General features: G+C 43.2%; 1 protein-coding gene across 1 annotated transcript; it reads right to left on the bottom strand.

Moving 5' to 3' along the window:
- Positions 1–17,521: 17,521 nt before the first annotated feature.
- Positions 17,522–48,053, bottom strand: LOC147028462 (ATP-dependent DNA helicase PIF1-like). Its single transcript, XM_085876553.1, has 3 exons — positions 47,111–48,053; positions 46,762–46,883; positions 17,522–17,647 (listed from the first exon to the last, which is right to left on the bottom strand). The coding sequence occupies exons 1-3, from the start codon at positions 48,051–48,053 to the stop codon at positions 17,522–17,524; spliced, it is 1,191 nt and encodes a 396-aa protein (XP_085732679.1).
- Positions 48,054–72,089: the final 24,036 nt, after the last annotated feature.

Here is a 72,089-nt window from a genome sequence, read left to right as displayed (position 1 = left end):
TCACGGCACGTGACGAAATATCGGAAGTTGTTGTTGTTGTTGTTTTTTTTTTGTTTTTTTTTTAGTCGACAAAACCTTTAGGACGCTGCTCTTGGACACATTTGTCCTCGTTTCAATTGTGCTACTACAACATTGCCCTTACTAAAGGAACCTTTACTGATTGCCTCATGCTTAAAGAGGGGGTAACTTTCCTCTCAAAGCATTCCTTTTTAATGATACAAACTGAAGAGACCTTTCTAAAATTGTTGATTGCAAATTGGAACCATGATAAATACTGCTGCCCTTTCTATATGGAAATATTAAATTAAATTATTGTTTTTGAGTACACATACAACTGAGATTTCTTTCGATTTTAGCATGTCATTTAGCTGTGAAAAATGGAAAGGAATGGGTAAAATTTGATATAACATGTAATGTATGTTAGATGCTTAGCCTTGATTTTGTTTGTTTCGGAGTGTTGAGAGCAGTTGAACTATGCAGTATACGATTTAGTCTAATGAAGCTTTGGAAGAACTTCCACCGAAAGATTGGATGATGGAGAGAATCCAGATTTGGGTGATTGGGCATTCAACACGTGATCATGACACTACCCCCTTCCTGAGGAGATAAGATGAGCATGTTAAACTCACTCATTAACCTGGCTGGGACACTATTGAAAAGGCCGTCGTCCAGCATTCTTCTCCTATGAGCGCTCGCTGCCATTCTTAATTGAACTTGTGTATGGGATATCTTTTCTCCTCTAGGAACGGGGTATGGTGATCATGTGTAACATGATTATTCAAATTTTTCCTGATCGGAAATATGGGGGGGGGGGATGTGGAAGAAAAATAATTATATTCATGTATTCTCAATTATAATTGTTTCTGGGACTTTATAAATTTAATTTTTGGACTGCAGTTGAATTGGCTGTCAATAATGTTTCCCTTTTCCCGAAAGAATTTTTACCTTCATATCGATAAAAAGAATATCTTACTATGAAAAAAGGTCTTGCTGGCTGCAGAGAAACAGGGTGACCTGGTTGATAACACCACAACTTTTGCCATGATTATGTCATTCTCTGCCTCCCACCCAAAGTGGACACGTATTGCAGTTTTGAGTTATTTTGCCTTGTGGTTATCAGCTCATCCCCTAGTTGAATTGCCAAATGTCTTCACCCTCCCATTGGAATGTCAAATTGTGTATAATAGGGATTACTTCAGGCTTCTGTTTCCGTGAAGTCCATTCGAATATTTCAGTGAATCATTGAGTGTTCTTCATTCATTGAGTGAAGTCCATTATGTAGGAAATTAAAGATTCTCCGTTTGTATGCTGATCCAATGTGGAAATTGAGTTCTTTTCCACCACACAGTGAATGGCGTGATGGTGGTGTCAAGTTGTAAAATTCCTTTCACTTTTCTGGGTTCTCTATGAGTTGTGTTTGCATAGTGGTCTTTGAGGATGTGAGCTTGTTGTTTCTCTTATGGTATGTTGTCTGTGCTAGTTATGGCTGAATATGAGGGTGTTATACCACCGGTGGAGTTAGTGATTCTGTTTATGGTTTTGTACAAGTGTTTGGTATTGGTTAAGTGGTCTAGTGTGCGTAAAAAGGAGTCCGAGTTTTGTATTGTTTCACTATTATTTTGTTGTTGATTTCTGTGTTTAGTGTTTGAATCCTTTGTTGGGCAGTCGCTAGATTACCGTTATTCTCAGGTTTTCCGTCTGTCTGTATGTATGTAATGGACAGCTCTGGAGGCCAGAGGATTGCACCGATTTTGATGAAACTTGACTGGTAGGTTCATACCAGGATCTAGTTGTATGCTTTTGAGCACCGTTGCTATGGATGCCACCGTTGCCTAGCAACGGAACTTTGAAATTTTAGAAAAAATCCAAAAAATATTTATATATATTTTTTTTTCGAAAATCAAAAATCGGCTTCCGCCACTCTGGAATATTGCGCACTATAATCAACCCTTTGTCAAAAAATTTCAGCCCGATCCGTCCAAAACTGTATGACGAGTATGCAATTATATAGCGACCACCCTTGTCGCTTACCGGCTTGTACTATGTCTGTCTGGTGCTTTGGGTGTTTGTGTTGTGTTTTAACTTGTCTCATTGTTTGATGAGGTGTGCGATTTATGTCGAGTAGTTGGGGTTATATTTCTTGATATTGCCCTTTGGAATGTATTTAGTAGCTGCGGTTGTGAAAATCATGTTGAACTATTTTATGTTGATGTCAGTGTTGGTGATCTTGTTATTGTTGAGTTGTTGGAATTCTTGTTCAGTGTCATGCACAAAGTTATCCCATATCACTTTTTTGTAATTGGTGAATATTTTGTTTTTGTTTACGTTGAGGTCTATAGCTGTGTTTATGGTCATGATGACAGGTAGGTGATCTGTTCTCCACGTGGTTGTGGTGCAAAGTAATGGTAAACAGAATGTTACGTCTGGTGATGAGTTATTGTAACCAGCTTGGTGTGTGTGTGTGTGTGTGTGTGTGTGTGTGTGTGTGTGTGTGTGTGTGTGTTTGCCAAGATAATTCAATATAAATAACGAACTTAGTTGTGTGGCAATGGTTTGGCCTTGGGTGTTTGGTTGGTGATGAGTGTACCAGGCCGTGTCTGTGGCATTGAAGTCCTCTCCGATGATGGTGTTTGGGAGGGAGCAAAGGTTCTGTAGTTATGGTGAGTATATGGTTGGTACAGTGGGGCATGTGTCCTCTGGTATGTAAATGTTTATGATGATTGTGTGTGCTTTGTTCCGAGTTTTAATTTTGATGGCTTGAATTTCAAGTGTGTTGTTTGGTGGTAGAAGTGATTTTGCTTCTTGTGTAATATCTGAGTATTGAATTGAATTGTGAATGTATGTGATGAGGCCTTCACCTCTGGCATTTGGTCTGCATGAGTGTATTGGTGCATAATTGGGGTGGCTGGTGTTTTGTTTTTCTCGTGTAATTTGGTTTCTTGTTGGATGACTACATGAACGTTGTTTGTGAGAATGAAGTGTTTAAGTTGCATGGCCTTGCTGACGAAGTCATCTGTGTTGTATTGGAGGATATTAAGGTTATGTGTGCATTTCTAGGGTTGAGGTGGTCAGGGCCCCAGGTTGGTTTCTATGTCCCTGGCTAGAATGAGGAGAAAGGGGGAGGACTGCTGGAGGGAGATCACTCCCCAAAGAAAAAAAAAGAAAAGAAAAACGTTTGTTGTGGATATGTGATGCATGTGGGGGTATGATGTGTGGTGTTTGAGTGTTTGTGGGTAAGATGCTAGTGTGGAAGATGAGAGGAGTCCACGGGGACAAATCGGTGCTCTGACTGACTGTGCTGCTCCGCCGAATCTGGGCAGCAGAGAACAGTTGAAAAGATTTACCCCCCTCCTCCCCCCAACTTGTGTTGGGAGTGGAGGGGGCGGGAGTGCAACCACCACGAAGAGGCATCCCCAATAGTTGCACAGTGTTGGTTGTGCTGGGTGGTGTTGGTTGTGCTGCACAGGGTTGGTTGTGCTGGGGGGTGCTGGGCAGTGTTAGTTGTGCTGGGCAGAGTTGATTGTGCTGGGCGGTGTTAGTTGTGCTGCGCAGGGTAGGTTGTGCTGCACAGTCTTGGTTGTGCGGAGCAGGGTACTGGTTGTGCAGAGCAGGGTACTGGTTGTGCAGAGCGGGGTCCTGGTTGTGCGGAGCAGGGTAGGTTGTGCTGCATGGGGTTGCTTGTGCTGCACAGTGTTGGTTGTGCTGAGCAGGGTACTGGTTGTGCAGAGCAGGGTCCTGGTTGTGTTGCATGGGGTTGGTTGTTTTGGGCGGGGTTGGTTGTGCAGCTCGGGGTACTTGTTGTGCTGCGTGGGATTGGTTGTGCTGGGCGGGGTTGGTTATGTGCGTTTGCCCCCTCTCTTTGGACTGTTCCATTTGTTCTGTTGCATCCTGATCTGTCATGTTGCAGCCCTTCCATGAGCCTTGACTTTGAATATAAAAAAGACGCATGGCAGTTATTTCAGTTTTTCACCTTCAAATATTTTACAACCAATGCAAAACATATGGAGGTCACTGTGAACCCTTCAATGCATCTGCAGAAATTAAAAGGATCGATGTCTCCAAGGGTTAAAGGTGAAGGATTGCTGAAACGAAGGATGTTGGAACCACAACCCAAAAAAAGCTTTGACAAAGGTAGAAACAAGAACGGCCACTCGGTAGAGTGTATACCTCCACCAGGCCAAAGAGTTCACATCTTGTCTCCCACTGATTAGCCGGATCTGGATTGGGAACTGAACTAAAATTTAATCATCTTGTTATTGTCACCTAACCAACTCATCCACCAGGTTTTGGTCCGAATCCGTCCATAACTTTTTGAGATATCGTGCTATATATCAGTTTAGCCCAATCACTCAATAGTGAAGAATCACTTTAAAAATTCCGGATTCGGATCTTCACCAAAATCAAATTAGTTCTTTCTTGTCACACACCCAACCTGTCCACCAAGTTTCGTCCGAATCCGTCCACAACTTTTTGAAATATCCTGTTCACAAACAAACAAACAGACAAACAGGGGTGAAAACAACCCCCATCCCCCTTCGGTGGCAGAGATAATAACAGTAGAACTATCAAGAGGGAGTTAGGAAACAGGGAAGACAGAATAAAAATAAAAGGAACAGAATCGACACATTTTGTTCACAGCCTCTGCATATTTCTGCTTGTTGTTGTTTCGTTTGCAGCCTGTGCCTACTGGTTGCATCATTTTCTGGAAGTGCAGCTGTGCCCCTCTAACCAGTAAGTTAGTCAACCAAGCTGGTGTTATTTCATCAGCATGACAGAGGCTTGGACTCAAGACCTTAAGATCTCAAAGCAGTCACCTTAACAGTTAACCCACCACCAGGCTTCATATTACTGCTATTATAATGAGTGGAATAGAAGATGACCCACTCATGAGTACAGGCCTACAGTCAACAGAGGATGTCCGCAAGACAGCACTGATTGACTGTGAGCTACATACACTGAACATCAACACTGCTGTCCTACAATAAGTAGACAAGACTGGCTGACACTGGCTCTGTACGTGAAGTCAACTTCACATTCTACTGGCCTGTCAAGAGTGCTGGAGCCCACCATGAGCATGACATCGACTTTGCAGTCAGGCACAGACTGACACAGACAATTAGAGACACCTATGGAAATATCTGATTGCATTTCACTCTGTAGGAGGTTTTTGTCACCATCATCAGTGCCTATGCACCAACTTTATATGCTATTACAGAAGCTACATGCTACTACAGAAGCCAAAGACCGTTTCTACAACTTTTCGCAGGATTTTCTTGAGAACATGCCACACTGTGAGAAGTTGTTTGTTCCTGGTGACTTTAATGTATGTGTTGGATCAGACTAGGATTCATGGCTGACATGCCTCAGTTACCACAGTGTTGGCAAGATCAATGAGAATGGGCACCAGCTACTTGAACTCTGTGCTCAGAGAGACTTGATTTTTATATATTTTATGATAAAGCAGTAAAAAATTAAAACAGTGGGGAAAGACACACAATATACATATTCAAATTAGAAGTTACATATTTACAAAGTAATAAATCTGTGGTTAAACAACAATTTAGAACAATGTCAAGTTTGTTATTTAACACCTATATTTATATATATATATATATATATATATATATATATATATATATATATATATATATATATTTATTTATTTTTTTTAATCTGTGTTTTATTCATAGATGTTTGTATTCATAAAAACAAAATTCCATTTTAACATACGGCAAATACAAGTCTTTTAAATCAAGGCTGGAGGATTTTCTGCATATCTCAAAGGATTTGAAGTTTCACTTTCCTTGAGCGATATATAAACTTCTTTGCTACAACCATGAGATAGTTGCCTAAAAATACTTCTTTTGGGTGTGTATTGAAGACAAAACCCACCAAAAAAACTTTGAAAGTGAATTTTAGAGAACGCTTAGTGCACATTTTGTGAAGCAAACTAAATGAAGGAATCGAGCGTGTCCATTCAGCATAAGCATGTGACAAGGTCTCGAAGGCTCCGTCAAAACGACATTGTTCAGATATTGTGGATGAAAACCATGTTAAAGCTCATTTGTGGGTAATACCCAATGTGTTAATCTCCAAAAAAGGTTGGCAGTTTTCTTAGGAATAAGCACATGATAATAGGCTTTACAGTTAGATTGGAAGGGGTATTTTGGAGGCAAGCAATCATACCACTTCCATGCCAGATTCCTAAGGAAGGGTCTAATTGCTGTAACGCAGGCATGGTATAATTTATGTCGATTTTTCAGACCCGCTGGAGAGGTAATTCCAAAATGTGTTTTCGGCAAGTATTTAACAATTGAGCCAGAAGTCGTTATGGTGGGAGTGAGTTATAGATGAGGGAAACAAAGGTTTGACTCTCAATCAATTGAGTAATCACCAGTGTGAGGAAATTGCTCTTGGTACACCTTAACTCTGTGGTATACATAAAGTACAGTACTCCACATGATAAGATTGATATCATGCAGTTGGAGCGCATGCCGACCTTAACTGCTAGTGCTGCAACACGAAACCACCTCGTATTATCGATCAGATCATCAACGCGATGGACACCATTCCAGCCAAAATAATCCATTAAAAAAACTTTCCATTCTTATTATTTTTTAAAAAGAGAATTGTAAATGCATAGTGTGTTTTTTTAGATTTTAAATGCTTGTCGTGTTTTAAAATTAAAATGCTTGGGTTTTTCAGGATTTTTAGACATATTGGTGTGTTTTTAGATTTTAAATGTTAGGTGTGTTTTTTGATTTTAAATGCTTGGAGTGTTTTTGGATTTTTAACTCTTGGGGTGTTTTTGATTTTAAATGCTCGGAGTGTTGTGAGATTTTTAATCATTGGGGTGTTTTTGATTTTAAATCTTTTTAATAACATAAACACACCAAGCATTTAAAATCTAAAAACACACTATGCATTTAAAATCTAAAAACACGACAAGCATTTAAAATCTAAAAACACTCCAAGCATTTAAAATGTAAAACACTCCGAGCATTTAAAATCAAAAACACCCCAATAATTAAAAATCTAACAACACTCCCAGCATTTAAATCAAAAACACCCCAAGAGTTAAAAATCCAAAAACACTTCAAGCATTTAAAATCTAAAAACACACCAAACATTTAAAATCTAAAAACACACCAATATATCTAAAGATCCTGAAAAACCCAAGCATTTTAATTCTAAAAACACGACAAGCATTTAAAATCTAAAAACACGACAAGCATTTAAAATCTAAAAACCCTCCAAGCATTTAAAATTTAAAAACATGCCAAGCATTTAAAACCTAAAAACAGGCCAAGCTTGTAAAATCTCAAAACACTCCAAGCAATTAAAATCTAAAAACACTCCAAGCATTTAAAATCTAAAAACAAGACAAGCATTTAAAATCTAAAAACACACTATGCATTTAAAATCGAAAAACACGACAAGCATTTAAAATTAAAAACACACCAATATGTCTACACAAGATCTCTAAAGACTATATGTCGAAAGATCCTGAAAAACCCAAGCATTTTAATTCTAAAAATAAGACAAGCATTTTAAATCTAAAAACACACTATGCATTTAAAATCTAAAAACACAAAAAGCATTAAAAATCTAAAAACCCTCCAAGCATTTAAAATTTGAAAACATGCTAAGCATTTAAAACCTAAAAACAGGCCAAGCATGGAAAAATCTCAAAACACTCCAAGCAATTAAAATCTAAAAACACTCCAAGCATTTAAAATCTAAAAACACTCCAAGCATTTAAAATCTAAAAACAGTCCAAACATTTAAAATCTAAAAACAGGACAAGCATTTAAAATCTAAAAACACACTATGCATTTAAAATCTAAAAACACGACAAGCATTTAAAATCTAAAAACACACTATGCATTTGTAAATCTAAAAACACACCAAGCATTTAAAATCTAAAAACAGGCCAAGCTTGTAAAATCTCAAAACACTCCAAGCTTTTAAAATCTAAAAACACACCAAGCATTTAAAATCTAAAAACACACTATGCATTTACAATCTCAAAACACGACAAGCATTTAAAATCTAAAAACACACGATGCATTTAAAATCTAAAAACATGCCAAGCATTTAAAACATAAAAACAGGCCAAGCATGGAAAATCTCAAAACACTCCAAGCAATTAAAATCTAAAAACACTCCAAGCATTTAAAATCTAAAAACACTCCAAGCATTTAAAATCTAAAAACACTCCAAGCATTTAAAATCTAAAAACACACCAAGCATTTAAAATCTAAAAACAGGCCAAGCTTGTAAAATCTCAAAACACTCCAAGCAATTAAAATCTAAAAACACTCCAAGCATTTAAAATCTAAAAGCACACCAAGCATTTAAAATCTAAAAACACACGATGCGTTTAAAATCTAAAAACACGACAAGCATTTAAAATCTAAAAACACTCCAAGCATTTAAAATCTAAAAACACTCCAAGCATTTAAAATTTAAAAACAAGACAAGCATTTAAAATCTAAAAACACACTATGCATTTAAAATCGAAAAACACGACAAGCATTTAAAATTAAAAACACACCAATATGTCTACACAAGATCTCTAAAGACTATATGTCGAAAGATCCTGAAAAACCCAAGCATTTTAATTCTAAAAATAAGACAAGCATTTTAAATCTAAAAACACACTATGCATTTAAAATCTAAAAACACGAAAAGCATTAAAAATCTAAAAACCCTCCAAGCATTTAAAATTTGAAAACATGCTAAGCATTTAAAACCTAAAAACAGGCCAAGCATGGAAAAATCTCAAAACACTCCAAGCAATTAAAATCTAAAAACACTCCAAGCATTTAAAATCTAAAAACACTCCAAGCATTTAAAATCTAAAAACAGTCCAAACATTTAAAATCTAAAAACAGGACAAGCATTTAAAATCTAAAAACACACTATGCATTTAAAATCTAAAAACACGACAAGCATTTAAAATCTAAAAACACACTATGCATTTGTAAATCTAAAAACACGACAAGCATTTAAAATCTAAAAACACACGATGCATTTAAAATCTAAAAACACACCAAGCATTTAAAATCTAAAAACAGGCCAAGCTTGTAAAATCTCAAAACACTCCAAGCTTTTAAAATCTCAAAACACACCAAGCATTTAAAATCTAAAAACACACTATGCATTTACAATCTCAAAACACGACAAGCATTTAAAATCTAAAAACACACGATGCATTTAAAATCTAAAAACATGCCAAGCATTTAAAACATAAAAACAGGCCAAGCATGGAAAATCTCAAAACACTCCAAGCAATTAAAATCTAAAAACACTCCAAGCATTTAAAATCTAAAAACACTCCAAGCATTTAAAATCTAAAAACACTCCAAGCATTTAAAATCTAAAAACACTCCAAGCATTTAAAATCTAAAAACACACCAAGCATTTAAAATCTAAAAACAGGCCAAGCTTGTAAAATCTCAAAACACTCCAAACAATTAAAATCTAAAAACACTCCAAGCATTTAAAATCTAAAAGCACACCAAGCATTTAAAATCTAAAAACACACTATGCGTTTAAAATCTAAAAACACGACAAGCATTTAAAATCTAAAAACACTCCAAGCATTTAAAATCTAAAAACACACCAAGCATTTAAAATCTAAAAACACACTATGCATTTAAAATCTAAAAACACTCCAAGCATTTAAAATTTAAAAACATGCTAAGCATTTAAAACCTAAAAACAGGCCAAGCATGGAAAATCTCAAAACACTCCAAGCATTTAAAATCTAAAAACACGACAAGCATTTAAAATCTAAAAACACACGATGCATTTAAAATCTAAAAACATGCCAAGCATTTGAAACCAAAAAACAGGCCAAGCATGGAAAATCTCAAAACACTCCAAGCAATTAAAATCTAAAAACACTCCAAGCAATTAAAATCTAAAAACACTCCAAGCATTTAAAATCTAAAAACACGCCAAGCATTTAAAATCGAAAAACACGCAAGCATTTAAAATCAAAAAACACACCAAGCATTTAAAATTTAAAAACATGCCAAGCATTTAAAACCTAAAAACAGGCCAAGCATGGAAAATCTCAAAACACTCCAAGCATTTAAAATCTAAAAACACGACAAGCATTTAAAATCTAAAAACACACGATGCATTTAAAATCTAAAAACATGCCAAGCATTTGAAACCAAAAAACAGGCCAAGCATGGAAAATCTCAAAACACTCCAAGCAATTAAAATCTAAAAACACTCCAAGCAATTAAAATCTAAAAACACTCCAAGCATTTAAAATCTAAAAACACGCCAAGCATTTAAAATCAAAAAACACACCAAGCATTTAAAATTTAAAAACATGCCAAGCATTTAAAACCTAAAAACAGGCCAAGCATGGAAAATCTCAAAACACTCCAAGCAATTAAAATCTAAAAACATGCCAAGCATTTACAATGTATATGTAATATATAAAGCTCATTCTCACCACTCACTGACTCGCTGATATTAAAGATTGGTACCTTCCGTGTGATGTAGAAAGCTGAAATTTAGCATGCCGATGGACATAGAAACTGATACTCCAGGAAAAATCACAGAACCATTTGAAAGCGTCCGTAAATGAAAATATAAATGAATGAAAATAAATAAATGAAAAAAATGCAGGTAAGTGACCCAAGATCATGGGGAAGCACAGCAATTTTGCATAACAATGGACATCGAAGCTGATACATCGAGAAAAATCACAGAACCGTTGGAAAGCATCTGTTCATGAAAATATATCAATGAAAATAAATAAATTTAAAAAATGCAGGTGAGCGACCAGAGACAATGTGGAAGCACAGTAATTTTGTCTGCTGACAGACATTGAAGCGGATACATCAGGAAAAAATCACAGAACCGTTGGAAAGTGTCCAGAAATGAAAAAATAAACAAGCAGTCATAGACTGGTACTTACGAAATCGTCAACTTGACCTCTGACCTTGTCTAATAAAAGCTGTCTCTTGAGAAGGTAGCGACGCAAACCAGAAGTTTATACAATGATTCTGCACCAAACCATCAAAAATCGAATGTTTTGGATGTTTGACCTCACTGTGACCTTGACGTTTGACCGATTTTGACAAAAAATCTAATCAGCGCTAGCCACCACCCTCCTGAATCACGTGGTGTAATTTGACATTGGAAGCTTCTTCCGTTCTCGAGTTATCATTTTTTGGATGTTTGACCTCACTGTGACCTTGACCTTTGACCGATTTTGACCAAAATCTAATCAGCACTAGCCATCACCCTCCTGAATCACGTGGTGTAATTTGATATTGGAAGCTTCTTCCGTTCTCGAGTTATGATTTTTTGGATGTTTGACCTCACTGTGACCTTGACCTTTGACCGATTTTGACCAAAATCGAATCAGCACTAGCCATCACCCTCCTGAATCACGTGGTGTAATTTGACATTGGAAGCTTCTTCCGTTCTCGAGTTATCATTTTTTGGATGTTTGACCTCACTGTGACCTTGACCTTTTACCGATTTTGAACAAAATCTAATCAGCACTAGCCATCACCCTCCTGAATCACGTGGTGTAATTTGACATTGGTTGCTTCTTCCGTTCTTGAGTTATCTGTACCAAACCATCAAAAATCGAATATTTGACCACACCGTGACCTTGACCTTTGACCGATTTTGACCAAAATCTAATCAGCACTATCCATCACCCTCCTGAATCACGTGGTGTAATTTGACATTAGTAGCTTCTTCCGTTCTCAAGTTATCGCGCCTACAAACAAACAAACAAACAAGCAGTCATAGACTGGTACTTACGAAATAGTCAACTTGACCTCTGACCTTGTCTAATAAAAGCTGTCTCTTGAGAAGGTAGCGACGCAAACCAGAAGTTTCTTCGATGATTCTGTACCAAACCAACAAAAATCGAATGTTTTGGATGTTTGACCTCACTGTGACCTTGACCTTTATGCGATTTTGACAAAAAATCTAATCAGCGCTAACCTACACCCTCCTGAATCACGTGGTGTAATTTGACATTGGTAGCTTCTTCCGTTCTCGAGTTATCTGTACCAAACCATCAAAAATCGAATATTTGACCTCACCGTGACCTTGACCTTTGACCGATTTTGACCAAAATCGAATCAGCACTAGCCATCATCCACCTGAATCACGTGGTGTAATTTGACATTGGATGCTTCTTCCGTTCTCGAGTTATCATTTTTTTGATGTTTGACCTCACTGTGACCTTGACCTTTGACCAATTTTGACCAAAATCGAATCAGCACTCGCCATCAGCCTCCTGAATCACGTGGTGTAATTTGACATTGGAAGCTTCTTCCATTCTCGAGTTATCTGTACCAAACCATCAAAAATCGAATATTTGACCTCACCGTGACCTTGACCTTTGACTGATTTTGACCAAAATCTAATCAGCACTAGCCATCACCCTCCTGAATCACGTGGTGTAATTTGACATTGGTAGCTTCTTCAGTTCTCGAGTTATCGTGCCTACAAACAAACAAACAAACAAACAGAAACGGAAGGCATCAATATACTTATGAAATCTTTAGATTTCGTAAGTAATAAATGAAAAAAACAAATGCAGGTGGATGACCCGAGATAATGGGGAAGCACAGTTCATTGTTGATTACACGTGTCAGCATACACTGCTAATATATATTGTTGTGGTTGACGAAATTCGCAAACCACCATTCAGGTCCCGTAGGTGAGATATCTCTGTAAGTATATGTGTAGTTAGGCCCAAACCCGTTGTTTAGAGGGAATAAATGTCATTCATTCGGGCTGCAACCCTTTTAGATAGCCGTTTTTCTTTTACTATCTTTATTTTGGACCAGCCACCATTACTACCACCACAAGCACCACCAACCACGTCTCAACAGCCATCACACAACAACTACCAACCGCAACGCCGCTTCACAACAACAGCCACGACCCTTGCCGTCACATCTCGCTCTCGCAGCCATCGCATCGCCGCCATTCCCGCGCCGCTTGTGGGCACCGATCCTGGACTCGTGCGGGGCGCGCACCGAGCAGCGGGTGCAAAAACACCAGCCTTTCCGAGAAATCGGATCAAGAATCATTCACGCCCACTTTTCCTCTGTCCAATGGGGAGCCAGCCAGAGGTGAAGGGTCGAAGGTGAAGGAGCGAAGCCCCGGGGGCTATAAAGGGCCGCGTTCGCTCGCCGAAAAGGCAGTTGTTGAGGGAGTTTCTGAATCGGGAGAGAAAAAGAGTTTCTGAATCGCAGTTGGACGGAGTTGAGAAGAGTGGAGAGTGGGAGAGTTGGAGAGTTGTGGCGGCGGCGAAGGCAGTCGAGAGGGCGCTCGTGTCAGAGTCGGGGAGCTGCGGAGAGGGGAGGCCGGTAACGCGACCGAGGTCGCGGTGGAGTCGCTCGTCGCGGGACCCAAGCCAGCGAGATATCCTCATTCCCCCGAGCATCAACAACCCCCTCCTGTTTCCCCCCGCGCTGAGATAGTGTGAGAAGGGGGCCCCGTTCCCACCCCATTCCAGGCAGTGCCAGCGAGGCCTGCGGAGTCGGGGCGCCGCCGCCATCTTGCGGCTCATCACCAGACGGGTAGGCTCGACGCGGTCTCGGCCCCAGGCCCGTCTGCCCCCCTCATCGTTGAGGGTGGCCCCTTCCTTTTTCTTTTGCTTTGAGTATATGTGTTGGCGGCGCCATCTGTGAAGTAAAACTGTATAAGTGTTGCCGTGTGCTCGGTAGTCGGTAGTAGATCTGCACTGTTACATTTGCTTTTTGTGCAGAATTGTTGTGCTTCTTCTACATTTACATTTGCTTTTGGTGTATAATTGTATATGTGTGCTTTCCGTTTGCCGCGGAATAAATGTGCTTTATGTTGAACTGTTTTTCCCGTTTCGCTTCGTCTTTTCTTTTATTGAATCTCCATCTTACTTCACGTAAAGGGTTGGTCGTGGGCTAAATACGCCCAATAATTAATCGAACCGTCGAGGTTGACGATAACACCGCTCGGTTATCCCGATAGTATGGAACGGGTCGCTTAAAGTGGCCCGTGTCCGAAGTCGACCTGCGGCGAGGTGCGATCGCCCGGTCTACCCTCCATGTGGGTACTTAGGTAGGTCGAATTTGGCGAGCAACCCTATCCCACGCGGGGGGCCGATTGGCACGATCGTGGTGAGGCCGAAAGGCCCACCCGTGACTAGTTCCCGGCGTTAGTCCGAGAGGGTCACGACGGGATTGTCCGTCCGGTGGGCGACGTGCCGCGATTCGAGTTACGTGGCCGCTCGCACGCCGGCGGGCGCGAATCCGCAACACTGGTGTCAGGAGTGGGATACAAACTCATCCCCCCCTCCTCGCGACACTGGTGTCGGAGAACGGGAAAACAGGCTCTCCTGTCTCCAGCTAAAATCACGGGAATCGGTCCAGGGGTGAGAGGAGCGACCCCCGATTCCCTCCAAATTACGAGCGATTTAAATTAACCCTTTACGAGAAATAAGATGGCGTCTCAAGGCGAGCGGGAGCCGGGGGTATTAGAAATGTATATGTGTAGTAATGTAGGATCCATGGTCCAGGATGAAATCCCCGTGCAGGAAATGTTGGTTGTGCAGGAACACGAACTCGCCAAACCGAACCCAGAGCCCGAAATAGGTGCGGCGGCGGCCGCGGTGTATGACACCTCCCCTCCCCCCCTCCGCCAAAACCTCCCAATTCTTGCCGAATCGGCTCACCCAAGCGCACCCGACATGGCCCAGCTATTCGCCATGCTGGCAAAGATGAATGCGGATGCGCATGAAATGAAAAACGAAATAAAAAGCATGAACAAGCAAATGAACGAAATGGAAACAAACATGAAGGAAGAAATGAAAGAACTGCGGGGTGCGACGCAGAACATGGGCCGAAGCCTGCAGGCGGGCATGAAGGCCGTTACCAGGGAGTTTAAAATGGTGACTCCACGTGTGGGGGCGAACGAGCTGGGAGGGAGTGCAACGGCTGTCAGGCCCGCGGTGGAGGCGGGTGACAAAGTAATTCGGGAGATGTGTTGGGCGAGGGTCGTGACGGAAAAGGTGACGGTAACCGAGAGGGAAAAACTAATTGGGGTGACGGAGACGTGCACGAGGGAGATAACAAGGGAAGAGACGGAAATAATAGTTGAGACAAGGGAGGTAAAGGGTGAGGAGGTGACTGAGTTGGCAGAGACACGGGAGATGGGAACGATAGAGGGAAGACTACACGATGAAGACGGGGTAAGTGACGCACACACACACACACACGGAGGTAGTGGAGGATAATGGGGGTGAGCTTGCGGACTGGGTAGAGACCCGGTGCGAGCAGCTGGATGGCCTCCTCCAGGAACGAGGGGAGGGAGTATGCCCCCTTGAGGCGAGTCACGACCAGGTGAGTTCGGTCGTGCTTTGCGAGGTCGAGGGGAGGAGTGCTGTGGACAGGTGCACGGAGAGCTTGGGGGGTATAGAGGCCCCGGGGACCTTTGTGGGGACACAAATCCCCAGTGTGGTTGTCCCGGTGTGTGCGGTGCGAGGTGTGAGTGCGTCCCCGTGTGTGGAAGCGACCCCGTGTGTGAGTGGTGTGGTGGTGAGTGTGCCGGAGTGCGTGCTCCCCAGCACGCCGTGTGTGGATGAGGCACCGCGTGTGAGGGTCGCCGTGTGTGTGAGTGAAACGGCCGGTATGAGTGAGGCACCGCGGGCGAGTGCCCCCGCGTGTGTGAGTGGTATGGTTTGTGTGAGGGAAATGGCACGAGTGAGTGGAAGGCCGCGAGTGAGTGGAGCCACGTGTGCGAGGGAGGTGGCATGCGTGAGTGAGCGGCCGAGTGTGAGGGAGACAGCGTGTGCAAGGTCGCTGTGTGTAAGGGAGATGTCGGTCGGCATGCGTGAGCATGCAGCCGCGTCTCCCGGGGTGAATATAATGGAGTGGAGTGTGAGCGTCGTAACACGCAGGTGTGCGTGGGTGGAATGGAGATGACGACAGCGACATGTGAGGGACAAAAGCCGAGTAGCGGCTGCAGCTGTTTCGGGGACCGTGCCGGGTTCACCCAGCAGCGAGCGCGAGGTCCGTGCTGTGCAACGCACGAGGCCCCCACGTGCTCGCTTGCGAGAGTGAAGTCCCGGTCCGGAAACGCCAGCGGTGGATTTGCTGATCCCGCGGACGGACAAAGTTTAGGCAGGATTATGGATTTGGACCGGATGGGTTCTCCACGCGGGCGTGTGTGTTAAGCTCCAACGGTCTCGGCCCCAGGCCCGTCTGCCCCCCTCATCGTTGAGGGTGGCCCCTTCCTTTTTCTTTTGCTTTGAGTATATGTGTTGTCGGCACCGTCTGTGAAGTAAAACTGTATAAGTGTTGCCGTGTGCTCGGTAGTTGGTAGTAGATCTGCACTGTTACATTTGCTTTTTGTGCAGAATTGTTGTGCTTCTTCTACTTTTACATTTGCTTTTGGTGTATAATTGGAAATGTGTGCTTTCCGTTTGCCGCGGAATAAATGTGCTTTATGTTGAACTGTTTTTCCCGTTTCGCTTCGTCTTTTCTTTTATTGAATCTCCATCTTACTTCACGTAAAGGGTTGGTCGTGGGCTAAATACGCCCAATAATTAATCGAACCGTCGAGGTTGACGATAACACCGCTCGGTTATCCCGATAGTACGGAACGGGTCGCTTAAAGTGGCCCGTGTCCGAAGTCGACCTGCGGCGAGGTGCGATCGCCCGGTCTACCCTCCGTGTGGGTACTTAGGTAGGTCGAATTTGGCGAGCAACCCTATCCCACGCGGGGGGCCGATTGGCACGATCGTGGTGAGGTCGAAAGGCCCACCCGTGACTAGTTCCCGGCGTTAGTCCGAGAGGGTCACGAAGGGATTGTCCGTCCGGTGGGTGACGTTCCGCGATTCGAGTTACGTGGCCGCTCGCACGCCGGCGGGCGCGAATCCGCAACAATATATATATATATATATATATATATATATATATATATATATATATATATATATATATATATATATATATATATATATATATATATATATATATATATATATATATATATACTAAAAGTACGGTCCATGATGCGGTGAGGCCATGAGGCGGTGAAGCTGTCTGGGAAGCCGTGAGTCATTCCGTGAAGCTATCCAGTAAGCCCTGTTATTTATGCCTATTAATCACGTATAGTACAGCGGATAAGCTCTCATATTTTAACAAATTGTGCATTTTATGAGAAAAGCATGAAATTTCTAGCATAGTTAGGTCATCCCATAATGTTTATTTTCGGATGTGGAGGGAAGTCAGATTTGACCTCTGAGGGGACAGTGAGAGGTCAAATCCAAGATGGCCACTAGTCACCTGGGTCTAATGTTCAAACGTCCTTAATTTTGGAGTCAGACTGCGCAGAAAAACATTTACGGTGTCATTTCCAACTGAATTGGGGGTGCCCATTCATTTGGTGATACCTTTGAGAATGTCAGAATTCAAGGAAATGAATTTAGGTCAAGGTAAAAATTTATCAAAAAATAAGCAATCAGTTGAAAATCAGAAAGTTAGCAGCGCAAGAAATTGCAAGGATCACTACAGAGTTTGAGCAACAGGCCACAAAGCAATAACATGGTGTTGGCGACACTGGACATCACCACCATGATCAGCAACCTGGAGTGCAAGTAGCATTCCTGAAGGAGGTTAAAGCACTTGTGACAGTGCTGGAAGAGATGGGGAATCCATTTCTAGAACACAGTCAAGACCTACTAGTCATTGACACAAGGGACATCGTGGACACCTAAGTGGCTGAAACTGTGAGAAGGATCGAGACTCTTGGTGAGGAACAGTACACCAAGTTTGTGAGAGAAAGGCTGGAACAGTGTACAACACCTATCACACAAACACTTCCAAAGAACAAGTTGCCAGTGTTCAGTAGGACACCGGTCAAGATTAAGTCAAAACAGAAAGCACAGCTCGCAGCACTGAAGAGTGACTGTGGTCTCTTTTCGAGGCTGTACATCTCCCTTCAAACACGAGACGGAGACATGGACAATTTCTTCTCCCATGAAAACCAGGCAGCCCTGCCAGCTCTGTCAACTGGAGGGAAAATTCGGATTGGGGTTAAATCAGATCTACTTCGCTGCCTGGAATCAAATCTGCTCGAAAGGAAGATACAACAATTCTTGATGGTGCAGCTGTGGTTCAAATGCTAAATCCAGGAACATCAAGAACATTTCAAGAGTATGGAGAAAGAGTGTTTGCACCATACATCTCTGCTCAACTTGAGAAAAGCAGCCACATCGACCTTGTCTGGGATGTATACCTACTCACCAGCCTCAAACCCTCAACAAGACAGAAGAGGGGAAAGGGCACAAGGAAAAGAGTGGCTCCTTCTACTGTGATGCCAAAGAACTGGAAGAACTTCCTTTGATGCGATGATAACAAAACCGAATTGTTTGCTTGCCTGTCACGCGTAGTTGTTCATCTTCCTCTAGCAGAGGGCAAGGAACTGTATGCAACAGATGGAAGTGGAGTCCTTTGCTCTCCGGCTGAGTCATACTTGGCCTGCCTTGCCCCATGTTCGCAGGAGGAGGCCGACACTCGTCTACTTCTGCATGTGGCAGATGCTGTGCAAAAGGGGTGTAAGAAGGTGACCATACGTACTGTTGATACTGATGTGGTAGTACTAGCTGTAGCTTCATTCAGCAAGACAGCTCCTAATGAGCTGTGGGTTGCCTTTGGTGTCGGGTCAAGCTTTCGTTACATAGCTGTTTACCAAATGGTTGCCACAATGAATCCAACACAGTGTCTGACTCTCCCAGTCCTTCATGCTTTCAGTGGGTGTGACACTGTATTTGCATTCACTGGCAGAGGAAAGAAGACTGCCTGGGAAACTTGGAAGTCTTTCCCAGAGGTGAATGATGCTTTCAATGAACTCCTATGCATGCCAAGTGAGGTCAGTGAAGGATCAATGTTACTGCTAGAGCGATTTGTGGTGCTAATGTACGACCAAACCAGTGAGAGCATGGAAGTGAATCATGCCAGGAAACAGCTCTTCACACAGAAGTCTAGAACTCTCGAGAACATTCCTCCAACCCAGGCAGCACTCAAACAGCACATCAAGCACACTTGCTACCAGGCCAACTGTTGGAACCAGGCATTGGTCCTGGATCCAGAGATGCCAGAGCCATTTGACTGGGGCTGGACAAAGGAAACAACTAGGTGGCAGCCGCTTTGGACCACTCTCCCCAAAGCATCAAAATCGTGCCATGAATTGATCCACTGTCGCTGTGAGAAAGGATGCACTGGACGGTGCAAGTGTGCCAAAGCTGCGCTCAAGTGCACTGAACTGTGCTTCTGTTCTGGAGGCTGTTAGATTTTGATCACTACCATTACCATCATCATCATTGCTATTAATAAAGTATTAAATAGACTAGAAGCATGGGACTATTCTGTTAATTTTTTTTTGTATTATTATCCCTATAGTGTCAAAATGGAAGCAAAGTTTCACTATATTGCATAGGTCCAATCCATTGTCTTTACCAAAATAATGTCCAAAAGTTTTTAACGTAATTTGACCTTGACCTTGATCGAAATGCATTTCCTTGGCTCCTGGCGATCTCAAAAGTATCACCAAACGAATGGCCATTCCAAACTTAGTTGGAAATGACACCTTAAATGTTTTTTTAACACTGTTTAGTTCCAAAATGAAACGCGTTTGAACATTAGACCCGGTGGACTGGTGGCCATCTTGGATTTGACCTCTCACGGTCCTCAGATGTCAAATCTGACTTCCCTCCACATCTGAAAATAAACATTATGGTATTCACTAACTATGTCAGAAAATTCATGCTTTTCTCATAAAATGCACAGTTATTGTGCTTATTCGCTGTACTAGTACTGTTTGAAGGTTGCACGCCACACAAACGCCGATAAATTACACGCTATCGGAATGTTCCTTTCACAGTGAAGCTGTGACTATATGTCTAAAGATCCTGAAGACCCAAAAGACCCCGAATACCCAGAAGCCCCAAAAGTTCCCGAAGACCCAAAAGTCCTTGAAGACCCTTAAGATCCAAAAGACCCCGAAGATCGAAAAGACCCCAAAGACCGAAAAGAATCAAAAGACTGAGAAGACTCCAAAAGACCCCGATGACCCAAAAGACTTCTGAAGACCCCAAAGACCCAGAAGATCCCGAAGACCCAGAAGACTCCCACGACCCCAAACCCCCAAAGACCCAAAAGATCCTGAAGACCCCGAAGACCAAAAAAGATGCTGAAGACCCCGAAGACCCAGGAGACCCAAAAAGACCCCAAAGACCCAAAAGTCCCTGAAGACCCAAAAGACCCCAAAGTCCAAATAGACCAAGAAGTCCCAAAACACCCTTAAGACCCCTGAGACCTTCACACCATTTAGACCCATTACACCCTTCAGAAAGATTAGACAGCTTCGTTAGACCCTTGACCACTGAGAACACTTTGACCTTCTTATATCACAAATGAAATTTCAAATAAATATAATATCACAAATATCGATGTATAATTCCAGCAATCTGTGTGTGTGTGTGTGTGTGTGTGTGTGTGTGTGTGTGTGTGTGTGTGTGTGTGTGTGTGTGTGTGTGTGACCGCTGTTTCTTGACAACCACTGGTCCGATCTAATTGAAACTTGCCAGGTATATTGCTGGGGACCTGAGGATGTGCCTTTTCAAGGCTTGATATTAATCGGACAAGTGCTTCCCAAGTTATGGCCATTTATTTACCAACCAATGACAGGACACGTTGCTGTGGCCATTTATTTACCAACCAATGACAGGACACGTTGCTGCGTAGGCGTGGCCGATGGGGAAGAAAACCTCAACCGCATTCGCCATTACGGGTTTTTTCTCTTCTCTTCTCTTTGTGTTTTTCCTTGCGAAAAGGTAAAATACGTTGGTGCTAATTGAATAATTGGCCATTAAAACTAATAATTTATCAAAACGTTGGCACATCCAGCAGCCTCCGCATTCTTGCCCTGGACGAGGAAACAAAGAAGAAGCGCCGTTTCCTCAGCACTGTTGTTTATGAAGAGTTGCTAACGAGATAAAGGTGTGCACAATGTACATGGAGACAATTTTTATTATTATTTATTTATTGAAGAAAAATTGTTCCAAAAATAATTTATCAAAAAAAGTGCACAACTTTTTTTTGTTTCCAATTGTTAAAACGGTGTGGCCTTTGGAAGTGTTAAGGAATTCAGCTCTACTCAACCTGTTTGCCAACGAAATACATCTCAATTTGGTAGTATGCTTTGCAAACTATTTTTTTTTAAACTATTTTCAAACTAAAACAATTTGAACATGGAATACCTAATGACACTGTACTTTCAGGTCTCCTACAAATCCTACTCTGTCGCCTCACCGTGACGTAGGAGTGGCAATGGTCAATGGCAGCGAATGTCATGGCCAGCAAAGACAGGGAGGTAAACTTGATTTTAATTAACTCTGTGTGTGTAAGTATCACAGCAGTTGTTACTTCAATGAAAGCGATAATTCGTGGAATGCATGTGAACATTCCGTACGGGAAAGCACCACTTCCGGATGGTGATGACCATGTATTCTAATAATTTCTCGATTTCTTATGCACATTTATAGATAAACACAATGCCCCAATCCAGTTGTCCTTTACGAGAGCGAAGGAACCCCTTCGCCTGTGTAGATGTTTGAAAGTTTTTTGTTTTATTGCACGCATGTACAGGCACGCGAGAGCGAAGGAACGGCCTGTGTAGTTGTTGTTTCTGGCACGCGGTTTGAAAGTTTTTATTTTGTATGTACGGCCACGCACGTACGGGCACGCACGTACGGACACGCGAGAGCGAAGGAACGGCCTGTGTGGTTGTTTCTGGCAAGCGGTTTTAAAGTATATATATATATTTTATTTTTTTGCATGCATGTACAGGCACGTGAGAGCGAAGGAACGGCCTGTGTGGTTGTTGTTTCTGGCACGCGGTTTGAAAGTTTTTTTTTGGTTTGCACGTACGGCCACGCACCTACGGGCACGCACGTACAGGCACGTGAGAGCGAAGGAACGGCCTGTGTGTTTGTTTCTGGCAAGCGGTTTTAACGTATATATATATATATATATATACATACATACATATATATATATATATATATATATATACATACATACATATATATATATATATTTTTTTTTTTTTGCACGCACGGCCACGCACGTACGGCCATGCACGTACAGGCACGTGAGAGCGAACGGCCTGTGTGGTTGTTGTTTCTCGCACGCGGTTTGAAAGTTTTTTTTTTGGTTTGCACGTACGGCCACGCACCTACGGACACGCACTCGTATATAAAAATGAAAGCACGGACAGCGAAGCCGTGAGTCAGTCGGTGAAGACGATATGCCAATTAATCACGTCCTGTTTGAACGTTCGTTGCAGACTACATGAACGTCGATAAATTACATACTATTGGAACGTTCCTTTCACAGTGAATCTGTGTGACTAAATGTCTATAAATTATGTACTGTTTGAACGTCGGTTGCAAACGACACTTAGGTCTATTAATTACATACTGTTTGAACGTCAGTTTCACCCTGACTTCACACACACAGTTTGGTAATTACGTACTATTGGAATGCCGAGACACCCTTTATTATTTTATTTTTTTTAAAGATACAATGTCAAGGCTCGTATCAGAGCTAACACACAGAACATATAGCAAGGGGAGCAGGAGACAAGAGGGATAGGAGAGGGAAGCACAAAATAGTGGTGAATAGACACATGAGGAGATCTGTGGAAGAGAGATGGATGGGACTTTCAGGTCCCATCCCTACAGGGACTTTAAGGAAGGAAAGAAGGGAATTTGAAGGAGGTGGGATTTGGGTGGATTAATAGGAGTAGAAAAGATCATGGTTTTGGATGGTGGAAGATAAGAGATGGTGGTAAACAGCTATTTTGAAGACCTGGAGGGAAGAGTGGGATTGAAGAGAGGTTGGAGGTTGTTCCAAAGGTGGGTAAAAAGAGGAATGAAAGAATGAAGGTGAGCAGTGATTCCTGATTTTGGTAGTTTAACAAGAAGTGTGTTGCTGGCAGACCTTGAGTGGCTTGCGGAAATATGGGAGGGACAGATAGCAGACAGAGCAAGGGGGGAGGGGCGGTGAGGCCGGAGAGGAGATGGTAGAAGACAGAAAGACCATCGGCCTGCCTGCAGTGAGAGAGTGAGAGATCCAAAGACTCAGCCTCATCACGGGAGATACCAATGATCCTAAATGCCTTGATTTCCAAAGCATGACGCCGAGAAAGGTGAGAGGCTGGAGCACCAGCCCAGAGGGGATAGCAGTACTCCATCAGGCTGCGGATGAAAGCTGCGTACGTGGTCAGGAGCTCAGGTGTGCCAAGGAAGGACTTTGCATGATAGAGGATGCCCAGACTTTGCACAACGGAGGATGACTGGCTTTGGAGGCCAGCTTAGAGATGTGGCTTTCCCAGAAAAGATCATAGCAGATAGTGAGGCCCAAAATTTTAAATGAAAGGACTTCTTCAAGAGGATTGTTGAGAAGGTAGATGGGGGGGTAGAGGGTTAGTGGGGGAGGGAGGAGCTCCAGATGGTCCTTTTGGAGAGACATAGTAAGAGTGTGTTTGTCAGGATTGAAAGATATGTTCCACGTGTTGGACCAACTTGTGATTTTATCCATATCTGCAGAGAGTGAAGAGGCTGCTGCTTACCGATATGTGTGATGACAAATGGTACGGCAGAGGGTGGAGTCATTAGCAAAGAGATAAAGAGTATTTTCCAAAGAGTCAGAGAGAAGAGTCATCGATGAAAATGAGAAAAAGCACTGGGCTCAGAACACTGCCTTGAGGAACTCCAGCCTGGACAGGAAGAGGGGATGAGAAAATTCCATTAAGGGCCACGTGTTGACTGCTACAAGAGAGGAAGTCCCTTTGACCATTGAATACCCTTTAAGACCCCCAAGATCATGAAGACCCCAAAAAACCCAAAAGACCACGATGACCGAAAAGATCCAAGACCCCTTTTATCTTTAAGACCCTTAAGACCTCTTTTACCATGAAGACACTTTTAACACTTTAGATCCCTTCACCCTTTGGACATTTTATACCCTTTTGACCCACAGAACCTTTAGACCTTTACACCGATTAAGTCCCTTTAGAACCCTCAGACCTTAGAATGATTCAGACCCCTTGTATCCTTCATACAGATTAGATAGCTTAGATCCTTGACCATTTAGAGCTTTAGACCACTTGAACCTTTTTATATGCATCTATATTTATAAATGCCATTCTCACTCTCATTCTCACTCTATCTCTATCTTCCTTATGAATGGCCACATTTTCTAAGTTACAAACTACAAATTTGGGGTACAAATGCAACTTTGTGTCTGGTGGGGGGGGGGGGGTAACATAGACTATGTGGCCATGGTCTCGCATGGTGGGGGGGGGGGAGAGTGAGGGCAGGGGGGGCATAAATTATTGATGTAAATTTGTACCGTGTTGAGGCCACCCTGTTGGTGCTGGCAGAGGGTATTACAATTTCTTATTTTACCTGGGCAATGCTGAGGTTAAAGCACCCTTTGCACGGTAAATTTGTCCTCCTTCCCTTCTCCACGCCCTGCCCCCCCCAAAAAAAATTGGAGGGGCCTGTCAAAGCCTGGGAGTGGGGGGCAAAAGGAGTGGCAGGACATGAGGATGGGGATGGGGACAGGGATGGTGGGTGGGTAGGGGTGAAAGTACTCTATGCACAAGTAAATTTGTCTTCCTTTCCTTCTCCTTTTCACCCAAAATTTTTGGCAAACAGAACGACTAATTGGCCCATCAGCGAAGCGACAGGTAGACTCTGCTAGTTAAGAAATGGAAATAATATGGAACTACCCACACTCTTCCTTGAGCTGGCCATCTGACCAAACTGAGCAACTGGGCAAGAAGGATCATGGTCAGGGAGGTGACCAAGAACCAAATGACCACTCTGACAGAACTACAGAGTTCCTTGGATGAAACGGGAGAACCTGGCAGAAGGACAACAGTCTCTGCAGCACTTCACAAACCTAGGCTTTCATGGCCAGATGGAAGCCACTCCTGAGAAAAAGGCACACGACAGTATGCCTGCAGAAACGCACGTGAAAGACTCTGAGAGGATGAGGCCAAAGATTCTGTGGTCTGATGAGATAAAAATTGAACTATTTGGCCTCAATGCAAAGTGTGACATCTGGCAGAAACCGAGCGCAGCTCATCACCCATCTAACACCATCCCAACTATGAAGCATGGTGGTGGCAGCATCATGCTATGGGGATGCTTTTCAGTAGGAGGGGCTGGGGGACTTGCAAGGATAGAGGAAACAATGAATGGAGCCAGATACAGGAAAATCCTTGATGATAACCTGCTTCAGAGTGCAAAAGACCTTAGACTGTGGCGAAGATTTACATTCCAGCAGGACTATGATCTCAAGCATACATCCAAAGCAGCACTGGAATGGCTTCAGAAGAAGAACGTGAATGCCATCGAGTGGCCCAGCCAAAGCCAGACTTTAATTCCATTGAGAATCTGTGGAAATACTTGAAGATTGCTGTTCACTGATGGTCCCCATACAACTTGACAGAGCTTGAGCAAATCTGCAAGGAAGAATGAGAGAAAATCCACAAATACAGATGTGTAAAGCTGATCCAGACATACCCAAGACTCAAAGGGGTAGGAAGAGGGAGTCGGCATTTCCCGGCAACACTGGGTACCTTTGATAGTGCGTTATAAAGTAAAAGAGAACTGCAAATGTATGTGGGATAACTTGTAGAACCCTTCAGTGTTGTCAGCTAATATGATGAAAGGCAACATCACAATTTTTACAAGGGGCGCCAAGACATTGTGGCCCACCCTGTACAATCCTTATCTGACAGGCGTGAAACATATCTAGCCCACCCCAAATTACTTCATTGCAAGGTCTTTCTGCGCATGCACACTGAGCAACCTGGGGCAGATTACATCATGCCAAAAGTGCTGTATTCCCAAAGCAGTTTATTCATTAATTTATTTATTTGTGTGCAGCCTGTGACTGATTGACTGCAACATTTTCTGGGCGCACAGCTGTGTCACTGATGTAATGCCCCTGCACCAATAAGCTCATTTTCCTGACTTCAGAAGGATGACAGCTGAGTCAACCGTACCTGGTGTTCATTCAATGGGGACAGGGTCTTGAACTCAAGAGCCAGTCACCTTAACCGTTAAGCCAACACCAGGCCTCCCAATGCAGTAAAAATGATCAAAAACACAAATGTCACTTTTACACGTCATCTCGTTTGTTGTATGCAGTCACACCCTTTTATTTAGTCATTGGAACACTGGTTTGGAGATGCTTAATCGGGTAATAAATGGCTCTTCAAAGCGAAATTGTAATTCATAACAGGTGCCATGTATTTCAGTTACCTGACCAGCCAAATGTCACATTAGGCCCAGAGACATTGTGAATGAGTAGGAAGAGGCAACGTTTCAATGCCCTTTTCCAAAATAATATAATTCAGTCACAAGGCAGGCAGTTTGTGGTGATGCCAAAAAATGGAATGTTTCCTGAGATCTCGGTGAAGTTTAACCACAGCTGGCAGCAATTGATTTCCAAAGAGGTCACAATGGTGAAGAGCAATTTCTGGCCTTTTAGCAGGGTGAAGCAAGAATGAAGGACCATTTGCCCCCACCTATAAAAAAAATTGCATGAAGGCCTTTCACTGGAAGCAACTCGGAAAAATATCTCTGTTGATAGGGAACGACTGTGCTTAACAGTTAAACAGTAATTGAGCACAGGAAAAGGCCATTGAGCACATCGTGATGATGCTCTTCTCCCAGCTCCCTTGATAGTCAGTCAGTCAGTCAGTCAGTCAGTCAGTCAGTCAGTCTCTCTCTCTCTCTCTCTCTCTCTCTCTCTCTCTCTCTCCCTCTCTCTCTCTCTCTCTCTCTCTCTCTCTCTCTCTCTCTCTCTCTCTCTCTCTCTCTCTCTCTCTCTCATATGCAGCCTGTGGCTGCTGGTTACATCATTGGTTGGGATGCAGCTAAGCCGCTGATGCAGTGTCCCCCTTACCAGTACACTGGTACTCATTCTGCCGTCCTCGGAAGGATGACAGGCTGAGTCAACCTCCTGGTGTATTAATTCAGCGGCCAACAGGGCTTGAATTCAGGACTCTAGGATCCCAAGCCGCCACCTTAACCACTAAGCCAACACTTGATAGGCCTACTCCATCAGTCTTCTCTGTGTATGCCATGTGGTGGTGGTGGTGGTGGTGGTGGTGGTGGCGGTTGTTGACAGGGAAGAAAGGAGATGTCGTAAGGGGAAGAAGGAGGGGAAATGTGAGGAGGTACATTGCTGCTCTATCCCATTGTGATCTCTTTCAAAAGCATAAAGTCAGGAGTGTTATGGAAAAGAAGATGAGAGGACTAAAATATAGTGGGAGTGATGGAATCAAATGAGGTTGAAGTGATAAAAAAGGGAGTGAAAAAATGGGTGGGTGTGTTAAATATGTGGGAGGACGAAAATAAGGTGGGCGTGTTAAATATGTAGAAGAACTAAAATAAGGTGGGTGTGTTAAATATGTGGGGACTAAAATAAGGTGGGCGTGTTAAATATGTAGGAGAACTAAAATAAGGTGGGTGTGTTAAATATGTAGGAGAACTAAAATAAGGTGGGTGTGTTAAATATGTAGGAGAACTAAAATAAGGTGGGTGTGTTAAATATGTAGGAGAACTAAAATAAGGTGGGTATGTTAAATATGTAGGAGAACTAAAACAAGGTGGGTGTGTTAAATATGTAGGAGAACTAAAATAAGGTGGGAGTGTTAAATATGTGGGAGGACTAAAATACGGTGGGTGTGTTAAATATGTGGGAGGACTAAAATAAGGTGGGCGTGTTAAATATGTAGGAGAACTAAAATAAGGTGGGTGTGTTAAATATGTCAGAGAACTAAAATACGGTGGGTGTGTTAAATATGTGGGAGGACTAAAATAAGGTGGGAGTGTTAAATTTGTAGAACTAAAATACGGTGGGAGTGTTAAATATGTAGGAGAACTAAAATACGGTGGTTGTGTTAAATATGTGGGAGAACTAAAATAAGGTGGGAGTGTTAAACATTTGGGAGGATTAAAATAAGGTGGGTGTGTTAAATATGTGGGAGAACTAAAATAAGGTGGGAGTGTTAAATATGTGGGAGAACTAAAATAAGGTGGGAGTGTTAAATATGTGGGAGAACTAAAATAAGGTGGGAGTGTTAAATATGTGGGGAACTAAAATAAGGTGGGAGTGTTAAATATGTGGGAGTACTAAAATAAGATGGGAATGCAAAAATAAGGTGGGAGTTTTAAATATGTGGGAGTACTAAAATAAGGTGGGTTTGTTAAATATGTGGGAATACTAAAATAAGGTGAGTGTGTTAAACATGTGGGAGTACTAAAATAAGGTGGGTGTGTTAAACATGTGGGAGTACTAAAATATGATGGGAGTGTTAAATATGTGGGTGTACTAAAATAAAGTGGGTTTGTTAAATATGTGGGAATACTAAAATAAGGTGGGTGTGTTAAACATGTGGTAGTACTAAAATATGGTGGGAGTGTTAAATATGTGGGTGTATTAAAATAAGGTGGGAGTGCAAAAATAAGGTGGGAGTTTTAAATATGTGGGAGTATGCTAAAATAAGGTGGGTTTGTTAAATCTGTGGGAATACCAAAATAAGGTGAGTGTGTTAAATATGTGGGAGGACTAAAATAAGGTGGGTGTGTTAGATATGTGGGTGTACTAAAATAAGGTGGGTTTGTTAAATATGTGGGAGTACTAAAATAAAGTGGGTGTGTTAACTCTGTGGGAATACTAAAATAAGGTGTGTGTTAAATATGTGAGAATACTAAAATAAGGTGGGGGTGTTAAATAAGTGGGAGAACCAAAATAATGTGGGTGTGTTAAATATGTGGGAGTACTAAAAGAAGGTGGGACTGTAAAATATGTGGGTGTACTAAAATAAGGTGGGAGTGATCATATAAGGTATGAGTGATAAGAAGACCTCTTTGATAAGCAGAGGAGGTAGGGAGGAGAGGGCAGGAGTGAATAAAGAGAAGGAGAGGTAGTGAAGAGAGTTCGACACCTTCCTTCTCATCATAGGAGACAAGGGTTTTTAAAAATTCCTTTGAAAAGGGGGGGGGAGGAGGAGGGAAGAAAACTGTGGGTGTTCATGGTGCATGAGTGGGAGGTGAAAATGAGATGCAGGTATGATGTAAAAGAGGAAGAGTGAAGCAGTGCGTTTCTGTAATTGCTCTTTTAGTAATTTGTGTCTACATCAGACAAGACAGCAGATGGCAAAGACAGAACGTGTGAGATGATAGCCTAACATGGTGTGTGACTCTGTGTCAATGGTAATGAAGATTGGCTGTGGAATGCAGCGGAAGCTGAGTGCTGATGTGATGACCCGATGATGATCCGGCAATTCCTCGGCAATGATTTGGTGACTGCTCGCTCGGCTCAGGGCCTAACTCTGTGACTGACTGATTCGGCGACTTCTGCGGCGATTTTATAGAGCCTGGGCAAAGGAAGAGCCAAAAAGTGGATCAAAACGCCCTGAGGCATATCCAAGCATTATTATTGGCACGCGGATGCCACCTAGAGTAGTAACCCCGCCCTGCCAGACTCCAGAGCCGAAAATGACCTCATTTGCTCCCAAACTCAGCCACACAACAGAGCTCTGGGATTAACATTGGGCGTGGGTTTTTGGGAGCGCTCTCCAGCCATGAACGTGCGCTGGGTTCCATTCGAGTGTCAATATTTAGTGAGCGCCAGGACTACCCAGACAACATTGAATGGACCCCAGTGCATATTTGCGCTTCGAGCTACATGCCAAGATGTTCTGAATCGTAATGTCCTCCGTGCCCTGACATCCTTAAAGGACTGAGGTGAGCGTCCGGGGAACTAACTGTGGCTGTCGTGCTTAGTAGTGGTTGTTGTGAGGTTGACACAGCGCTATGGTGTTCGTGGTAAGGAAGCTGAAGCATTGGGAGGAGTTGAAGCGGTTGTGGTGAGGAGGCTGAAGTGATTGTAGCGGTTGTTGGCGAGAAGGTCGAGTGTAGGTTACTGTGGGGATTTTTAGGAGGCATTGTGGTGATTTGTACGAAGCTTGTAACATTGTGGTGAGTATGGTAAGGGTCTGAGGTGAAACACCTGTTGATGAATGGTGCAGTTTGAATGGGGAAATGGTGCACGTTTGCTGATGATGCCCTTGAGTAATGGCACCGTTTGGTCTGTAGGTCTGTGGCACGCATGCATGCCTGAAGGAGGGGTCGTGTGTGAAATAAAGTAAAATAAAATAGATGACAGAATAGCAAATAGAATTAAAAACCTAGCTAAAAGCCCTACGCAATGAATCTTGTCCAATATACCCACTAGACATAATGGAAAGGTCAACTGAAGGAATACTAATGAAATAACTATCTCGGGACCGCTATATGTTGGGTGCCAGTGCCTTGGGGGAGTTCTGACATCACAGAACCGCAGCAATACTAAGAGTAGCGACGACTTGCAGTTAAAAGCCATATTGTATCCCTCGAGCACGGCGCAACAAACCTGTTCTCATGGTGCATGAAGTGTAATGTGTCCGTTTTCTAATCAAGCTCTTTCTATGCCCAAAAGGAAGATTATGTTACTTAATGTTTTTTTTTCGTTCTTCCAATGCATCAAAATAAACATACAATTAGACAGGATTGATTTAACCTTAAAACATATGGCAGTCACCACGGTAAAATGAAGCGTAATGAGTGAGTAAAGGTTCACACTGATGAATGTCTGATTTGAGGTGTACAGAGCGAGCGAGGAGAAGAAACACAGTGATATAATGCAGAAAGAAGGTAGTGACAGAATGCATAAATTTGAAACAATTGGAAGAAGGAAGGTGAAAGAGAGAAATGGAGGCACACCGTCCATGCTGGATGCGCTCACCAACAAGAGAGCAGAGAATTAGAAAATATAATAGTAATAATAATAATAATCATAATAATAACAACAACTAGGGTGAGAATTCTTTGCAATACATGTCCTCTACCAGTCCCAATTGCTGGGGAAACATCACGTTATGAGAAAACTCGTAGCAGGCAATGGGGCAGGATTTTCAATTCCGTATGGCAGGTAAGAGCTCTCTGGTAGGAGTATTTTTTAGCACTATATCGACATTGGTATTACGTTATTGCTCAAGGTATATCCTATGCCGAGTTCCATGCACTTTTTTGTCTTTTTTTCTACTTGTCATTACCCTTCAAAATGGCATATATGAATGCCAATGTAGTGGCAAAACTTCTCATGGAGACTGATAATGATGATCATGATTATTACATCGAGTTTTTGTTCAAGGAACTGCCAATTCCACAAATTAAACGAACTGCCAGCAGATTGTTTGTTGTGGTATATGTTGCACCAGTATATTTTGTTTACAATACAATAGCGTAATATGTTCTATGAGAATACTCGTCGGGTAATATCTGGTACACCCAGCACTTCAAGTATACTTGGAGTTGGCAGTCAACGTGTTAAAGTCATTATTATATTAAAATTGAAGAATATATTGAACACTGTGTGTGGTAACATGTTCTGTGAACTCTCCAGTTACATTTAGTGCTAGATTATTCAACTAACTTTCCGCCTTTGTTTGCACGAATGTTGATTTTTTTTTTCACGTTAACAGAGAAAACAAGACACCCACAAAGTTGATACGAGTTCGCATTGGCCTGCTAAGCACATCAACGTAACTTATCCTGCCTGAGGCAGTTTGCCATGCCCTCTTGCCTACAACTTTCCATGTGATGTGAGGGTGGCTTTGGTGTGGTTCATCCTTCACAGCTCATTGCATTTGTTGGTGTGTGCTCACAAACCGAACTCTAGGGTTTTTGGTGTTTGTTTTGATTTAAATCTTTCATATCGTAGTGAGCGTTGAAATGGAAATACGCGGGCAGGGCCATCATTCGCATGCCGAGCAAGGCGAAACACTGGATGACTCCCCCACGTTGAAATATCACGATGCATGGCAACGGGATTTGATAATGTAGAAAAGGTCAAAAGGGAAAGTTCTTCTTTGCAATCAAACAGAACAGGAAAGAAGCAATGTAGAAAGAACAAATACAGAATAAACAAGAAAAAGAGCAATCGGAGATTGCAGACCCTCGCCAGGACTTCTTTTGAGTGGTGTATAGGTTTTAGGGTAAATCCAATATGGCTGCCAACCATGTGACCGATGATATAATATACGTGTGAACCTTTTATTCTTCATGGACAGGCGGTCGGTCATACCTGTAAAATTTCGCCTCGATCTGTTCAGCCACTTCAGAGAAGAAGATTTTTGAAGGTTAAAGAAAACAAAAACAATATGACTGCCAAATCACGTGACTGATGACGTAGTGAATTTTTTTTTTCTGTGGACAATTTTATCCCGAGATGACCCTCCAAAATTTTCATACTGATCGGATGTGGTGTTCTACATATGCAATTATGACGTCATAACGAGGGCACCTATGACGTCATTAAAATATACCATCAGAGATGGGGAATGCCCCGCCATTGAATGAAAAAGGTCATACATATTCCAGATAATGAGGGAGGTGAATTAGAAGCAAGACACCATTTGGTCATCATCTCGAAAAAGGTCCCCAGGGGTGAGGAACGTAGTAACCAAAAATAATTGAAATCAGATAAGCGGTTTTCGATTTATTACAAAAAACATTTTTTTCAAGATGGCCGCCCAGTCGGCCATCTTGGATCCGGCCACGCCCAAAATCAATAGGGTTCTTCCTTTTCAGGTGGTACATATGTGACTCAAATTTCAAATCGATATGGCGAACAGTTTATGAGTTATCGCACTCACAGCTATAAATGTTGACGCCCGGACGGACGGACGGACGGACATACGGACGGACAGCCGGACGACCTGGGTGACAACAATATCCCCCTTCCGCCACGCGGCGGGGGATAAAAAAATCAAACGCATTCCCCACGAGTACTTGCAATGTGCCAAGTTTCAATTTTTTTCCTTGGTGCGGTTTCAGAGATACAGAGGTCCAAAGTTTTTCGAATATTGTTGCCACACCACAATTATCATTAAATCGATAAGCATTATAAGCCATACACAAGTAAATCTAAGAAACATGCCGAATATTATGCCCTATATTAGGTCTAAATAAACCGCATTGTGACCAAATATATATTTAAAACACATGGCCTTATGTTGTGGAATAGTCAAGAACATGAAAAAGCTCTAAAAAACAACAAAAACAAAACAAACTCAGTTTATATAAAACTTGCTAATCTGTAATAATTTGTCCACATCTTCTACTATAGTAAAAAAATAGAATATGTTTGTATTATATGTATGTGTGTTTGTTTGTTTGTTTGTTCGTCCTTTATAGGCGGCCGAACCGTTGGATGGAATGAGATGAAACTTGGCATGAGTGATCCTTGGGACATGAATGGGGGGGGGGGGGGGGGTCAAGTTCAAGGTCAAAGGTCACGGGGTCAAGGGGTCAAGGGGTCAAGGTCACCAGGTAACTTCAATTTCTCAATTTCATCCGATCGAGACGGGACCAAGGCCATTCGACAGATAATCAAAATGAAATGACACAGTTGATTGACGACATTCACTTCCGACTTCCGGTTTTCGAGTTATGACATCATAAATTGACTAAAACGTCAATTTTTCATGTTTGTTTGTCCTTTATAGATGGCCAAACCGTTGGATAGAATGAGATGAAACTTGGCATATGTGATCCTTGGGAACGGACATAAGGGGATCAAGGTCAAGGTCAAAGGTCACAGGGTCAAGGTCACCGGATAACGTCAATTTCTCAATTTCATCCGATCAAGACGGGACCAACGCCATTCAACAGATAACTGTACCCGCCCATGGGCGGGTACTTTGCTAGTTGTTTACTATAGAACTGTTGGTCATGAGGGAGTCCCAATATAGCGGCCACTTGGCTTCATCGGCAAGCGCACTCTCATTGGCCAGTAGTTCCTCCAGTTATTGCAAAGTTCAGTGTGTTATGCTGGGTAGTTTGGTTCTGCTGGGTGGTTTGCCATTGCCTTCCCAGCAGTCAGGATAGGAATTGGTAACTTGTTCAGGGTGCCAGAAATAACTCACCTACTCTTCACCAAGAAGATTAGGGGATCTTTAACATCCACTAACATCCAGTGTTGTCAGACTCAACGTTTATTCAAGGGATGGTGCACACATTGAAGCCTCGCCATGCATGGGAAACACCAGGTTGAGAGTTTATAGCTGGGTCAGGATTAGAACCTCAGCGTGACAGCTCAGAGGTGAGTTTTTAACCCAAAAAGTATGAGAATTATTGAACATTTTCGACTTCATAATCTGATGACACAAACTACGAAACTCCCACAGGTTGTTCACCCCGGGATGTTCATCCCACAGAAAACTTCTGGCTCTCCATGCTCCTGCTCATGATCTTCTCTACTCAAAGTGACCCCATTCTCAAAAGACTCCCTTTTTCCAGGTTATTGTGAATTTTTTCCCCACTCTCTCTCATCTCTTTTCATTTGTTAGTTGTCGGTTGGTTTGTTCCTTTTTTTGTTTCATCCCCGCTCTCCCCTTCCTCTTCTTGCTGTGTTTCATTCAGCTTGTTTACACACATGTGTCATTCTACCCCCCCCCCCCCCTTCATCTCACTTCTACTCTGCTGTTGCTGTTTTTCCTTTTGTTCCCTTCCATTCTGCCCCAAGCTCTTCCACAAGCCTCGATCATGTATACAAATAAGGAAGAGAGTTTTAATAATCATGAACTTCTTGAAAAAAGGTCTTATTTTCAGTTGAAATAATTACAATGTATAATGTCTTGTTTTGCTAAATCTGCTTTCGGATCAACGTTGCTTTTTTTAAATTTATATATTTTTAAATAGAAACGATAACCTCTTGATCATGACGTAATGTATCAACACTAAAAATGGAAGGCATTCACAAAGGCATCAATTATTGTAACGATTTGTTTGGTTAGACAACAAGAGTCAAACAAGAAATGCATCAAAGTTTCCCTGAACACACAGTAGTGCTTTCGAATGAACCTAAGCGTACAAATTAAAGATGTTCTGCACGAGTGATAATTATGACTTTGATTTCAAGTGCAAAAGTGTTACAGCTATCGTTTTGTGATCCCTTTAATTGTGCTTATTCTGTAAACCGGATTTGCCAAGGAAAGACTTGGCAAGACAAGAGGATGCCCAGTCGGCATCCTTTGTCTTGCCAAGTCTTTCCACCAAGCTTTCCTACTCTGATATGTCAAGCCCACTCTGATATGTCATTTGCACAAAAGAGATTGCGGATGATGGTGAGGAATAAAGGTTTTTGAGAATGGAGTTCAAGAGGTTTGTTGATGAAGTATACGGGATGGTTCAATAGACTGTCCCTTCGGAGAGACAGAGTGAGTGTGTGAGATTTGTCAGAATTGAAGGTCATTCCAAATGTTACACCAGCTGCTGGTTCGATAAAGGTCTGCGGAGTGGGACGAGGCTGCTGCTTACCTGTTTGAAGGATGAGAGATACTGTAGCAGAGGGTGGAGGAAAGAGATAGGCAGGATTTTACAGAGAATCAGAAAGATCGCTTATGAAGATGAGAAATAGGACTGGGCTCAAGACACTGCCTTGGGGCACCCCAGCCGTGACAAGGAGATAAGATAAGAGAATCCTATTGGATAAGATACGGCATTGGGCTGTTCTTGAATCTTGTCGTTTTACATCTTCATTCAGTTAATTGATTTGAGTTCTGTAAATGGTAGCTACTGTGAGATCTGTCTGCAGGTAGCAAATGTTGAAGCTTGGATGTTGGCAGCAGTCTCACAAAAGCATGGCGGAGTTGATCACATCTGCTCCTGTGTCCAGACCACAATCGTGTAAAGCATCCAAGTAATTATGATAGTCAGGGCCAAGGATGACTCCACAAGCTCTCTTATGAACCTGTAATCTTTCATGGGAGATAACTCTAACCATTTTATTCTTATGTTACATAATTGTTCATGTGTTTAATGTCCTTGTTTTAATATTAAATAGTTAGTGTCAATGATTTATCATCAGTTCTTTTTTAGGGTTATAAAGTGGTGGCTGGTGGTTGTGGGTGGAAGATTGTGGGTTGTCATGAGGCTGCCAAACCAACAGGACCGATGAGCAAGTAACAGTCAATCAGGAAAGGATTGTTCAATCATGGTCCCTGGTAAATTCTGAGGAGTGTTGAGAAGGAAGAGGTCGACGAAAGAGGGACGTTTTCTCTTTAAGGACATGAATACTGCTCATATCTTGTGCAGGACTGTTTCAACATATGAATCTGCCATTGAGCTTGGGTTTAATACTCTCCATGCATTAGTTTGCAATGATTGCGAACACCATACGCATACAAACAAGGAAAGCAGGTGGAATGTGAGGTTATTCAAGACAAACCAACCACTGAACCCCGCACTTCTCCCTCGAAATAAAATAAATTCCTTACTCCCACTTTTGAAAAAGCAAATGCTTGTATTTGCATTTTCCTAAATATTGATCAATTTTGAGGCAAAACCAGTTAAAATCTGCTTTGTTGGTGAAAGTCTGGCATGTCTGAATTTAAGGAGATCACAACGGGAAAGACCCGTTGGGTGCTGTATCAGATTACAAATACTGACACCAACTCATAGATTGGACCACAAATATGATAATAAATGTAACTGACTGGTTTACTGAATGGGGATGATGCAAAGAAATAGCATACCGTCAACAGACACTAATCCCTGTCAGTTGCGAATGTGGTTCAAGATCCCAGGAATCTGCCTTTGTGTGAAAGGCAAATTATGCTCTTCGATCAGTCTTCCCTCTTGTTCTGCATTTCACTTGAGAATATTCATTCTGTTTCACTCCTCTTTAGACACGCCACACACTTCAATACTCATCGCTGCTCACAATAGTCAAACACTAAGTGGTGTCATCATAAATGTTGGCATTATTTATTCATACGGAAATTAACAATTTGTTTCCATTTCTGTGAGGAATTGATTTAATTGTTCCCATTTTTCATTACTCGTAGAATTTTGAACTTGACCAAAACATGTTCATATTTCAAAAACTTAAAAGTGTAACGATCATAAAAAGGATGATTTTTGACGATTTCCTGATGAGAGTTTCTTCCAGAAGCTACAAAACTGGAATACATGTGGTCATTCAAAACGTGAGTAATTTAAAGGGTAATCACAAGCAACTGATAAGTGTGACATCATTTAAATTAGAACAGCACTCAGTGGAGCTCGTACCTCCACCGGGCTGATTACGTTACGTTTTGTATACCACTAAATGGCTGGATCTGGATCCGGGCCTGAACCAAAATCTAATCGGCTTGTTATTGTCACCTCCCAAACTCATCCACCAAGTTTTGCTCTCTATCGTTTTTGGCCCCATATCTTAATGGTGAAGAATCACTGAACAAGATTTTAAAAAAATTCTCTTATCCAAATCTAGATCTTCACCAAAATCTTATCATTTTGTCCTTGTTACACACCCAATCTATCCACCAAATCTCGGCTGAATCCATCCACAACTTATTTTGAGATATCCTGTTCACAGACAGACAAACAGACAGGCAGGGGTGAAAACACAACCTCTGCCCACTTTCGGTGGCAGAGGTAAGTATATTGTTGCGGGAGGGGGGTCCGGCGGAGAGAAACACCACGAGGTGGGGGAAACTACGTCGATTCCCACCAGACTCCCTGGTACTGTAGGCCGTCGCTCACGGAAAATTCCGCGACGCGGCGGGTTGCTTAACTGACCGTGGACGCCAATACCTCAACCGCGTGGCATAGGGTCCTCCTGTCTAGAATCAAGTTACCTAATTAACCACGCGGTTTTGACTACCGGGGAACCACGCCCTCGGTACACCTTGCCCGAACCGGATCACTCTACCAACTACCGACTACCTTTCCGGATCAGATGCAGTCGAGCGGCACTGCCAAGAACGTACCGGCTAGAAGGAACAGATTATCGGGAATAAAGACCGGGCTAAACTCAAATTCGAACCATGTTGGACCAATGGAGGAAAAGACAAAGACGAGCTGAGAACATTTCTACAATTATTTTTTTACAACAATAAGCGGGGAAAAGCATGTGGCACAACAAAAAGGTTTATTCGGTACGTTACGCAGGGGAAAGATGAGAGAGGTGTGGTGCGACAATTTACAAGCAACTTACAAAAGCGGACAAAGTGCAGACTTGAAGCGAGATTAATAAAAGCAACAATTACAACAATGAAGATCTTAAACAGGCTTATCTAACGGACAGGCGCCAACACACTCAGACACACACTCAGACAAAATAAACCCAAATGAAAAGAAAAGGGACCTTTTGCAGCAAGGGAGGGATGGAGTTGAGGTCACAGTGTTTGGTACCTGGGCGTTTCGAGGGGGAGGGATGCTCCGTGCTGCGGCACCCGACAAAAGCTGTGCAGTTTGGTCCACAGCCGCACATGTGGTAATCGTGTCTGGCAGAGTACAAAGAGGCAAGAGATGAGTAATAGGCAGGACCAGGTTAGAGACTTGGTCGAGGTCGTGTGGGCGAGGACCAGTACGGTAGGCGGGCCGTCGAGGCGAGACGTAGGCAGAGCCAGGCAGCAGGAACACTTTCACAACAACTCGCAATTCTCTTCAACCTCTCCAACAATTCCCTGCAATTCTCTTCAACCTCTCCAACTTCGACTCTGCAACTCGCAATTCTTTTCAACCTCTCCAACTTCGACTTTGACCACAACAACTCACAATTCTCTTCAACCTCCCCAACTTCATCACAATTCCAACGACAACTTCCAACTCGGAGGTCCGTGCTTTATACAGCCTGGAGCTCGGGGAGGAGCCATGGCGAAGCTGACATCATCGTCCGATCCGAGCATCCCGATTGGACCGGGCCTTCATATGGTCTGCCTTTCTGGGCGGGATTTCGGCCAGACGCGGGTATGGCCCACCCACGCCACGCGTGTCTGGATTTGGAAAGGTGGAAGCCGATGTGAACGTCGGGATTTTGCCTCTGAAAACGAGACTCTGGATTCAGTGGGTCGTACGCTATGGTAAGCGATATGAGGATGCGAGGAAATTCACCTCAGAAAATAAATGAGGAAGAGTGGGAAGTGGAATGGAGGGGAAAATGATTTAATAAAATAAAAGGGAAAAAATGATTTATTAATCCTAACTATAGTCCATCGCAACACACTCCCTCATCTTCCCACTAGACAAAAGGTAGGGACCTAACTACACGTATATTAATGAAATAACTGACTCGGGACAACTGTATGTTGTATGCATACGGTTCTGAGCACCGTAACAGTATTAAGATTAAAGTGATTGGAGAATGTGCAACAGAAATTCATTGATGGTTATCATTGGAGAGAACAGCAATGTCAGGATTGACAAAGATTTTGAAAGAAAAGGATGTGACAACACAATACACAACACAATATATATATATATATATATATATATATATATATATATATATATATATATATATATATATATATATATATATACATATATATATATATACATATATACATATATATATATATATATACATATATACATATATACATATATACATATATATATATATATACATACATATATATATACATATATACATATATACATATATACATATATACATATATACATACATATATACATATATATATATACATATATATACATATATATACATATACATATATATACATATATATACATACATATATACATACATATATATATATATATATATATATATATACTACCGGTCAGAAGTTTTAGAACACCCCCATTTTTCCAGTTTTTACTGAAATTTAAGCAATTTAATGTTTCAATGTACTCCGAAATTAAAGCAAAGAATAAATAAGCAATTGCAGATAAAAAAGAAATCATGGAATCATTTTGTTGAACAAAATTTAATCGAATTTTTTGACTCGTCAAAGTAGCCACCTTTTGCAGATATAACAGCCGAACATACTCGTGGCATTCTTTCTACAATGGAAATCATAATATTGTTCAGAAAGTTCTTCCCAACACTGTTGCAGAAGTTCCCACAAATGTGTTGCACTTGGAGGTTGTTTTGCTTTCACCCTTCTGTCCAGTTCATCCCAAACCAGCTCGATGGGGTTTAAGTCTGGGGACTGTGCTGGCCATTCCACGATTTGAAGCCTACCGCCTTGTTCTTTTCTTTAAGGTAGTTCTGACATAGCCTGGAGGTATGTTTTGGGTTGTTATGTTACTGGAGGATGAACCCCTGACCAACTAGGCGTAGACCAGAGGGTATTGCATGGCGCTGCAAAATGCTGTGGGTAGCCCTTTTGGTTCAGGGTGCCAGTTACTCTGTGCAAGTCGCCGACACTGGATCCAGCAAAAGATCCCCAGATCATCACGCTTCCTCCTCCATGTTTAACAGTTGGTGTCACACACTGAGGAACCATCCTTTCGCCTACTCGAAGGCGTACAAAAACCCTGTGTGATGAACCGAACATTTCAAATTTTGATTCATCGGTCCATAAAACCTTCTTCCAGTTTTCAGTAGTCCACTGGCGGTGCTTCATGGCCCAGGCAAGCCTCTTTTTCTTATTTTGCCATCTTAACAATGACTTTCTTACTGCCACTCGACCTGTCAAACCTGCAGCTCCAAGTCTTCTCTTCACAGTTGAAACTGAGACTTCCTTACTTCGTGTTAAGCTGTGCTTGAAACTGCTGTCCTGTGAGCCGCCTATCACGCAAGCTGTTGACTCTCAGAAACTTGTCTTCTGATTGTGTTGTGGCTTTGGGTCTGCCAGACCCCTTCCTGTCAGAGTTTCCTCCAGTTTCCAAGTGCCTTTTGATGGTGTAGGAATCTGTATTCACTGACACCTTGGCTTCTTTGCAATTTCTCCAAAGGAAAGACCTACACTTTTAAGGGTAATAATGGTCTGTCTGTCTTCTTTTGTTAATTGTCTTTTTCTTGCCATTATGATAGCAATATTCTACTTCCTGCAGTGCAATATTGTCCAAATAATGCTTCAGAGGGTGGAGCAACGCAGTCTGTTCCAACAGTGCTTTTATACAGACAGAGGGTTTGTAACTAATCAACAAAAGTAACAATATCAATTAACAATGGACACCTGTTGGAATTGTTTGCATCAACTTTCAAGGCTTAATTTACTTCCATTGCTGCAGAACAGCTGCAGTTGCTAACCCATTATTTGTTCCCTGAAAAGGGTCTTTCTTAACAACTCTGAAATTTCCATTATTTTTCAGTTTTTGGTGACCTAAACTTTTTGTTAACCTCTGGCAGTTTACCGCTTAGCTTTGTACCATTTCAGGTTATTCACTGGACTTGAACTGCTTAAATTTCAGTCAAAACTGGAAAAATGGGGGTGTTTTAAAACTTTTGACCAGTAGTGTATAATAAAATATAAAATACATTCAATAAAATATATATTATATAATCTATCGATAATTCCAGCAATCTCTGTGTGTCTGTGTGTTTGCGACCGCTGTTTCTCGACAACCACTGGTCTGATCTAATTGAAACTTGCCAGGTATATTGCTGGGGCGCTGTGAATGTGCCTTTTCAAGGTTTGATATTAATCAGACAAGCGGTTCCCAAGTTATGGCCATTTATTTACCAAACCAATGACAGGACACGGTGCTATGACATCACGATGACGTCAAAATTCTTTTTTCTTTTTGTTGCGCGTACGGCCACGCACGGGCCCACACTAGTATATACTAGTGTATGTAATATATACAATATATACATATATATATATATATAATTCATAAAATATATGTAATATAGATATAAAATAAATACTATAATATGTCATGTATATATAATATATATATATATATATACATATCTATCTATAATTCCAGCAATCTCTGTGTGTCTGTCTGTATGTGTGTGTGTCTGCGACCGCCGTTTCTCGACAACCTCTGGTCCAATCTCATTGAAACTTGCCAGGAATATCGCTGGGGACCGGGGGATGTGCCTTTTCAAGGTTTGATATTAATCGGACAAGCGGATCCCAAGTTACGGCCATTTATTTATCAACCAATGACAGGACACGGTGCTATGACATCACTATTGACATCACAATTAAAAAAGAATTTACCCACGAACGGCCACGCATGTACGGACACGCACGTACGGGCCCGCACTCGTATAAATAAATCTATATGTAATATCACACACACGTATATGTGTATGTATGTATGTATATATATATATATATATATATATATATATATATATATATATATATATATATATATATATATATATATATATATATATATATATTGTTTGCATCAACTTCGCATGCCGAGCGTTATTGCTGCCTAAGCAGTCTCCTTGGCTATTGGGCACAATCCTGGAGGGGTCGCCACTCCGACACAGTATACCAGTGTGCTGGCACTCACTTTTTCCGACCTCGGAAGGATGAAATGCAGTCAATCCCACCTTGTATTAATTCAATAGCCGAGTGGGATTTTAACTCAGGATCCTAGGATATATATATATATATATATATATATATATATATATATATATATATATGTATATATATATATATATATATATATATATATATATATATATATATATATATATATATATATATATATATATATATATATATATATATATACATATATATATATATATATATATATATATATATATATATATATATATATATATATATATATATATATATATATATATATATATATATATACACATACATATATAGTTATGGATTTCAGAATCGGATCCTACTATTGCATACAATACAGTATTCAGGTCCTCAGACACTTATTTCCATAAATGAATGTCTTGGGTAGACCGATCCCCTTGTCTGGTGGGATTCCAACACTTTGATGCATTGGAGAAGGGTAAAGAACAGATTCCCTTTCTTATGGTATGGCCTTTTGCTCTTTACGACACATTCATGCATGTGAGATAGCCGTTAGCCCAACGGAAGATCATTCTACCCCCTTTCCATTGGAACACATTGGTTTGGAGGGGGACGATATATTTACACTTTGGACTTACAGGACATTTGATTAAGCACACTGCTGGCTTTTTCTGAACGGTTATTCTGATGGTCAAATACGGCTGTGGATCATTTACCTCACCCACCTCTCTTTAATCGACGTATGACATCCACCTTTTTCCATCAATGTTTGACGCCCCGTTCAGCAGCTTGGTGGATGCTGGTTGGCTCTTGTTCGTGTCGGGCTGAACAGAGAGGTGATGGTTGTTCTTGACGTTTTGTGAGCGCTTCACACTTTCGCTCGGTAATTCTGGCAAATGGCTGCATTCTGCTGTTCATCCAGCACCCCAAACATGGCATCGTAAGCCAGGCCTGTGTTGATTTGGGGTTGCATCTCACTCTGGTAAGGAAGGAATGATCGTGAGGGTGACGGTTGGTCACGTGCAGCAATGCACCAACAGGGAAGGTGGATTTGGCTGAAGTCTACTTGAGGCTCCGCTTACACTGGTCACCTATAAAGAGGACGGGAGGACCGCTTTCCTGTCAGTTAGTGAGTTGGTGACTTCCTGACAGTTTTGTGACAGTTGGTTCCTGCTGGTTCTGCTCATACCTGATTCTTGGCGTCCCTGGTTCCAGGGGGGGGGGGGTGATGACGTGATGTCAATTGGAGTTTCAGCCTGTTTGCGAGTGGGTGCACGGCGAGGCAGGGCACTGGTAGTGGACCAAGGCAAGCTCACACAATTTGGGACATTTTATTTGACACACGACAAATTCTGCCTTGGTTAGCTGAGACTGGATTTCTCTCCCCCCTGAATGATCTGCTGGATGTCCTTGTCTCGTGTGTAATCGTTAAGTAAGGCATCGTGATAAGCATCTGCTCTTTGTCTGTTTTTTTTCTATCATTGCCTGTTGAATTCCTTATTTGTTTGAGATTATTTTGATTGATTTGAATTCATCTATCCACACTACAAGGAAACAAAAAGTTCTTCAGTTTATTTATTTTTCTTATTAATAAATTACTTGTTGACGTTTCAAATTGTCCGTGCTTGTCCTTTTCTTCCATTAATCCAGCATTGTCCAAAGCAAGATAGACTGGGAGGTAATTCCCAAACTAATTAACCTGTCATAGTCGGCATGCACCAGCGGTAAACGCTTGGCCGCCCAACTTAATATGTAATCAAGATAAGATCGGTGCATTGCTGAGGGCTTGCTCCGTGGTCAGGAAGCCACGTGACCTCTCGGTAAATGGCGATTTTGACGGTGGACACTGGAACTCGTGGATAACTGATTGGCGTTCGTGGTTCTTAAGCAACCCACCGTACCACAAAGTTAATTGTGAGCGGTGACCCCAGGTCCGGCTCTTCCGAGGAGAAATGAGGATTAACCCCCTCATAATACACTCGGTACCGTGGCTGTAACTACATATGTATATACATACATATACATAGATCTATACACATACATAGATCTATGCACATACATAGATCTATACATATAACTTTTTTTAAATAACGTCCGTTTTTCACCAGATTTGCTTTGATTCCCTGTTGAGCACCTCGCGAAACCTCTGAATACACAGAGACAGATCTGACAGATACGATGGACAGGCAGTCCCTCAGGGAGATTGGCCGTGAGGTCTTGCAGTGAATGCATTAACTTACATAGCTCAATGAAACTGGAAAAATTTGGCACATTTCTAAATTTTTTGTTCACTCAATATAATTCTCCAAACAGTAAAAAAGAGATAAGTTTAATGCTTTGGGAATTTTCACATTTTCTTGCGTATGTATGGAGAAGGTGGGAACATAGCCTTGCTTGCTTAAAGTAAATAGATATATTGGTTCAGTTATAAGACTCGTTATTTCATTAAATTATCAGATTTCACAACAGATTTCAACACTTATTTTGTCCGGACGATATCTGATCCTCAAAACCGAAATAATATTTTGATGATAAACTGAAATTAGTCCGTGAGAGTAGATCGTGGAAAATCGCATCATATAATGCATGAAATCGCAACAAGCTCCTAATTTGAAAACTATAATACTTACAAAAGCGATGTATACGATTCGTAGCTATGATGAACAGGCATTCGATAATTATGAGTGAGGAAAGTGAGAAAAAAAAAAACTTTATCACAAAGAAATCGTTGTGGCTCGTTTCAAGTCAAGGCATGGTTGAGCAGGCCAAAAAACATGGTGGCTTCAGACCCCAGCGATGTTACCTGGGATACGCCTTAATACCCCATAAAGAGCGATGACCGAGGATGCACCTGATGAAGGATATCATGATATTAAGGATATCATAAAATCCATCCATCTATCCATTGGGAGCATACTCTATGCAGAGCGTTGGTGCTGCTGAAGCAGTCTCCTTGGCTATTGGGCACAATCTGGACAGGTCATCACTCCGACACAGGATACCAGCAAACTGGCACTCATTTTGCCAACCTCAGAAGGAATACAGGCAGAGTCAACCCACCTGGTATCAATTCAACAGCTAAGTGGGATTTGAAATACAGGATCTGAGGATCCCAAGCACACCACCCAAACCATTAAGCCAATACCAGGCATATATCATTAAATAAGGCCATTAATTATCGTCAAAAGGGGTGTTTTAATTAACCCAAACACACAATTTTCACTCTTGCACTTCCTTTGAGTTTTCTTTGGATGCAACGCTGCTTGGTTTCATGGTTTTGGAGTTATGGAGGACACACACTGACACACACACACGCACACGCACACGTATAACAATAATAATACAACTAGTAATAATTACATATACCAGTGCATGCCCGTACGTGCGTGGCCATACGTGGAAAAAACCCCCAAAAAACCGTTCAAACCACGTGCCAGAAACAACCACACAGGCCGTTCCTTCGCTCTCACGTGCCCGTACGTGCGTGCCCATACGTGTGTGCCCCTACCTGCGTACCCGTAGCCCCGTACATACAAAAAAAAGAAAAAAAAGGAAGAAGAATTGAGACGTCAATCGTGACGTCATTCGTGATGTCATAGCACCGTGTCCTGTCATTGGTTTAGTAAATAAATGGCCATAACTTGGGAACCACTTGTCCGATTAATATCAAACCTTGAAAAGGCATATACTCAGGTCCCCAGCAATATATCTGGCAAGTTTCAATTAGATAGGACCAGTGGTTTTCGAGAAACAGCGGTCACAGACAGACAGACACACAGAGATTGCTGGAATTATAGATACTAGTGCGTGCCCATAGGTGCATGCCCGTCGGTGCGTGCCCATACGTGCGTGGCCGTACATGCAAAAAAAAATAATAATAATTTAATTGTGACGTCAATAGTGATGTCATTGCACCATGTCCTGTCATTGGTTGATAAATAACTGGCCGTAACTTGGGACCCGCTTTTCCGATTAATATCAAACCTTGAAAAGGCACATATTCAGGTCCCCAGCGATATTCCTGTCAAGTTTCAATTAGATCGGACCAGGGGTTGTCGAGAAACGGCGGTCGCAGACACACACACATACAGACAGACACACAGAGATTGCTGGAATTATAGATACTAGTGCGGGCCCATAGGTGCAGGCCCGTACGTGCGTGCCCGTACGTGAAAAAAATTATTATAATGAAAAACTTTCAAACCGCGAGCCAGAAACAACAAACACACAGGCCGTTCCTTCGCTCTCACATGCCCGTACGTGCGTGGCCGTACGTGCAAAAAAAAAAAAAAAACTTTCAAACCTCGTGCCAGAAACAACAACCACACAGGCCGTTTCCATACCCACCTTGAGAGTGATCCGATGTGGAGGCATACGAGATGGACAGAGGGTGTTCAGGAACTCAGGCGGATGCAAATGATCACCCTCAGATTCCGCTGTATCGAGGCTACAGCAAACATGTTCTTCCCCTGGGAATATGGTTGTCATGTTTTGATAAATTATTTTCAGAACAATTTTTCTTCAATAAATAAATAATAATAAAAATTGTCTCCATGTACACACCTTTATCTCGTTAGCACCTCTTCATAAACAACATTGCTGAGGAAACGGCGCTTCTTCTTTGTTTCCTCGTCCAGGGCAAGAATGCAGAGGCTGCTGGATCTGCCAACCCTACTGGCCGCCACATAGAACTGACCATGGCTGAAGAAGTCTCTTGTGCAGAAGACCCCAACACGGTGTCGCGACTGCCCTTGGGATTTATTCACAGTCATGGCAAAGCATGGTCGTACCGGAAACTGCCGACGCCGCAGAGTGAACGGGAACATGTTGTCAGATGGACTCAAGGTTATGCGTGGAATGAGCAATGTGCATCCAGAATTGACACCCATCACAGATTTTGCAACCAACAGATTTGGAAGGATCTGATGGATGATGTACCTTGAGCCATTGCAGTGCCCGCTTTGCTGGTTGAAGTTTCGTAGCAGCATGATCACCATACCCACCTTGAGGGTCATCCGATGTGGAGGCATGTTCAGGAACTCAGACGGATACAAATGATCACCCTCAGATTCCGCTGTATCGACGCTACAGCAAACATGTTCCTCCCCTGGAAATATGGTTGTCATGTAGTCATTTACCTGATCGACTTCGGAATTGGTCGGACATAGTATAACACGCTCGCATAGCCACTTGGGGTTCGTAATGTTGTTGTGCAAGCCCTCGTACACCCAAGTGACAATATCCTGAAGTTTTTCACCTGGAAGAATGAGAAGTTCCCTGAGCCCAATTGCAAATTCACCCTCTTCTGGATTGACAGGAATCTTCCCTTCGCCCAGATCCAGCAGGAATTTTGCAAAATCAGATTCGTCCTGTTGTTCTCCAGCACCCTGCATGATCCTCATGTTTACTGTGAGATGAAGTATCTGCACTTTTGAGCTCTTGGAGCGCCTTCCAACTATGTCAATACGGCTACTGTGTGGCACAACGGTAAGGATCTGCCTCCAGTCACTACTGAAAACCATTGTGATGCCGCCAAATGGTTCCTCTGAGCCCCGAAGCCACTGGAATGTTTGATCTACTGCCTTCAATGCACAATGATCCATCGTTGAAACCTCATCCACCACCATTATATTCGTCATTCATATGAGTGCTGCAGTGGTGTCATTTTCACTGATGTTGCAAGTGGACTCATCAGTGAGAATGAGAGGACACTTGGTCCTACGATGGAAGGTGGCCCCTTTAGGCAGCAGAGTAGCTGCAATACGACTTGCAGCAGTCGCAAGAGCCACTTTTCCCTTTGCTCGCACTTTGTTGAGTATATGAGACAATGTGTGTTTTCCCAGTCCCACCACTTTCATCAACTGCGATCATCCAGCCATGTCCGTGTTCCACACTCGTCATCACTTTATCGACAACAACGCGCTGCTCGTCGTTAAGAAGGCACTCTGTTTGAGCGCTGTGAGCCTCAAGTTCTCCTATATTGTGCCCTGTTTCGTGCTCGATGACGTGGGAAATGCGAGACTGGATATGAACTGGTTCAGGCTCAGGAAGGCCAAAGCTCTTACTGAGCGAAAAGCCGTGCCTCTCAATTTTGTCCCTCAGCTCCAGTAGCACTTCACTCACAATGCGTCCACTTGGCTCATTCACACCTGCTGCACGCATGAAGTCCTCGCACAGCACATACTTGTGCCTTTCCCAGAACTGCACGTGGTTGCCTCTGAGGACGAATATGAGCATGTTGGCAAATACTTCGTGGACTGCAGGGCCAAATGCAATATTTGCAGCCTCTTCCATAACAGAATCCACCTCCTGGTCATTGTCAACGATGCCATATGCAATGCAGGCTGCCAGATAGGTCTCCATGACCCTACCACCCACATGGCAGAGATCCTGAAAGCATGTGGGGCCAGGCACGCGGTACAGTAGCATGCGGAGATAGTACAACTTGGCATTATGTGAGTTGACGGAAATAATGGGTAGCCGCCCAACCGTATCAGCCTTACGGTTATCCTGGAGACTCAGCCTTCTCTTCCGCAATTGAAACCTTTTCCTAAAGTAGGTGAAGTATTGGAACACATCTGGATATAGAACATGACGCATGTGTGGATGGAGATTCATGACTTCGAAAAAGGTGGTGAGCATTGTTGCAGGGGGTCCTGACTCCGCCACGTTCTGTACGGCATCTTCGTCATTGAACGTGATCACCTGCTCATCCTGTAGATGGAGTGCCAGCATCTCGACTGGTGGGTACTTGCTTTGAATTGGGAAATCGTATATGCGCCAGTATCCCTCAGATGTGGTGATGTAACGCCCTAGTTCGTATCGTGTCACTTCATCATGTCATAATGCCTCTCGCATCCTCTCATGTGGCTCTAGTCTGACCAGGCACTGGTCCGGGCCCTTTTCAAGGTATTTGTACAGGTACTTCACACTAGTGACAGCACATACGATCTCAAGGTTGATGTGAGCATCGTACCGAAGGACAATATATGGATTGTAAGGTACAACCCATGCATTGTTAACTAATACGTTAGCACCGCCTCATATTGTCTTCATGATGGGATCACCAGGTGCTGCTTCTGCTCGTCTTCTGTTCAGGGGATAGGAGTCATCAGAGAAGCTTGTCATTTCTCGTAGGGCTTTGGGATAGTCCTTTGTGCACTTCCGGTCTGCCATGCAAGGGCTCGAGATGTTCCATTCCCCACATGGGCCGTGAATCATGTGTGATGTCACGATACGGTGTAGTTCCGGATTTGTGCGTTTGTCAGGAATCTCAGCAGAGACCACGCGATCAACATCTGCTGGTGTTCTGGGCTTGTCGCGAGGTACCAAGGTCAGGAGCATGTGTATATGGGGAAGGTGACGCTTTTGCGTTTCCTTCACCATCACATAAGCGTCCACATGCCCCAAGATGTCTTGCTTGAGGAGGTCTGCGAGGAGTGATTCCACCTTCATATGAAACACCCGGGTGATGATATCAGGTCTTTCATTGGCTGACTGACCCTCAAAAAGCGATTGTTTAATTTCTGGCCACTTTGGGTTGCAGGTGAATGTTAGGAAAAAGTAAGGTTTTTCCCTTGACTCGGACCAAAGCCATTGCATCCTGAAACTCTTTGGCATACCAACGTGGTGACCCATAAATTGACGGCGGCAGAATGGTAAGACGTCCAGGAAGCACCTCAGCGTCACTGTTCAACGCATCAACGATGATCTTATACTTTTCTGCCTTAATTGACTTCTGGTTGCAGCGAATCCAATTGAGACGGTGTGACTCAATTTTTGCCATCTAGTCACATACGTACTGCTGTGTCAACTTTCCACCATGAAGTAGTAGATTGATGTGATGAGTAGGATCATGTACTTGGAGATGGTAGCGGTAGAAAGATGTTGGCGTTATCCCTGCCAACTCAGTGTGGTACCCCTGGGAGCCGCAGGGTAGCAGAAGTATGTATGATAGAGGGTCATACGCTGGATGCATGGCGTCTATTGTCTGTAAACCTCCTCCTCTGAGGTGAACACCGACTGCCAGCCTTCCAAACTGCTCTGTTGTCATTGCCCCTGGAGCAATTACAGCCACATCGCTGTCTGGTGAGGGAAGGTTGACGGTACCATGATGAAGGTCTCGGCGCCGCGTGCGACCTGTTAACACAATTTTCAGTTCATTGGCGCTATCATTATGAACCACATGAACTGATTTCAATTGCTGGATGTATGGGTTGCACTCATGAATGGCTTGTTGTGCTCTTAGCAAAAACTGCTCATTCAGGCTACTGTTCGAAGTGTGGGCACGACGATACTCCAGCTCATGGGCTGGATCGTGAAAGTAGATATGAGTAAAGCGTGGGCTAGAGGAGCACCAATGTAATGGTAAACCTTACCTTGTATGCGCACTCCAGGATTGAAGCCAGGCATACCTATCTCTCGGACACCGATACTTGCCATTGCCAGCACGTTGTTATACTGTTTCGCGTGCTTCACAAAGTCCTGGTTGAGGAAAAGGTTTTTAATGCCATCTGGAGGTTGTGATGGAATTGAACCGGGTTTTAGATTCGTAGGATCATGCTTAAGGTCGACCTTGCCATGGTTGCAGCAAAATCCTCTTCTCTCCTCGTTCCACACAAAAGCATCACAATGTGAGCATTTAGTGCATTGAAATAATGAGGTCCTGCTCAACGCGTGCCTGTACTCAACATGAAGTTCCTCTCAGAAGAAATCGGTATCATTGTATCGAGCAAGGTTGCGATTCTCACGGTGAGCCTGCTCTAGTCTCGCACGGTATACGTCCTGATGGCGCAGGGCATCCCTTACTTGCCGGTCTTCTCGCTGGTGAGGGATTTCTTCTGCATGACGCCTTGCCTCTTGTCCAGTGTTGTCTGCCAAGCGAGTACCTCGTGCTTCCTCCGTTTCAGCTGCACGACGCATTGTCATGCGCGTAGCGTCACGTGTCAAGCGAGCACCTCGTGCTTCGTCCGTTTCTTCTGCACGACGCCTTGCCTCACGTCCAGTGTTGTCTGCCAAGCGAGCAGCTCATGCTTCGTCCGTTTCAGCTGCATGGTGCCTTGTCAAGCATCCAGTGTTGTCTGCCAAGCGAGCAGCTCGTGCTTCATCCGTTTCAGCAGTACGACGCCTTGTCATGCGCGTAGCGTCGCGTGTCAAGCGAGCAGCTCGTGCTTCGCCCGATTCTATTGTGTGTGCACGACGCGCAGCTTCGTCCGTTCGCTCTTGTAAACGCCGACCGGATTGGGGCATTGTTTCAATTCTATCGGACCAACCGTATCATAAATGACCATAACTTGGGAAACACTTAAGAGACAGCTGAAACGGATGAAGAATAACGATATCAAACCTTGAAATGGCACATACTCAGGTCCCCAGCGTCAATTGTGACATCATATCAAAAATAAATAAATAAAGAATTGTGATTGTTACGACACTCGTGATGTCATAGCACCGTGTCCTGTCATTGGTTGATAAATAAATGGCCATAACTTGGGAACCGCTTGTCCGATTAATATTAAACCTTGAAAAGGCACATCCTCAGGTCCCCAGTAATATTCCTGGCAAGTTTCAATTAGATCGGACCAGTGGTTGTCGAGAAACGGCAGTCGCAGACACACACACACACACACACACACACACACACACAGATAGACAGACAGACACACACACACACAGAGATTGCTGGAATTATAGATGGACGAGTGCATGCCCGTACGTGGGTGCCCGTACATGAAAAAAAACAAAACATTTCAAACTGTGTGCCAGAAACAACAACCACACAGGCCGTTCCTTCGCTCTTGCATGCACGTACGTGCGTGGCCGTACATGCGCGGCCGTAAGTGTAAAAAACAAAACAAAAAAAAAAACTTTCAAACAAACACACAGGCCGTTCCTTCGCTCTCGCCTGGCCGTATGTGCAAAAAAGAAAAAGAAAAAAAAAAAGAATTGCGACCTCAAAGCACCGTGTCCTGTCATTGGTTTGGTAAATAAATGGCCGTAACTTGGGAACCACTTGTCCGATTAATATCAAAGCTTGAAAAGGCACATCCTCGGGTCCCCTGAAATATTCCTGGCAAGTTTCAATTAGATCGGACCAGTGGTTGCCAAGAAACGGCGGCCGCGCACACACACACACACACACACACACACACACACACACACACACACACACACACACACACACACACACACACACACACACATTGCTGGAATTATAGATAGAATGTGTGTGTGTGTGTGTGTGTGTGTGTGTGTGTGTGTGTGTGTGTGTGTGTGTGTGTGTGTGTGTGTGTGTGTGTGTGTGTGTGTGTGTGTGTGTGTGTGTCATCCATAACTCCTCCAAAACCATGAAACCTAGCAGCATGAAACTTTGCATGCATCCAAAGAAAACTCCAAGGAAGTGCAAGAGTGAAAGTTGTGTGTTTGGGTTAATTAAAACACCCCTTTTGAAGATAATTAACGGCCTTATTTAATGACATATGTCTGGTGTTGGCTTAATGGTTTGGATGGTGGGCTTAGGATCCTCAGATCCTGTATTTCAACTCCCACTTAGCTGTTGAATTGATACCAGGTGGGTTGACTCTGCCTGTCATCCTTCTGAGGTCGGCAAAATGAGTGCCAGTTTGCTGGTATCCTGTGTCGGAGTAACGACCTGTCCAGATTGTGCCCAATAGCCAAGTAGACTGCTTCAGCAGCACCAACGCTCTGCACAGAGTATGGTCCCAATGGATGGATGGATGGATTTTATGATATCCTTGATATATATGGTATATGTTAAAGACCGCACAGTGTTCTTCGTGAGGAGTGCGCGAGTTACTGCCGGAACCCTGGCCAAATCCCAAAGTCCGGTCCTCACTACTGCTGGGAAAGCAATGGCAAATCAGCCCGTACAACCCTTGTTCAGGAAGCTGCTTTGGCGGCACAGACACTCTGTAAAGAGTATGGTACATCAGAGAGAGAGAGAGAGAGAGAGAGAGAGAGAGAGAGGGGGGGCATGGGAGCAAGGTTGATGGACCAAGAGCTTAGGTGAGAGACAGGTTTGGAAAATGATCCTCGTGCAGAAGAATAAGAGGAAGAGGAAGAATAAATAGTGATGAAGGCAGAAGCGTTTCAAAAAAGATTCAGTTTGGCTATATTGAGAAGAGTGGATGGTAAAGATCCCACGGCATCCTTCGCAGAGTAGGCGAGATATCGCCAGCACCCTGCCTAAGTTCCAAATTCCTGTTCTATTCTGCAGGGGGCACTGCATCAACGACACAGCTGTGCCCACAGCAAATGATGCTACCTGTATCCATGTGCTGCATTTTATAGAAGAAGGAAAAACGGCATGCCTCGAATAGCAGTACTACCTACTGGCATCGAGTTAGATAGCAGATTTTAGTTCAGTTCAACTCTGTTGGAAATATAACCATTTGTAGAATACAATTGCATTCTAGTTTAACTCCATGTACAACTATATTTTAATAATCTCAAAGTAAATAATGTTAATTATGATTCTGACCAGTAGCCAACGGTGCCGAACCGACTCTGCCAGACATTTAGCCATTTCTGTGTGGTCTTGGCTATTTGGAGGAATTAAACTCGTTTTGATTCTCCATGATCATATTCACATCACACACAAGAACGACAAACTATTAAAGCCGTGGCATAGCAACTCGAAGCACACAATTAAGTCCATAATTAATAAGCAAAACACCTTGTGCAGCACAAAAAAAACCCATTTGCATTCGTGTGTTGTGTAGCACAACTGTTCCTTGGTGCATCACTTTTGGACAATTGCGCCTTCCGCCATAATGGGAGAGTAGGCTGTTACAGCAATCATGTGGAGGTTGAGGATTAGTCGACAATTCATCCATAGATTAGCACAGCATGCTGCATTTGAACCTGGGAACACATTGCATCACAAACCAAGTGATCACGTGAGAATGCCAAATAGGACATCCCACAGTGAGTGATACATTTGCATTTTTTTTTTGGTGCATCACAGGTGATGAAGGTTGTGGTCAAGTTTCATCGGAATTGTGTGTAGTTTCTGAGAAGAAAGCACAAACCTATTTTTGGGGCAATTTGTTAGTCGTCCGATCAAACGTTTACTACCAATTATGCTGATGACAAACGAACAAACATCCAAACAAACATCCAAACAAACAGACAGAATTATTGACAATAAGGGTCACCTATTTCTGCGACCCAAAAACAGAGGGATGATATTTCAAAAAAAACAACCAAACAAGGGAGGAATGACATGTCACATTACGATGCCACAATACGACACCACAATCCTCTTATGGATTACCATCACGACATCTTTTGACATTTTACTTTTGTTGTGGGATTGTGATGGATGAAGAAGAATAACAGTGAAGAATAACACCACATTACAATGCCACAATACTATATAACAATCATCTTCTGGTTTAGCATCATGATACCTTTTAACATTTTACTTTTGTTGTGGGATTGTGATGGAACAACGTCAAATTATATCCTGATGCTAATCCAGAAGAGGATTGTTATGTTGTGTCATATTGTGGCATTGTAATGTGGTGTCATTCTTCATTGGAATTGTTCTTCATTTTCATTGTTCTTCTTCATCCATCACAATCCCTCAACAAAAGTAAAATGTCAAAAAGATGCCATGATGGTAATCCATTAGAGGATTGTGGTGTTGTGTTGTGGCATCGTAATGTGACGTGTCATTCCAACGTTGTTTGTTTTGGTTTTTTTGAGATTCCATCCATCTGTGTTTTTGCATTTTTTTTCTTGTTTCTGTTGGGTTTTTTTTAAAAAATGGGGAACATATAAAAGAGTTTATAAAGAAAGCAAGATACACATATACAGATCAGTGAGATAATACAGACATCAGTGCGTATCACCCATTGAGCTGTATACATTACTGGAGCGAACCTGCAGCATGCATTTCCAGGGCCAAGCAGCCGCCATGATGGAATGCCCTTCCCTCCCGAGAACGTGAGAGATACAGGCATAGCTGAGTGTGATAAGCGCTGGACTTTATCGGATTCTGTTGGCAGATTTGATTCACATTTGTTTCCACATTACCACTTTTGTTTGTTTTCCTACGGAGCCTTGCAATAGGGCTATGAAGGTGACTGATAAAACTGAGAGTGATTTTAGTAAGTCAGAAGTGTCAAGTCGAGTTGGTTTCACTGCGTGAATAATTGAATTTCAGATCCTCAATGAAATGGAATGAAAGTGGGGGAGTGGGGGCAGGTTGTTGTTCTTTAAATAACAATGTTCCTTACGGACAAAGTCCATAACAATGTCCCTTACAGATAGAGTCCATCACAATGTTCATTGCAGACAAAGGCCATAACTATATTCCTTACAGACAAAGCCTTGAAACAAAACAAACACAGGATGGCTCAATATTACTGTGAATCACTTTACTGGTCATTACAACAACATACATTAACATGCTAAATGAAACACGTGAGTATAAACATAAACTGAATTTGCAACTTTGATCAGACAAATACGATGGAGTTGAAACTTCACTGCCGAGAGCCAATAATTGGTTCACGAAAAAATATTTAAAAATATAAAAATTTAATTAAAATTAAATTTAATTTAATTAAAAATTTAATTCAATTAAAAAAAATTAAAAAAAATATAAAAATATATATATATATATATATAAAAAAAAAGTGACCACTATATTCGTTATTGTTGTGTGTCTGTCTGTATGTCTGTCCCGAGCATAGTTTGGGCATGTCTGTCCCGAGCATGTCTGTACAGAGGTCTGTCTGTCTGTCTGTCTGTCTGGCCTGAGCATAGCTCCGTGGGTTTTGATCCGATCCTGATAAAATTTTGGTGGGAGGTTTATATCATGATCTAGTTGTGTTTTCCTGAAAATGGGCGTGGTGCGCCTATTATGGGCAGAGCCACGCCCAAAAAACATGTTTTTAGGGGGTAGCTGATTTCAATTTGCATCTTCTCCGAGGGGGTTTGTCGAATCCGACAGGGGTTTCGGTATTTGGTTAGCCCAATGGCACCTGCATAGCCCCACGGAGCTCGATTTTTCATTTTCATCCCAAGGTCAAGGTCACAAGGTCATGAACTTAGAAAATTGCGAATTTTGACGTAAAAAATTACCTTCTCCGAGGGGTTTGTCGAATCTGGCTGGGGTTTCGGTATTTGGTTAGCCCAATGGCACCTGCATAGCCCCATGGAGCTCGATTTTTCATTTTCGTCCCAAGGTCAAGGTCACGAACTTAGAAAATTGCGAATTTTGACATAAAAATCCATCTTCTCCGAGGAGGTTGTCGAATCTGGCAGGGTTTCGGTATTTGGTTAGCCCAATGACACCTGCATAGCCCCACGGAGCTCGATTTTTCATTTTCGTCCCAAGGCCAAGGTCACAAGGTCACGAACTTAGAAAATTTCGAATTTTGACATAAAAATCATACGACTGCCCAAACTTTGAGAGCTCGGATGACAATATTTTTTATGCATAATCTTGAGGTAATTCCCCACCTAAAGTCTTAAAACCATTTTGCTCTATCTCGAACAACTTGCCTGTGGCGCCCTCTTCAAGTTTGTTTTTACGCTGATTTCATCAAAGTATGGATAATCCGAGGAGTGTGAAATGCTGTATAGCCTATATGACGTTATATTGTTCCTGGAATGTTCAAGAGGAAGTTTTGCACCAAAGGTCATAATCCTTGACCTTTGACCTTTAAAGTTCACAAAGGTCAAATTTTCAAAGTTGTGGGAATCGAACCGGGTTTTCGACCTTCTTCAACGAACTAACTCCAATAAGCTATAGCAGGTATCCTGTTTCCTTATTTTAATGTCCACAACATTGTTTTGTGACCTTTAAAGGTTATGCAAAGGTCAAATTTTTTAAGTCGTTGAACGAAACCGGGTTTTCGACATTTTGCAGCTAATAACCTGTCACTCGTACCACGTCATGTTGATCATTTTTATAACTTGGTCAAAAATTATCACATTGTCTCATCCTTGATTTCTGAAACAATCTACATCGTCAAATACCGCTCGTGAACCATCGTCATCTTCAGACTTGTAAAATATTAAAAACAACATCGTTCGACATTTCAAAATCTTATTTAATATAAACTAAAGTTCCCTTACTTGTGACAATTTATTCTTTTGGTCACATTTAACTGGCATGAATGCCTGATTGGTGATTGCAGCCAAAAGCACAGCAGAAACCAGCTGTTTCACTGAAACCAGTGCAGCTGATCGCCTTTTTTTTTTTGGATACACGATTGTTGAGGCTCGTATGAGAGCGAACACACAGAAATACACAACAAGGGGAGCAGGAGACAAGAGTGGTGGGAGAGGAAAGGAAAAACAGTGGGGAATAGAGACATGAGGAAATCTCTGGAAGGGAGAGGGATGGACGGGGTACACAGGGTAAACAAGATCGACACTTCAGGGACTTTTTGGAAGGAAAGCAGGGAATTTGAAGGAGGTGAAGTGAAATACAGCATGAAGCCAAGAAAGGTGGGAGGCAGGAGCACTAGCCCAGAGGGGAGAGCAGTTCTCCATCAGGCTGCGGACAAAAGCTTTGCAAGTGGTCAGGAGCTCAGGTGGGCCGAGGAAGGACTTTGCACGACGGAGGATTCCCAGTCGGCGACTGGCTTTGGAGGCAAGGTTTGAAATGTGGCTTTCCCAGGAAAGGTCATGACAGATAGTGAGACCCAGAAGCTTGAAAGAAAGGACTTCTTCCATAGGATTGTTGAGAAAATGGATGGGCGTTTTTCTAAACAGTCCTTTCGAAGAGACATAGTGAGAGTGTGAGATTTGTCTGGATTGAAAGACATGTTCCACGTGTTGGACCAGTTTGTGGTTTTATCCAGATCACCAGTGAGCGAAGAAGCTGCTGCTTGCCAGTCTGAGGGATGACTGATGGTACGGCAGAGGGTGGAGTCATCGGCAAAGAGATATAGAGGATTTTCAAGAGTCGGAGAGATCATTGATGAAAACCAGAAAAAGAACAGGGCTCAGAACGCTACCTTGAGGAACTCCAGCCTGGACAGGAAGGGGGGGGGGGATGAAAGAACTCCATTTAGGGCCACACGGTAACTGTGACAGGAGAGGAAGTCTGCGAGCCATGAGTGGAGATGGCCTTGGATAACATAGGAAGAGAGTTTGGTGAGTAGGGCAGGGTGCCAGACTGTGTCAAAAGCACGTGATATATCCAGGGATATGGCTCGGATTTCCTGTCTGGCATTGAGGGCTTCCATCCATTGTTGGGAGAGCAGAAGCAGCATATCCAGGGTGGCGTCACCTGGTCTGAAATCAAATTGATCATCAGAAATCAAGCCATTGGAGAAGAGGAAGGATTTGATGTCTGAAGCGATGATGGATTCCATAACCTTGCTGATGATTGGGAGAAGGCTGATTGGTCTGTAGTTGCAGGGATCTGTTTTTGCACCTTTTTTGCAGGGCAGTGATGTTTGCTGATTTCCAAGCAGATGGCAGATGGCCTTGAGCAAATGAGAGGGTGAATATAACAGAGAGAGGGTGAGCAAGAGCAGAAGAGCAGGCTTTGAGGACACGTGGGCTGATGCCATCTGGACCGGTTGCAGAATCTGAGTCGAGGTTTGACAGCAAGCTCTCCACCTTGGCAGGAGAAAAGGACACAGAATCCAGGGACAGTTGGGTGCGACTGGGTAAGGTGGGTAGAGAAAATGATGGGTTTTGGACACAAGATTTAGCTGCAAACACCGAGTTTAGGCATTCAGCTTTTTCACGTGCGGTCTCAGCATTGCGGCCATTTGAGGTAAGGGAGGGATGGAGGGGGAACATACGCCAGAAACAGATTTGATTAGACGCCACCAGGATTTTGAGGAGGGGGAGAGGTTTGAGAGTTCAGACTTGAGATGAGAAAGATGTTGTTTTCTGGCTCTCCTGAGGGTAGATACACACTTGTTCCGAGCTTTATGGAAGGAACTGAGATTGCCCTCAGTTGGGTTTGCTTTCCATGAGGCAAAGGCAAGTTGTTTCAGGACAACTGCCTCACCACAAGCTTCAGTGAACCAAGGGTGGGAGGAAGGGTAGGACAACTGAAGACGAGAGGGGATAAATCTGTGCATGAGGGAGAGCAAGTTTCTTTGAAAGAATTCCCAGGATGAGTTGATGTTGGAGAAACTAGCGATAGGAGACCAGTCTATAAGTTTGAGGGCTGCTTGGAGACCCTGCCAGTTGGCTTGAGTGAAATGCCAGACTCGACGGCGGTGAGGTGGTTCTCTGATAACAGCCAGAGAGATGTCCACTTTGACAAGAACGTGGTCAGAAGAAACGATTGGAGCGGGGGAAGAGCAGCAGATATTGTCAGGGAAATTTGTCAAAATCAGATCCAGAAGAGATGGAGTACCATTGGTTGAGATCTGGGTCGGGAAGTTGACCGATTGAGTCAGTCCCAATGAGTCGGAGAAAGCTTTTGCTGAAGTGCCATGACAGGTGAGAGAGGTACCCACACCTAGCCAACTGGCAGGATGACAATTGAAATCGCCACATATGAGGAAGAGAGAGTTTGGATAAGAAGATAGAAGTTGGTCCATGTTTTCAGATAGTGAGGTGTAGATGGAGTCATCACTGTTAGGTGGATGGTAGAGTATACATATAAACATGAGGTGGGAGTTGAGGGGAAGCCATAGCCAGAGGTATTCCTGGGGGTGTGGGGGAGTGAGGGCAGTGCATGGAGAGTGAGGAATAGTCTTTGATGAAGAGAGCAACTCGTCCACCAGGGCGAGGCTCAGGTCTGTCAAACCAGAGGAGGGAGTAAGCAGGGAGAGATACTTGGGAGTCAGACATGTCTTGGGGGAGGAAAGTTTCTGTTAGGCAGATTATGTCTGGTTTGTCAGTGGTCACCTGTATGGAAAGATCTGAAAGGTTTGAGCGAAGGCCCCGGATATTTGAGGTCCATACTTTTAATGAAGAGGAAGGGGAGGAGGCTTTGGGTGCAGGGGGTGGTGGGAGGGGAGGGTAGGACAAGGGACGAGGGGGGGGAGGTAAGGAGTGTTGTTGAAAGAGTGTGGGGGATTGCAGAATAGCTATGGGAGGGGGCCGAATGAGGAGGAGAAAAGGATCTGTGGTGCTGGGGGAGAGGGGGGACAAGAGAGGGGGAAGAAGGCAGTCGAGGATTTGAGGAGGGGAGTGAAGAGATGGAGTTGAGAGGACAGTGGAAGGAGGTTGCTTTGTGGATGGGAGGGGGAAACTTCGGGAAGGATGAGTGAGGGGGATGAATGGTGGGAGAAAGGTGAGGGGGGAGTTTTTGAGAGAGGTGAGAGGGAGGCTTGGAGGGAGAGGAGTGGGATGGTTGCTTTGAGAGTGAGGGGTGAGAGGAGTGAGTTGGCACTGAAGTTGGAAAAAAAGAATGGTTGATGGAAAGCGAACATTCATAGCAAACTGGGGTTTTTGGTCAGTTATGCGATTAAACACATTTCTTGAGGGATGCAATAAAGGCAAATCCAGAGAATGGAGAGAAGAAACGCTGTAACAGTTGGATTTTTTAGGCAAGGTATGAAGGAAAGGTCGAATTGAGAGCAGTCTGTTTAAATAGCAGAAGAGTAGTGCATTCTGATACAGTAAAGAGTACCACACGTGTGAAAGAGGAAGATGAAGCATTATAAGAGATCGTTTTTGTTATTATTATTAATGTTTGAGAGAGTTTTCAACAGATTGGGTCATGGAAGTGTTGTCGAAAAAAATCGAGGAAGAAGAGGAAGAAGAGGAAGAGGAGATGAAGAAGAAGAAGAATTGGAGAAAGGTAGCATTTTTTTTTCTTTAAGATAAGAAATAGTGATTGGTTGGGATGGGGGACGTTAAGAAAGTGGGAAAGATAGAAATTGAAGATAATGGGGAGGAAAAACAAATAAACATGATCGTACACCAAGGGGAACAAAGGGTAGTGTGGTGAATTGAGGTGAATTGAGGGACATGACGCGGGATCACATGTTGTGTGTTTCGCGTATAAGGGGAGGTCTCTGCGGCACGAGTGGTTGTCCCCGGGGCATTGCCATTTACATCGGCTGTTCACTTGATGCTCGTTAACTGAAGGTGCTCATTGACTGGTGAGAATGGAGATTATATCGAACTCCGTGCTTACGCGGATTTATTCTGCAATGATTAATCGCACATGTATACGTTACTGCTTATGTACTCCTAGCTGAACCTGTATTCCCCGGTGTGCCCGTAGAAGCGGCTCCAATCAAATGGAATAAAGCCTAAACTCTGAAGGTTCATCTCTCGCTCTCATTTCAATTTATTCCATTTGATTTTCTCGGCTCTCTCAACCAACGATGGACAAGATCTACAAACCAGAGAGGTTCGACGCAGACCCAAATGCGACTGACGCAGAAATGAAATGGTCGCATTGGTTCTGTTCCTTCTCACACTATCTGACCATCATCGAGGAAGGAGCCGACAAATTTGCCGCTCTCGTGAATCATGTCTCGCCCAGCGTGTACAGGCTCTTCTCGGAGTGCGACACTTACGAAGCAGCGATTGACGTGCTGCAGGCGCTCTACGTGAAGCCCAAGAACGAGGTATACATATGACATCTTCTCAACACACGCAAGCAAGCAGCCGGGGAGACAATCGATCAGTTCCTGCAAGCTCTGAATCAGCTGGGAAAAGACGGCAGCTTCCGGGCCGTAAGCGCCGAGGAACACCGAAAGGAAGCCACACGGGAGGCATTCATCCAAGGACTCAGATCAGCCCACATACGGCAACGCTTACTAGAGAAAGCGCAACCCACTCTTGACAAGGTAGTCGATCAGGCACGAGCGATGGATACGGCTCAGCAGCAATCTGAGTCATTTGGGACACCGATGCTGCTAATGAACGCTGCTACAGTGGGAACTCAAGGAACCCCACTGGCACAGACACAGCCAGACATAGGGGATGGAGAAACACCCGAGGAGCCGGATACCCAGGCCACGTCAAACTCCTCAGCAACTGCTCCGGTTGGTAAATGCTTCTTTTGTGGGTACAAAAGGCATCCTCGTCAAAAATGTCCCGCCAGAGATGCCACATGCATGAATTGCGACAAGAAAGGGCATTATGCCAGGGTATGTAAATCTACTCTAAGGAGAAATAAACCCACTTCTGCGGCTCTCTACTCGCAGAATAAATTAACTGCAGCCTCCGCGGGGAATCTATCCAAGGCTATCATCAACGTACGAATTAACGGGCATATGGCTGAGGCACTGATTGATACCGGTAGCTCTGAAAGTTTCGTCAACAGCTCGCTAGTGAAGGGCAGGAAATGGGTAATCCACCCGACTGACAATACGGTATGCATGGCCGCCACCTCACGACAATCCCGCGTACGAGGGTACTGCAATGTTGAATTGGACGTAAAAGGGTACACGCATCGGGATGTAAGGGTACTGGTGCTTCGTGATTTGTGCGCAGACGTAATTCTGGGTCATAATGTCCTCAAGCAGCACACGAGCGTCGAAATACCCTTTGGAGGAAGCAAGCCTCGTCTAATTTTAAATGCGTTGACCACCGCGGAGGTGACGTCCCCCCAGCTGTTCGCTAACTTGTCGCCGGTCTGCAAACCGATAGCGATCAAATCGCGGCGATATACCACTGCTGACATGAATTTCATCACTTCAGAAACCAAGCGATTACTGGAAGAAGGAATTATAGAACCGAGCGATTCGCCATGGCGCGCACAGGTGTTAGTAACCAGCAGTCAGAACCATAAGAAACGAATGGTTGTCGATTATTCCCAAACGGTCAATCGCTTCACCCAACTCGACGCCTACCCCCTGCCGCGCATAGATGAGATGGTTGAACGCGTGGCCAATTATAAGGTATTCAGTACCATCGACTTGCGAAGCGCCTATCATCAAATTCCCATCCGAGAGGAAGACAAACCTTACACTGCATTCCAGGCAGGGAGGCGCCTCTACCAATTCAGGAGAATACCTTTCGGTGTCACGAATGGGGTAGCTTGCTTCCAACGGGTTATGGACGACATCATCTCAGATGAAAACCTCAAAGACACTTTTGTTTACGTGGATAATGTCACAGTGTGCGGTAGGGATCAGAGGGAACATGATAGGAATCTGGACAGATTCTTGAGCATTGCTAGAAAATATAATCTGACTCTCAACTACGAGAAATGCGTATTCTCGGCAAGGTCAATTGACCTTCTCGGCTACACGATAGCCGACGGCACAATTAAGCCTGATCCTGAGCGATTGCGCCCGCTCCGTGAGCTTCCACCACCTCAGGACTTGCAGACAATGCGCCGGGTGATCGGGATGTTCGCTTACTATGCGAGATGGATTTCGCAATACTCCGAGAAAAAACATCCCCTAGTGCATTGCAAAAACTTTCCACCAGATGCCGCTGTTGTAAGAGCATTCCACAACCTCAAGGATGATATCAGTAAGTCCGTGGTTTTATCGATCGACAGCTCGGTGCCCTTCGTGGTGGAAACCGACGCTTCAAATCACGCCATAGCTGCTACACTTAATCAGTCTGGGCGGCCGGTCGCGTTCTTCTCGAGAACTCTCTCTAGAAGCGAACAGAGACACTCAGCGATAGAGAAGGAAGCGTATGCCATCGTTGAAGCGCTGCGGAAATGGAGACATTATTTACTGGGAAACCACTTCACGCTCGTTACGGACCAACGATCCGTGGCATTCATGTTTGATGGGAAAAATAACGGGAAAATTAAGAATGAAAAAATTATGAGATGGCGGATAGACCTAGCTTGCTACAGTTACGACATTGTTTACCGGCCCGGGAAAGAAAACCCTGCTGCAGATACCTTCTCTCGGGTCTACAGTTCGGCAACAATCAGTCAGGCTTTGCAAGACCTCCATGTGTCTCTGTGCCACCCGGGGGTAACCAGGATGGCACATTTCGTGCGCAGACAAAATCTTCCCTATTCTGTTGAAGATATTAAACAAATGAATGCTTCATGCCCTGTTTGTGCTGAACTAAAACCCAGATTCTTTGGCGCGGCATCTGGCAGACTGATCAAGGCCACTTCCCCCTTCGAGAGACTAAACATCGACTTCAAAGGGCCCCTGCCGACCGAAACAGACAACAGATACATATTCACCGTTGTTGATGAATATTCAAGGTTCCCTTTCGCATTTCCGTGCTCGGATATGACCTCGGGCACTGTCGTGAAATGTCTCTCTGACCTCTTCGCTATGTTTGGGAGACCTTCGTACATACATTCAGACAGAGGGCCGTGTTTCATGTCGGCCGGGCTAAAACAATTCCTACTAGAGCTCGGCATAGCAACTAGTCGAACGACGGGTTACAACCCACAGGGAAACGGGCAGGTGGAACGGTATAATGGAGTTATTTGGAAAGCCGTAACTCTGGCGCTGAAATCGAGAGGACTGGGCCCCGAGCGGTGGGAGGTTACCCTTCCCGACGCTCTGAATTCCATACGCTCTTTGCTCTGCACGTCCACCAATGCCACTCCTCACGAACGAATGTTTACTCACCAGCGACGTTATGTTGACGGTCAAACGGTGCCCAACTGGCTGACCCATCCCGGTACAGTGTTCATGAAACGCCCGGTACGACAAAGCAAGTATGAACCCCTGGTGGAGGGGGTCGAACTCATTGACACTAATCCAGAGTATGCTCATGTCAGGCTCCCGGATGGCAGGGAGACCACTGTGTCGGTTCGCCATCTGGCTCCCTCAGGTACTCCTCCCGCAGGTACACCACCTTCTGGCACTCCTCCTTCTGACATTTCCCCCAGGAACTCCGCCGGGCGACGGGGCTGCCGCGTTCCACCCGAGAGCGATCGAGGAGTCATCCCCGGCACAAGTCGAGGCTCACCAAGAGGATCGGGAGTCTCCCTCAAGTGAAACTGCCGTTTACTCCCGGAGAGGTCGACGAATAAGGCCCCCTCGACGACTCAATCTGTAAAGGGGATTATCGGCATTCTCGCTGCTCATGCTCCTATATGCCCATTATATCATATATCGATGCTCATTTCCATGCTCCTACAACTCAAAATAATCACTGCTTGGCATGTATGCTTCTGTAGATCTATTAGTCCGCGTTGCTTGAAATGTATACTCCTATAGTGCTAAAGCAATCATGGTGTGTAAGATGGGCCCCTAGTTACATTTTAAAGGTGGGGAGAATGTGGTGAATTGAGGTGAATTGAGGGACATGACGCGGGATCACATGTTGTGCGTCTCGCGTATAAGGGGAGGTCTCTGCGGCACGAGTGGTTGTCCCCGGGGCATTGCCATTTACATCGGCTGTTCACTTGATGCTGGTTAACTGAAGGTGCTCATTGACTGGTGAGAATGGAGATTATATCGAACTCCGTGCTTACGCGGATTTATTCTGCAATGATTAATCGCACATGTATACGTTACTGCTTATGTACTCCTAGCTGAACCTGTATTCCCCGGTGTGCCCGTAGAAGCGGCTCCAATCAAATGGAATAAAGCCTAAACTCTGAAGGTTCATCTCTCGCTCTCATTTCAGGTAGGCCTCAGGCTTCAAGGATAGGCCTCAAGCACCCAGTAAGAACAAGTTCGACGAAATCTCACAAAATAGCACGATTTTTGAAACAAAACCGAACTAGGAACACACAGTAACATGTAGGTGAGAAAATAAACAGTTAAAACGGGACAGATAATGACCGAAAACTTAACTTTGAGATCATCAGCAGGGAGCCCCCCAAGGAGACCTGCCAATGCTCCAAACCCAGAACAGGAATTGAAGGATATACAAAACATTAATCATACCTTTTAAACCTATTGACACTTTAGACTGTTAAAACCTCTTCGAACCCAAAGACCCATGAGACCTTAATACCCTAAGACCTGGAAGACCCTTTAAGACCCCTAAGATCCTTAAGACCCTTTAAGACCCCAAAGACCCTTAATAACCCTAAGATCTTTGAAGACCCGGAAGACCTTTTAAGATGCCCAAGACCATTAAGACACCCAAAATCTCGAAGACACTCAAAACCCCAAATACCCCTATGACTTCCCAAGACCTTTAAGACACTGAAGACTGTTTAGACCCCAATGACCCTGAAGACCTTTTAAGACCCTGAGAACCCTTTAGAACCCAAAGATCCAAAGGACTCTTATGACCCTTAAGACCCCCCTAATACCCTCAATAACCCTGAGACACTTAAGACCTTTAATACTCCTAATACCCTCGAAGACTCTTAAGATGCTAAGACCCTTGAAGACCCTTAAGACACTGAGACCCTTTTAGACCCTTAATACCCCTAAGACCTTTGAAGACCTTTAAAACCTGGAAGACCCTTTAAAATCCCTAAGACAATTGAAGACCCTTAAGATCATTTAAGACTCTAAGACCCTTTAGAACCCCAAGACCCTTATGACCTGCAAGACTTTTTAAGATCCCTCAGACCCTTAAGACCCACAAGACCATCAAGACCCCTAAGACCATCAATACCCCTCAGACCACTAAAACGCTATATACCCTGAAGACTATTGAAGACCCTGAAGACTTTTTAGATCCCAAAGAACCCTTAAGCCCCTGTTGAGGATTTTTTTTCGGCCTGATTGTTGACTTCTGAAGTCTCGTTGTGATCGTTTAGAATTGCTCAATTTTGTTGTGGAACTTCAACTGGTTCTATTTCATTTCTCTTACATTTCAAAGGCATCGTTTAACCGACTCAAATCAAAGACACTGATTAATTCATTTTCCACAACATGAAAGTACATTACATCAGAGAGTTTTATTATACTTGGTAGCAACTTAAGTAACAAGGAGTACAAGCCACTGTGGAGGTATACATCCACACGTGCTTACACTCTCTTGGAGTACAACCCACTGTGGAGGTATACATCCTCACGTGCTTGCACTAAAACAAGATTACATTTCAAGGCATTTATACTTTCATGGGAGAGGGGAAGGGGCTGTTAACTCTAACTGCAGTACGTGTCTTCTAGGTGAGAAGCACACGACGTAATTACGGCAAAAGTTTGCTGTTATCAGCCCAGGTCACACCGCTGCACAACAAGACATTTTTTTATCAACATTTAGGGCAAAAGACTCTTGGCCAAAGGGAAGGAACACAGACAGCCAATTCAACTTATAGCACACATTTATATAATTATTTCTTCCACACCCCCAAAGACCCTTAAGACCCCCAAGAACCTTGAGATCCTTTAAGACCACTTTTGACACTTTCGACACCTTTAGATCCCTTCACCCTTTAGGCCTTTTATACTCTTTAGACCCAGAGAACTTTCAGACCTTTACACCCCTTTAGTCCCTTTGGACCCCTGAGACCCTTTTCACCCTTCAGACAGATGAGACAGCTTGGAGCCTTGACCATTTCGAGGTTTAGGTCACTTGAACCTTTTTAGACCCTTTTAACATGCTTGAGACATTACACCATTTTGACCCCTTCGACACTAACTAATATTGGAATGTAGCCTTTTAGACCATTAAACCATCAAGAACCATTTAAGCGCACACAACACAAACATCTACAGTCTTGTTACAAAATAGAGACTGTTGTTCTTTTCAGCAAGTAATGTGCAAACTTGACCCACCCAAGGGGTGGGTACTCTGCTAGTAGGTAATAAAGGCACTCGCATCACATACTCTTGGCAAAACACTTTGGAACCAGAAATTACCGTTACATCAATTTAGTCACTTAATTAGCTTCAACTTAAGGACTGCTCGTGCTTAATACAACACAAATCATAAAAAAATTATAAAGTAAAAAATTCTGTGCAATAACAACGACATTTTCCAGCTGGTAAGCATGTTTCTTTAAAACGTAAAGAACAAGTAATAACATTTTTCTCAATGAAAAAGGATGTTGGGATGTCACTCCAAAAGGTATGTAAACAAGGGAGAGATGGTCACAAGAAATGATCATGTGAAACCATCCCTACCAACATCATTCTCTGAATAATGGTTGGCGTGTGTGTGTGTGTGTGTGTGTGTGTGTGTGTGTGTGTGTGTGTGTGTGTTCAATGTCTTAGGGGTGTGAAAAGTTATATCAAACAAACAACAACGATCACACACACACACACACACACACACACACACACACACACACACACACACACACACACACACACACACACACACACACACACTCTTTACCTCCACCACCGAAGGTGAAGGAGGTTATGTTTTCACCCTTTTCTGTCTGTTTGTTTGTTTGTGTGCAGGATATCTCAAAAAGTTGTGAATGGATCCGGATGAAATTTTGTGGACAGATTCGGTGCATGACAAGGACGAAATGATTAGATTTGGTGAAGATTCGGATCCGGATACGAGAATTTTTAAAGTGATTCTTCACCATTGAGAGATAGTGCTAAACTGAAATGTAACACGATATCTCAAAAAGTTGTGGACGGATTCGGACGCAACTTGGCGGACAGGTTGGGTGTATGTCAAGGATGAATTGATTCGATTTCGGTGAAGATCCGAATCCAGATCTGGATACGAGAATTATTTAATTTTTAAAGTGATTCTTCACCATTGAGAGGGCCAAAACGATATAGTACTGTATAGCACGATATTTCAAAAATGTATTGGGCCCGATATGTTCTCGTGGATCAGGCATTACGTGATAGAGGTATGTGCTCTGCCGAGTACCCTTCTAGTTTTTCTTTATTGTATTTATTACTTGCAGTAAAACAGTATTTGCAGAACAACTTTACAGCTGGTATGCTCCAAGTGTTAGAATGGCCACCCCCAGAGTCCAGACATGAGTCCCTTCGATGCCAAATGGGATTACCAGGAAAGAAAGAACATGAGAAACCTTACTAACCTTACAGAATTGTAGAATGTACTTCAGGATATTTGGCACAATATTCCTGGAAGTGTTTTGGTTGTGTACAGGAAGCATGGGTAGGAGAGTGATGACACTCAATAAGGCAAAGGGCAGATACACAAGGTCTTGACCGATACTATAAAATGACACTGTTCTTGTTATTTACTTCAGCAGTTTGTTTCCAGCTCATTTATAAAGGCTGTTAATTTACAATAGCTAGAAGGGCACTCGGTAGAGTGCATACTTCTGCCCCGTAATGCTTGATCCACGAGAACATATCTGGCCCAATACATTTTTGAAATATCATGCTATATATCGTTTTTGAGCCTGATCTCTTAAAGGTGAAGAATCACGTCAAAAATTACAGTAGTCGGATCCGGATCCGGAGCTTCATAAAAATCTAATCAGTTCGTCCTTGTCACACACCGAATCTGTCCATAAAATTTCTTCCGGATCTGTCCACAACTTTTTTTGAGATATTCTGTACACAAATAAACAAACAGACAAACATACAAACAGACAGTAAGGGGAGAAAACATAACCTCCTCCACCTCTGGTGGCGGAGGTAATAAACACATATGACTGTTAAGACCCGGTCACACCTTGACGTTTTAGCCAGCGATGGCAACGTGTTAAAATTTATGTAAAACGCTGGCTTACGTTGAACTTTTGATGTTTTTTTTTTAAAGATTCGGACGTATTCATAGCGACTTGGTCTTATGTATAACGCATTGGTAACTACACAGAACGTTTCGTTGTGTTATAGATAACTTATACCAACGAATGCTGAACCTGTTGTCGGCCTACACAACCGATGCCCAACGATAGTCTAACTCAGGCATAGCGCGTTGCACGCATCGCCGACGATGTCGTGGCGTAGCCTATTAAAAGGCTGACTCACAACGATTCAAATCATAACTGCCATAGAAATGGAAGGGTCAAAATCGCGGTCACACCTTGGCGATCTTGCCAGCGTATGCCGACGTAACAAAAAGTGTGTCTAAAACGTTGGGGCACGTCGAATACGGTATGGGTAAGTTTGGTATGCGCGAGTAGAACGCTAAATACGCTATCATAAGACGTAGTAAGTAGAGTACGTCAAGAAATTTTAAACATGTTCAAAATTTTACGACGTACTCGGCGTATGACACACGTTCTGCATGCGATGGGGATAAGTTTTACACACGATATGTGGACGCTTACACACGTCCACAAAGGCTACTTATAAGCTACTCATAAGTCGAAACACGTCGCGGTAATGTCTTTTTTACGCGAAACTTATTTCTAACTTATGTTTGACGTGCTTTGAACCAATTCTTTACGTAGTCCCAACACACATCGACGTATGTAGACGTATTCCAATGACGTCTTCGGGTCGACAAAAAAAAAAAAATGAATGTGTTTCTAGCTTACAACTGCCATATAAAGACGTGTTCCCAGCGGTTTTGGGAATTGGTATATAAAAATGGTGTTCATAAAAGGGGAACCCAACAGTGTTTTCGAGTTCCTTTTTGAGTCGATGTCCATGTCAGCAGTAACAGTATCAGTATCAGTATCAGTATCAGTATCAGTATCAGTATTAGTATTAGTAGTAGTTTGTTCATGTTGGCAGTAGTAGGTGGGTGTGAGGGGGAGGGTGTGGGTTATGATGGATCGTCCTTGCGTCCGCGTGTCCACGGGTAGGTTCATAGGCTGCCACTCAACGATTTAAATGGCTGCATCTCCACTATTGAAAGTAGACGCTTGCGCTCAACAATTTGAATTTTTTTACACTCAACGACTTTTAAACGGTACCACTCAGATAGTTTCATTGTTTACAATGAACGATTTAAATTGCTGTCACTCGCCTTTGTTTTGTTTTTTTGTTTTTGACGCTGGGGTTTTGAAATTTGAAGCGTTTCTTCTGAACGTGTTAAAACGCTCAAACTCGACTATTTTAAATAGACGCTGCCGATGGACAATTGGAATCATAGCCAAGCTAGACATCGAAGTGTGAACATCCTCGTCATGCTGAAGAAAAGTTTGAAGAATGCTGCAAATAAGTGTCCTGGCCGTGGCCGTGGACGCTGACGCAAGGACGATCCATTATACCGACGTCTTTCAGCCTATGAGTAACTTAAAAGTAACGTCTGTCGACGTGTGGCAACGATCGCGTAACGTGCCAACAACACGTTAATCATAGGTTAGAAATAAGTTTCGGGTACGCTAAACATTACCTCGGCGTGTCTCAACTTATGATTAACTTACAAGTAGCATGTGTTGACGTCTGTCAACGATCGCAGACCGTGCCTACAACTTGTGGCCAGCGTAGCGGAACGTGTAAGTCATACGCCGGCATACGTCGTGAAATTTCAAGCATGAAAAAATTTGAGGACAACCGAAAAGTACAACGTTTAAAGCCAATGTACAACGACGTATGGCAACATACTACGACGTATGCCAGCGTGCTCTCAATGTTATCAAAACTTACCCATAACGTATTCAACGTGTACCAGCGTTTTAGAAAAAAAATTCAAAAATCGGCATACGTTGGCTAAAACGTCAAGGTATGACCGGGCCTTTAGCACTGACAATTTGATGAATTCACCCAAACGTTTCACTGCCTTTTTCAAGCCTCACGGCCTTTTCAAAGGCCCTCCTCAGATAGAAAGTTTGCTTTAGCAAATTATTCCTGGGTATATTCAGGATAGAGTGGGGGGTGGGGGGAGTTGGTTCTATTTCATTGGCATATTATATAAGGGAGGGTAGAGAGTTAATTATTTTCATTGCCACATTCAAGCAGAATGCAGTAAAGTACCTTGCAGGACTATAACTAAAGGCAGATTTTTGGGTTGACCTCGAATTTTTTTTAGGCAGGCAAATCAGATCCTTTTAAAGGCTTGAAAAATTCAAGATTACTCAA

Source organism: Eptatretus burgeri, chromosome 4 (assembly GCF_056783735.1).
Source record: "Eptatretus burgeri isolate ZD-2024b chromosome 4, Ebu_testis_v1, whole genome shotgun sequence".
Lineage (NCBI taxonomy): Eukaryota > Metazoa > Chordata > Myxini > Myxiniformes > Myxinidae > Eptatretus > Eptatretus burgeri.
The sequence above is the reverse complement of the archived record's forward strand: the minus strand, read 5'-3'. Positions and strand labels throughout refer to the sequence as shown.

Excerpts from the sequence above, each read along its gene's own strand:
- LOC147028462 (XM_085876553.1), bottom strand. The coding sequence starts at position 48,053 with ATGACGAATATAATGGTGGTGGATGAGGTTTCAACGATGGATCATTGT. Across the intron at positions 46,884-47,110 it reads AAGAGACTTCTTCAGCCATG|GGGAAGAACATGTTTGCTGT; the intron begins GTCAGTTCTATG and ends CCATATTCCCAG. Across the intron at positions 17,648-46,761 it reads CACATCGGATCACTCTCAAG|GAATGCTACTTGCACTCCAG; the intron begins GTGGGTATGGAA and ends AACCTCCTTCAG.